At 38.0% G+C, this 72,089-nt stretch overlaps 1 protein-coding gene across 1 annotated transcript; it reads right to left on the reverse strand.

Moving 5' to 3' along the window:
* Window positions 1–13,383: 13,383 nt before the first annotated feature.
* LOC124774702 (DNA-directed RNA polymerase II subunit RPB1) lies at window positions 13,384–57,424 on the reverse strand. The gene is made up of 26 exons (XM_047249502.1): window positions 57,300–57,424; window positions 54,596–54,728; window positions 54,378–54,514; window positions 53,868–54,026; window positions 53,495–53,788; window positions 52,934–53,094; window positions 51,621–51,842; window positions 50,541–50,798; window positions 49,592–49,802; window positions 48,667–48,757; window positions 43,773–43,891; window positions 43,383–43,551; window positions 42,234–42,403; window positions 41,984–42,112; window positions 41,680–41,902; window positions 41,309–41,519; window positions 39,802–40,052; window positions 36,316–36,521; window positions 34,788–35,051; window positions 33,596–33,758; window positions 27,377–27,606; window positions 23,238–23,441; window positions 22,837–23,140; window positions 16,624–16,812; window positions 14,085–15,223; window positions 13,384–13,691 (listed from the first exon to the last, which is right to left on the reverse strand). Exons 1-25 carry the CDS (start codon window positions 57,375–57,377, stop codon window positions 14,088–14,090), a joined length of 5,712 nt encoding a protein of 1,903 aa, XP_047105458.1. The 5' UTR covers window positions 57,378–57,424; the 3' UTR covers window positions 13,384–13,691; window positions 14,085–14,087.
* Between the last annotated feature and the right edge of the window lie 14,665 nt (window positions 57,425–72,089).

The raw sequence follows: 72,089 nt of genomic DNA on the forward strand, positions 1-72,089 counted from the left end.
TCATTGCATAACTAAGAGGATATGAGATGACAGGAAAAATATATACCCTTGCTTCTTAAACTGAAGCATTTAATTCTACACTGACAGAAGAAAAATCATAACACTGAAAAATCATTAATGTGGTGTAATGAAATTTTGGGAATACATTCGTCTAGGTGACGTATATAGGTAATTAACATTGCAAGATCACAGGGTAATGTGGGTGTGAGATAAGCCACTGCAAATGTGAAATGCTTGTTCATTAATAACCCTTGTAACTCCCATAATGTTGAATGCAAGCATGCAAATGTGCATGCGTTGTGTTGTACAGATGCTGGATGTCAGTTGTGGATGGAGTTCCATGCCTGTTGCACTTAGTCAGTCACTACAGGGATGGTTAATGCTGGTTGTGGATGCTTTAGTTGTCGTCCAATGGTGTCCCATATGTGCTCAATTGGAGATAGATCTGGTGACTGAGCAGGTCAAGCCAACATGTCAACATTCTGTAGAGCATATTGGGTTACAACAGTGGGATGTGGGCAAGTGTTACACTGTTGGATAAAAGCCCCTGGAATGCTGTTCATGAATGGCAGCACAACAGGCCACATCACCAGACTGATGCACAGTTTCATGGTAAGGGTGCATGAAATAACCAAGAGAGTGCTCCCACTATCACACAAAATCGCAACCCAGACCGTATCTTCAGGTGTAGGACCACTATGTCTAGCATGCAGACAGATTGGTTGTAGGCTCTCAACACACCAACCCACAGCAATTACTGGCACCAAGACAGAACCAGCTTTCATCAGAAAACACAACAGACCTCCACCCAGCCCTCCAGTGAGTTCTCATTGTGCACCAACTGAAGTCACAAACAGCAATGGTGTAGTGATTCGAGAATTTCTGTGTAAATTCTAGAACCACTCAGCCTTCTACTGTCTTGAACACACAATATTCTACATACGAGTGTGGGATGGTAGAAGCCTACCTACTGTGCATCTCATGTCTGTGTGTGCAGGTTTAAAATCAGTTGCGGGTAGAAGGTAGACGCGGTGGTCGAACGGCACCAAGTACCCATTGGGCAATCCATAGATGTGTTAATGAATGTGTATCGAAGAACCATGGAATCTATATGCAGCTTTGTGCTTATTGTGTCACTGACTATCGTTATGTGAAACAAGAACAGCTGAAAAAGTACTCTCATAGACTCTTGACTCAGCCTCGGTAGGGGCAAGATGTATTTTCTGATTCATTTTAAGAAAGTCATGGTAGTCAAGCCAACTTTCTTTTAACTGTAACTCATTTTGTTTCTAATGTTCGACAGTATGAGGTACTTACAGAAAGTTACATATGTATGTTGAAAGTGTGAATTATATTGTGTATGAAAGTCAAATACATTGTTAACTGATGAACAGGAAAGTTTGTATGTCTACTTTCACACTTTATGTCAGCAGAATGTTAGAACATGGCGACCTGTGTGAAAGGACCAAAAAAACAGGAATTTTCAGTCAAAAATGAGAAAAGAAGCTATTGTGTTTCTCTAGCAACCAAACATAATACGACAAGGGATTTATTCTGAGACATTGGAATATGCTCAAGTATCTAATGGAGCAAAATTTGAATGAAAAATGGTGACAACATGAAAAATTCACAACAATAAAACAGCAAAGATCTCGACATTTTTGTCTAAGAAGAAATACGCATAGAATACTTCAACCGATAAGATCCAGTGGGGGAGTATAAAGCTCTCACACACCTCGCCGGGACACAGACACAGAAACCAACATACATCTGACACCAACTGCACCAGCTGCTTTCACCAGTGCTGACCTCCCTCCACATCCGCTTACCTATGCTACAAGAATTCTAAGCTGGGTGAGCATGAAACAAAACTTCATTACTTTAGCACAAAGTGGTAGAAGATACTGTTGAGTGAACTTTATTTGTGAGGTTATCATATTTAAAGTTAGTTTTAAATGCTTACAAGAGCTAAAGCATACAAAAGTATGGAAAAGATACAACTGGTTGGGGACACTCAAGAACCAGCTATGGCCATGAAAGTTAGCAAAAAAGTGCCTGACTGGGCTGAGTTGATAAATTTAATTAAAGCTCAGAGTCTGCAATTAAATGCTCAGAGTGAGACTCTAAGGAAAGAACTAAGCTTGGTAAATTCTCAATTAAATGCTCAGAGTCTTAAGTTAAACTCATATTCAAACATCAAATTTAGGTTTGTTGAGCACCAAAGTAGATTCTCAAAGTAAAGAATTTAGTAATCTATGTGAAGGCATGGTGCTTTGAAGACTGAATCTGACACTATAAGTATTAAAGTAGAGAATTTAAAAATATATTTAAAGAAGAGAAATTTGTTAACATCGAGTATAGATTTAAGTGTCAGGAAGTCGTTTCTGAAAGTATTTGTATGGAGTGTAGCCATGTATGGAAGTGATACATGGACGATAACTAGTTTGGACAAGAAGAGAATAGAAGCTTTCGAAATGTGGTGCTACAGAAGAATGCTGAAGATAAGGTGGGTAGATCACGTAACTAATGAGGAGGTATTGAATAGGATTGGGGAGAAGAGAAGTTTGTGGCACAACTTGACTAGAAGAAGGGATCGGCTGGTAGGACATGTTTTGAGGCATCAAGGGATCACAAATTTAGCATTGGAGGGCACCGTGGAGGGTAAACATCGTAGAGGGAGACCAAGAGATGAATACACTAAGCAGATTCAGAAGGATTTAGGTTCTAGTAGGTACTGGGAGATGAAGAAGCTTGCACAGGATAGAGTAGCATGGAGAGCTGCATCAAACCAGTCTCAGGACTGAAGACGACAACAACAACATTTAAAGAACGAGTTGACAAATTCTTTAACAACTCATATAAATCATATGTTTGCTGACCTTAGTCATAAACAGAATGACAATTTGCAAGATTTATCAAAAAGGTTAGACCTGGACATTGAGAACAAATGTACCAATGTAGAATCAGAACTTATTGAAAAGTTAGGATCTTTTGAAAATGGTACAATATTAAATATAATGATGTAAGGGATGGGTTGTACACTTTGAAAGAGAGTGTAGAGAAGAATAATGAATTAATGCTGATCATTCAACCGCAAATTATAGGTGACAGTACATGAGTAGATAATGTAGAATGGAATTTCAAAGAGAAAATAGCCAACTCTGATATTATAAATGTAATTAGATTGGAAGAACAATCTGGAGAAATTATAGAGAGAATAACATTTGGGAACATATCACCAATTCCTTCTTCTGAACTTAATGATACCAGGAAGGGTATGGACAACCTGTGGAAAGAGATTAAGCTTATACAGAACAAAGTAGAAAAACGGGTATCTTCACCTAACGTTGTATTAACTAGTGAAGCTGTGACCAATTTACAATGGGGAGCTAATTCAGGGTTATCTAGACAATTCCCTAAATTTAAGCTGGACAGAGATGTACATCCAAGCCATTTCTCAAAAAGGTTTAACCAAGCATTACCAAAAAATTGGGAAGGTCCTAAGAAGATCAAATTTGCTGTGGGGTAACTTCTAGGGGAAGACTGGGAATGGGGTACAGTAAATATTGAGAATTTTTCCTCTTGGGAAGACTTTCAAAGGAAATTTAAAGAAAATTACTGGTCTGCCAGTGCACAAGAAAAGTTAATATCAGATCCATGGGACCCGGGCGGAGTCATCTATACCCCAGGGACGTTAACATTCTGAGTTAATGGGCGGAGTGACGACTGTCGGATCCCGAGTTGTTTTTGGTGTTTCTTCCAAAATAGTTTCCCTGCATTGAATTCCTTTAAAATCTTTAACTATTCTGTCATCTATCCCCCAGGGACATTAACATTCTGAGTTAACGGGCAGTTAACATTCTGAGTTAACAGGCGGAGTAACGACCGTCGGATTCTGAGTTGTTTTCGATGTTTCTTCCAAAATAATTTTCCTGCACTGAATTCCTTTAAAATCTTAAACTATTCTGTCATCTATTCCCCAGGGACATTAACATTCTACGTTAACAGGTGGAGTGACAACCGTCAGATACTGAGTTGTTTTCGGTGTTTTTTTCCAAATAGTTTCCTACACCGAATTCCTTTAAGATCTAGAACTATCCTAAAATCTTATTGCTTAGAAAACTGGATATAACCATAAAATAGAAAACAACTTAAAAGAATCACAAAAAAGTGATATCTAGATTAAATAAACTGAATAAAGTAGTGTATTTGTGGAAAATGTAATACAATGTGACTAATTGAACAATTGTTATACTGAAGTGTATAGCTTTTCTATTTTGTATAGAGTATTCTATATCATTTATGAGATGTGATATAGATGGGAGGGTTTGTATAAATTTTGAAAGGGGTGGGTCTTGTAGCTAAAAGCATGATTTACAAGAACAGATAAATCATGACTAACACAAAACACACATCACACCTTTCAAACAACCCTCACAAACAAGTGTGCCTGATTCTTCATCATTTGCCATTTCCATAGGGTTGCTAGGATTTCCTTCGGGGACCTCAAAGGTTGAAAGTGGGACAAGTCTGTTCTGTAGAACATGATTTAACACCAAACCTCCTCCGGCGTCTCACTCAAGTACCTGAGGGGGTAGGGATCATAGGGAAGGGGGGTGGTAAGGGTCTCCTTGTCTTTGGGGCTATCTTCTTTCTCTTCTTCGACCTTAGCAACCACATCTATTTTTTCCTTTCTTACTTCTCATCTTGAGGACATGTCTATCTTTCCCCTTTTTCCATATTCATAGGTTACTAATAATCTACATCTTATCTTTAGATAAGAAGGTCGAAGAATCAGACTACACAAACACACATCCACTTATACACAAATATACACTTCTACCCAAACATTAAATTATATAAGACAAAGCCTGTCACGATTTAAGAACACCCGGATGTTTTAGGGGGAAAGGTGTGTACAGAGGGAATTATGTGCACATACGTGGAGAGTTATGACAGTTCTACATCGAATATAAGGAGAGGTGCCCATACATGATGAACAATTATAGAGTAGTAATGAGTAACAGATAAATAAGAAAGAGGCGTGAGCAACATCAGTGTAATAAATATTCTGATGAATTGAAGGACAGTGGGATGTGAATAGTATATGTAGACATAGTATCTATTGAAAGTATAGAAGTTGATAAGTAGAGGACTCTAGGGAGTATATGATATATTAAAGAATGAATGCGAAGTTTAAAATAGATTTATAGCTTTACCAGAAGATACTTAATTATGTTATACATAGGGTAATGAACCATGAGGCCTACTCAGAAAGGATAAGGGGGGCGTACCCAGCATTCACTATGTATAAAGGACAGTCGTACCTACGTGGAGATAGGACAATCTGTAGTGTAAAAAATAGGGATGTTTATAAGGGGCGTACCTACCAGAACAGAAAGAGGAAGTGTTCTCATAAGGTCAACCCACAAGGAAGGAATAGGTGTCGATCCTAGGAGAAGGGGACAGTATTGTGACAAAAGTCACAAATTTTATAGGAATTATTCTGGAAAGTGTAAATTCTATGAACGACTAACATTATTATGTTTTGTGGCAGTAAAAGAGTGTCAAAAGAACACTCTCATTTCACCCAGAGTTCCTCCAAGCTGCAACTAATGAAAATGGTACATACTAGGAAAAAGTAGTACATTGGGCGGACATGGTCCCCAAGGATAGATACATACTTTTGTTGATGCATTGTTCCTTCCAGAATGGTAAGATCACCCAAGGAATGCCAAGAAAACATTCCCCAAACCATAACACTCCCTTCTCCAACCCAGACCCTTCTGACGACTGTTGAAGGGTGTACGCTTTCAGATGTTTCATGCCATAAATGCCAATGGACATCTGTCCGATGGAGCACAAAACAGAATGCATCTGGAAGGGTGAGCTGTCTCCACTCAATGAATGTCCAGTTATGGTACTGGCATACAGATTCCAACCTTCATTGACAATTAACAGCAGTCAGCACGGATGCATGAACCAGGCATCTGCTGCTCAGGTCCATACACAGCTAAGTTCGTTGACCGATCATTGAGAAGACACCATTGGTACCCCCTTGGTTCATCTGGGTGTTATGTTCCTCAAAAACTACATGTCTATTCACATAACACATCTCCACAGCTGTTGTTCACCCCCGTTATCTATGACCCATGGCACACCACAGATGCCTCAACATCAATTCTAGATAGCACCATTTTGCACGGTATAGTTTAACCAAGACAGCATGTGACCAGTTTACAAACTTAGCCATTTCGGAAATCCTTGGTCCAAAAGCCAATGGTCACGCCCTTTCGGGCATCAGATAAATTGCTCCGTTTCTGCATTATGACAAATACTGCACTGTTTTCTGCATCTCCACAACACAATTTATATTCCCTTCATCACCAGTGCTGCCACCTACTGCTTGTGAGTGGTTATCGCGTATTGACACTGAACATAGGCGGTAGTCACATCAATGTAACTGGACTGTGTATCATAATATTTTTATTTATTTACTCAAATTATTATGTCATTTATTTTATTCCTTTTTTATCTACATTCTCACCTCCTCCTCTATTATGCCCCATCTCATTTTACGATTCTTGTTCCTCTTTCTGTCTCCAACTTGATTTCTCACTCTGTCCTCCTATAGTCTCTGGACTGAAACTGGCACACTACTTAACAATATTTTTGACCTATTTTCTCTGCCATTTGCCACTTAACTTTTGTTTCCCCTTGTCTTTACAACAGGTGGGTCTTCATCCTGTGATCTCAGTGACCTTCATCTCCTTTCCAACCTTACCTAACTTATCCATTTTTCCTTCCCAATAAAGGACCTAATAGTTTCAAAAGCTAGGAATAGTTTTTCCCACACTCTTAAATATGCCTGACAAGAGTACTGGAATTTCACCTTTTAAAGGTTCATTCACTTTTATTTTCAAGTGAGATGGAAGAACTGATTTTTTTTTTCCTTCCCCTCCCCCAGTGATCCATTTGCTTTCTTCATTCTTTTTAACTCTCTGATGCCTCCATTTTTTCATTCTTTTCATAATTCCTTGAGGTTGTTGACCAGCCTTCATGGCAGGTAACTACTCCTTAATTTACTCAAGGCTGCTCCACTATTAAGTTACAATTAGGCAATCTCTTAAATTGAGGAAATTTAAAAGTTTAAATCCTTCTGATGCTGCCTTGACCACTAGAACACTGTTTTAATATCATGTTATTCCTTTAATAGGCCCAGCAGTTTCTTCCAAACTTTTGTTGATGTAGAAAGGGGAGGTTTTTATTCTCTTCTTGCTCTTGACTATTATGAATGAATGATCACGAACTTGTACCCTTTTAGTTTTCTTAACACAAATAGTATAACTTGTTTTCTCCAGATAGTTCAGTCACGATCTCATGGTTGATTGGGTATTACTGCTGAAACAGTCCATCCTTCCCATCAGAGGTTTATGAAGTACACACTTTTGCATTCCCATAAGAATGCTGGAGTAGACAGCCAATCAAGACAGAGGTCTGCAATCTGGATTAACTACATAATACTGTTCTGCTCAACAGAAATCCATCCACATAGAACACCTAAATGATCATTTCTTTAAGGCTGCAAGACCCATCAGTAAGAAACCTCACACTAATACTACTTTTTTTACTGGCTCCTGTTTTGATAATGGTGTCAATTCAGAGAGGAAGAGTGCGTACATGTTTCTTCAGGTATGTCATGTCCAGTTGATTGAAGCAATTGAGGGTTAGATCCCATTAAGGGGACCACACCCTGCCTATCTAACCCGTGTTAATTTAGGCAAGTATTTGACCCATTTCTGTAAAAACTATTTGATGCAGGACCTTAATATTTTTACTGTGTTACATGATGCTAATAGAGTCAACTGTACTAAAATCAACTTTATCAATTTTATAATTTTTAAGAAATACTTTTTTTAAATTTATTAACAAAATATATTAAGTTTTTTTTTCTGCAGAAAATATTTTTTTGTGATCTTCCTAATGGGGGAATATTAATGAATGTAGTGCCAAAGGTGGCTTTGTATGTTATGCAGAGTCTCTTAAAACTTCATTCATTTAACTATGATAGTTTCTGATATAATGGGGCATATGTACTGAAAATTTTAGTTTGAGGGAAATTGACTTTAAAGAAAAAACTTTTGAAATTTGTTACTTACAGTTAATTAAAACTGTCCTGCTGCATATGGTGGCCCTTCTTTGGCCTCTAGCACGTCTTCCAGCTTCTTTTTCACCTTCCTGGATGTTTGTCTTGCTTTCTTGGCCATATTAGATGCAGACCTGTCTGCATTGGCTATCCTCATTTTATCACAATGTTGCAGCCCAGTGATCATATTTTCACCAGTATTAATTCCCAGCTTTTTCAGTACCCAACACTTTCCAATATTACCACAATTGAATGTAATAACAGCATCATGAACTCCTAGTTTCATTCTTTGCACGCCTACAAACACAGTTTTAGGAAAGCAGTTCCAAATTATGCTGTTAAAACATTCATTTGGGTTCTGTGTCTGCCAACGCAGACATTTCCTTAGAAGGTCAGGATGAGCCAAGTCTCTGAAAATAGGTTTAATTGCTGTAATTACAGCAGCAGGAAGAGAATGCTGGTGAGAATAAGATTCTCCAGTTGCCTGAGCCCTATTGTATTTGCACCACGAATTTTCTCCTGATGGACACAATCCATGACAAGGCTTATCATCAGTAGAGGACTTATGGAAGAATATGGCCCGAACATCTCTCTTCATTGCCTCCAGATTTTCTTTATTTCTCTTAATTTCCTGCCAATAGTATAGCTGCAAGTTTTCTATTTCAGTTTTAGTTAACCAATCCTGTCCGGTCAACAATTTTCCATCTTCTAATTTTTTTCCTCTCATATCAACAGTTAGTTTTCTCAGCCTTGTTCCCCAACGTTTTTGAACATGGCCTACACATTCTATTTTGCTAATAATGGCATCTTCATATGGTTTAGAGTTCACCACATTGTTGTATGCCTTACTGTCACCATCGCCCAAATATTTGGTGTACTGTACGGCTCTTGTTTCTATGGAGCAAATGAAATATTTGTTGTACTCCAGGAACTTCCATACAACCACTTGTTCCTCTAAAATTAGCCACACAGTTGTGTTCTTTATGTTCATTGACTTTACAACATTTGCAATATTTAGACATTATCTCCACATCTAACACTTGACCAGTGTCTACACTCGTGACAGTCACTACTCCATTCAGAGAAGTATGTCCTCTTTTCTGCCAACTTCCATCAAGTGCAACTGCAATATCCGAACATCCATCATTTTCTTCCACTGCTTCCCTAGCAGCCAGTTTCATGCTTTCCTCACTGATCTCACACACAGCTTTCTCTAATATTGCAGTCAGTTTTTCAAATTTATTTGGTGGTTGATGTACAAAATGTTCTCCCTGCAGCCATGCCTTTGCCAATGGGTTGTAAGGCATAAACTAATCTAGTATTGATTTCATAAGGGCCACTTGCATCTGGTTTTGAAGAACTCATAAATGAAATCACAGCTGAGCATTTAGTGCAAGTTAAACCCAAAGCAATTCCTAGGCCTTTTCTCCCACTGCACTCACACATATTTTCACACTCTGTGACTCACCACACTGTCTACATTGTACAAATTTAGAAATTACATTTGATAATATTTTCAAGTTTATAATAATGTTACTGCACACCTTGTCACTTACAGTAAATTCGTTGTAACTCTCTTGAAATGGTGAGAGCTTCTTTGATGATGCACTTGTTGAAGACTTACAATTAGAATTAGAAACATCATTGCCAGGCGACATAACTTCTTGTACAGAAAGCTTTCTAAACTTGTTTCCTCTAAATCGTCGTTTCTTGAAAATGCCTTTACGTTTCGTCATCTTCAATAAACACAACAAAACACATGTAAATAAGCACTGCAAACGTAAGTATAACAACTACTTGCAATCACACTTGTCAAAACTGTGTTTGAAAGCATGTTGTTTACAAACAGCAGAAACAAAAGAATACTGACTGTTGCATTCCAAGGATAGCCAACACACTCAGGAGTAAAAAAAAAATCCCTAATGTGCAACATAGGGGATATAAAGATCTAAAATACATGCAGAAAAGTGGGTGACAGGAAAGTGGGCAAGTGGGCGTGGCACAAACACACGTGGTAGGAAAATGCTCTTTAAATGTAGGGAAATTTTTTTTTTAGCAAAATCCTTTCCAGAGTACTTAAATAAAACCTTCATCTAGCAAAATATGATGAAAACTGAAAATTGATTGTTTTCGACCTGAACCACGGTGTGATCCCCTCAAGCTATTAAATTGTGGTACTATGTCCATCTCCGTAGCGTAGCATTTCCGCCTATCACGCATGGTTCGATTCCTGGCAGGGGACTGGGTGTTGTGTGCCTTTCATCACTGATCTGCAAGTCACCGAAGTGGTGTGAACTAAAAAGGACTTTCAATACGGCGGCCGGACTCTCCCAAATGGAGCCTCCCGGCCAACAATACCATATGGTCATTTCTTTTCATTTTGTGGTACTATGTTTCACTCATTGTTCCAAATGGCACTGACATTTTCTAAGAGATTGAGATTTTTCTGGCCAGTCAAGATGCAATATGCTGCCCAAGTGTACATCACATCAGGAACCAGTCAACACAGCTATTATCATCTTGGAAGATGGGAGTGTTCTCAGAATACTACAAAAACATGGCCACTGAGAACGCTGAAATACACATCCTGATTCATGTTCACAGTAACCTGAATGAGTCAGCCCAAAACATAAAGTGAAACACATCCCCACAACATTGCAAAACCATGTCCTGTGTGAACCACACTCCACACACTATGGGTTAAAAATCTCATTGGGTGGTTGGTGCACTTTGTCTTATATCATTTGCAAAGAGGCAAAATTGTGACTTGCTGGACCACATTACATGCCTCCAGTCATCTACTGTCCACTTTCAGTGTTGTTGGAACCTTTGAAGGCACGTAGTTTTTGTGTATTGCTTTGAGCAATGGCTTTTTGCAAAGTTTCAGACACTAAATGTCCACTGCATGTACTTCTCCTCACTATCTTCACTCTGAAACTGGTTGCAATGGATTTGTATTCACTGGCAGCAGCAATTCCCATCTGTTATCAATTGTCACTGTCAACATGTGACACTTGTCTCTGGTCCCTGTTAATAAGTACAGTACCTTTTTACAACCGCTGTTCTTACACGTTGTTAAATGACTACAAGTGGTACACCATTTCTTTTCAACATGGAGAGTCTGCGTTAATACACTAATACATGGGCAATTTCCTTCAGAGTGTAGTCATTGGGATGTCCAAACACAATAGCTCCTTTCTGCACGTGCACGCACGCACGCACACACACACACATACACACACACACACACACACACACACACACACACTCTTCACTGCCATGCCTTACATCAGCAGAGGGGGGCCCAGTGACTGCCTGGTACTAATTCTCCACCAACTACTGCACTTCATTGTACTCTTTCAAAGGTTCAACTAATATTCTGTCCAGTGAGCTTAGCTTTATCATCACTATTTGAATTGTCGTTCTCTGATGCACACGACATCGACATTCCACTGTCAACCCCAACAGCAGTCACTGAAGACGTTCATAATTAAAAATACTAGCAGCCAGGTGACACTGATCCCTCAGCATGGGAATCCTGCTGCCACAGAGAGCCATGTCACTCTTAGAGTGGAAACCCTAGGGACCTCCCTTCTTGGTTTCTCTGTTGATGCCTCTCCAGGAAGGATAATTTTAATAGTAATAATGCTGCTGTCAGCATGGTTTTCAGCTCCACTGAGGCGCTCAGACCTACGTACTGAAGCATTATCTTTTTATGTGACCTCTAAGGAACTCTGTGGGAAAAGGATACTTAATTCCTAAGTGTATTTCTGTGAGTATTTTTTTGTGAAATGACATTAGTAAAATGCAGATAAACACCTTTCTTCTTTTGTAATCAAAGTACACATGTTAAAAGAGAAGCCTCTAGAATGCTTTAGAACTTTTACATTACATCGTTGATAACAAAACAGTAGATAACTCTTCAATTATCATATCATTATATTTCTATCTTTCTTCTGCATGGGCTCCAAGAGAGCAGATGTAGGTTTCAGTGTACTACAATTTGCTGGAAATATATAAGTTGTTATTATACTTAATCATGTGTAATTATTTAAAGATCACATACCTTCTCCTTATCTCCTTGTAATGGTGATAAATTTTATAGTATTTTTATGTTTTACAGCAAACGAATACTGGACGCAGATTGATTATGATGAAACAACCGAACACTGTTCATGTTCATTCGTTAAATCTGCTTTAATTGAAGACAGAACCCTTCACTGATATCATTTTAATTATAGTTTTCTTTATTCATATATCTTTCTGCATAAGAATTTCTCCCAATTGATTGGTCACACATCATCAAAAAATAAGCATCATCCAACATCCTCACTGGCCAGACACAATCCTTTTTTTTGAAATCTTATTAATGATGGTACACCTGCAAGCTGATTAATTTTAATTTTCACATTACCAACTTGCTTGCACCATACAGTGTACCACCAAAAGATATTTACACCAACGTCACTGGAATATGCCTTCTTGTTGTCACGATTAATTTACTTGAAATCTCATATTACTCATATTTTGCAGAGTTGCTCATTGAGAAACCTTTCATTGAAATATCTCATTGCCCAAGAAAGGCAAGTTTCACTGCCCTGCACTGAAAGTACTTATGGTATGGCAGTTCTCCATGGAATGGTTCTCTCAAGAGCAAAACAGTTAGAACGGTATTTTTAATACCATTTGAGAAAACTAATAAGCTTATTAAATCATATACCCATTTGGGAATTCCACAATCCAATATACTCCGTCAACTTCTTAAAAATCCCAAACCCTACTTAAGGACCAAAATTTTCTTCGGCAATATGCATTCTGATCAGCCACTGAATGAGTGTGTTGTTATAATCACACAATTAAACACAACTAACCTGCCTCTAATTTGTCCACAGCAACACTACACTGAAACTATCTCAATATTGGTAACAAAATATTCAAAAATACAGTAAAATAAATAATCTAATCATTCTAAATTTTCCATTTAGCTATTAATATCATAAAACACTTAAACAGTCAATTTCTAACAAAATTCAAGAAATAAAGAATAACTACTGTGAAGGTAATTTAAGTTACAAGAATGCCAACACACATTATCACATAGATAACTGCTTAATAAGGCCTTAACTTTTCTCCTAGTTGTTCCAAAAATGACATCGTGTTTCTGACATTTCACAAACACAGTTGTCAACAAAGCAGCATTCATTACTATAAATGATTAGACAATGAAACAAAAAGAATACAGATAACATTTTTATTTACATAAAAGTGACTGTACATTTATATTTGACATTGTACTTTAACAAACATAAAAAATACAGAGTGTTCAAGTAAAAAACACATGTCTTCATGGACATGCAGCATATAAAATGCAACAAAAAATATTCAACTATTAAGTTAAATAACATTGGATATGTAGATTGGAATTCCATCACAGAAATACAATAAAATCACATTTAATTTAATAATATTTACTATCAGTATAAAATTATATAAATATAATACAAAGTGTCTCTGATTTGTTTCTTTGCAGATGGATGCTGCAGACCTGGAAAAAAAGATCACAAAAAATGAAATTTACAATGTTTCAATTTCCCTCTCCCCTTACTCTCTTTTTTAAAATTCTAACTGGTATATTTATGGTAGGAATATGTGTGTGACAACTAAGTTATGCAAATCTGCTAGGGAATGTAAGCTGCCATTAAACCGTACAGCAAAGTTATCACACAAATGTTGAGAAGTGTATAAATTGTGCTGCTACAGCTATCAGCAAATAAGTAACAGCAAAGCCAGAAAGAACACACCCAAAGTGATTACAGGGACCATATCTGACTTACATCTGCAGCAACAACATTTGTTTATTTATTTATGTATTAACTAAGTAAAAATCATTAAGAAAGAGACCAAGCATTGGCATCAAATGAGAGCTTCAGGTACTGACCTTTTAATCATCTGTCTCATAGGAAGGAGATGATGGTGAATATGTTGGTGAAGTTGGAGAGTAGCCAGGAGCCCCTCCAGGTGAGTATGTTGGTGATGATGGACTGTAGTTGGGTGATGTAGGGGTGTATGTTGGACTGGTAGGTGAATACTTTGAGCTTGCAGCAGGTGAGTATTGAGGGCTTGTTGGTGAGTACAGAGGGCTTGTAGGTGAATAATTTGGAGATGACGGTGAGTACCGTGTGGATCCACTGGGAGTATGTTTTGGAGAACTCGGTGAGTATGAAGGTGAAGTGGAACTGTAAGCAGGAGAGCTTGGTGAATACTGAGGAGAAGCAGGTGTGAACTGAGGGGATGAGGCAAAAGAGGGTGATGTTGGTGAGTAGGATGGAGATGTTGGTGAATATTTGGGACTACTGGGGGAATAGCTGGGACTTGTTGGTGAATATCTGGGTGAGCTTGGTGAATACGAAGGGCTGGTAGGAGAATATGATGGTGAAGCAGGAGTGTAATTTGGAGAGCTAGGAGAGTAGCTTGGACTAGCAGGACTATATGAGGGACTTGTGGGTGAATAGGATGGGCTGGTAGGAGAATATGAAGGAGACGTTGGGCTATAGGATGGAGATGTGGGGCTGTACGAAGGAGATGTTGGACTGTAAGATGGTGAAGTTGGACTGTACGATGGTGAAGTTGGGCTGTAGGAAGGAGAAGTTGGGCTGTAGGAAGGAGAAGTTGGGCTATAAGAAGGAGATGTTGGACTGTAAGATGGAGATGTTGGGCTGTAGGATGGTGATGTAGGGCTGTAGGAAGGAGAAGTGGGACTGTATGAAGGCGAAGTTGGAGAATAAGAAGGACTTGTTGGTGAATAGTGTGGAGAAGTGGGGCTGTATGAAGGGCTTGTTGGACTGTAATGTGGGCTGGAGGGTGTCAAGCTTGGTGATGTTGGAGCATAAGCTGGGCTGGAAGGAGCATATGTGGGAGATGCAGGACTAGGAAGGTATGGGCTCATTGCAGGTCCTGGTGATGATGGACTTCCCGGTGTTGGCGACCATGGAGAGAAGCCTGGTGACATGCCACTTGCATCACTTGCTCCTGATGGTGAGAAACAAGGACCTCCAGGGGTCATGCCACTGCCAAGAACTGTAAAGAATAAACAACAATTACAACAAATGAGTTTACAATGAAAAGAATCTCCAAAATAAAACTAAAATAAATGCTTCTTTAGTTTACTTTGGAAAAAATTCACATCACGCCGAAAGTTCAGAATAGTTGAAAAGTGAGATCAGTATTTGTTCAGTAACTATTACCACACTGTTTCATCAAATTAAAAATTTCATTGGCCCCCTATTGTGGTGTGCTATTTACCATTTTTATATTTTCTATTTATACCACAGTGATCGCCAAAAAATCTGTTACCATGAAATTCCCACAGCTGTCGTACTTTTCGACTCGAACCATTCTTCGATTAATTAAATTCCATTTCCTCCTAAGAGTATGACTATTTACATCTGAGACTTTAGGAATGATCAGCATTGCCTGGATTAGTCCAAAGTGTACCTTTTCCTTTCAGGATGCTTGAAAAAGATTGTTTACCTAAAATCAACGTAATGGGATCCACAAAATGTGGTGTGTATTCTTTTGGACACTTCCAAAAGAAAAGACACCACGTACACAATTAACGTGATGATGAGCAAATGATCACTTCAGTGCAGATGCGCACCACACTTTAACTCTTACAGGGATCAGCGAAATGCCGTGAGTAATGAAGATGATGGGCAAGGGGCACAACATCAAGTAGTGTGTGGATAAATTGAGAATTTGGGTCTGACAGGAGGCATGTTAGGGTAGTCCGTGCAGTTGCGATGAACACTGTGTCCAGATAGCGGAGTGGACAGCACATCTGCCTAGTAAGCAGAAGACCTGGTTCAAATCCCATTCCCACAAAAATTTTCATGTTTCCCCATTGATTTAAATTAATCCCCACTAGTAGCTGATGTCATTAATTCCTTTCTATCTTTAATACGTTTAGAACCTCTATTATTCTCCACTTCAACCCATAATCTCTTATTATAACAAATTTTTTTGGCCTCTCCTATCACTGTATTCCAGTTCCTAAGAAACATAGTGACAACTTCTCCTCCATTATGAAGATTTCTTTGACCAGTTTGTACACTACTTCTGTCCTACCTCGTGTAACTTGAAGCAAACATGTACGAATAAACACCATATATCTGGGCTCTGCCAACTCATCTCCTACTTGCATTTCCTGAGTAAAGGGCTCTGTGCTTTCCACTACAAAGAGTTACATTATTTAATGAATTGATTTCACAAATTCTTAATGGATTTGGTATCAAATTTTCAGAACACATTTTGTGGGCATTATTTTAATTTACATGCAGAAATCAACAGACCATTTAGGGGATAATCAGTTTACCAGAGTTATTCAAGTGACTATTGGCCACCGACACTGTACCATAGTCTTCACAGCTCTTAATGCACAATTAACCTTTAAAGAAGAAATTTATGCCCAAGAAAAATACCTGGTGACCAGGCACTGTTGTATGCAGGTGTAGTTCCTTGGTTCCATGGAGTCATTTGTGGACTCATTGATGGCGTTGCTGCACTACCAAAGAACATTCCTGCTCCTCCCATCATGCCAGCTCCCACACTCATTGGTATTTCTATTCCTGCTTTGCATTTGTCAGCGTCAAGCAACAAATCAAATGCACCTGTAACACAAGATTTTGACAAACTTTATTTCAACATTCATATTACAACAATGTGCACCTTTTTACCTTACAATCAGAGTCTGCATGAATTACTGAATTTTGACATGATTAAAATAGAAAACTGATGTGAAAACACTTTTTTTTGTGACTTGACAAAAGACTTCCAGCTGAAACTTTTAAGTTACTGAGGAATGTAACAGCTGTGTTTTCGTTCAATCTTTCACCATGTGATGCATATATCCGCACAGGATATTTCTTAACCAAACGTAATTATAAGTGGGAGTTCTACACACCTAAGAGCCTCAACATTTTCGTCCAAATATCTGCAAACTAATAGAAGTTTATACTGTTTGAGGCAATTGCTAGTTGTACTAAAAAATAAATTCTCGTAACTCATAAATAGCAGATGTTTTCCAATGTCTACAGCCTTGTCGTGCTCACTGAATTACTGTGTTAGGAGATATGGAAGCACACTCTCAAAATAATAATAATAATAATAATAATAATAATAATAATAATAATATATTATTCTTTTCTAATCTCATTCTGCACTCCAAGGAGTAGAGCGAGCTGTTCCAGATCCACCCCATTAAAGGGTCGCAGTTCTCTTCAGCCAACTATCAGTTAAGTTGATAGTGGGGCAAATGGCGAATCCCATATGAGAATAAGTGGGAGGGGCTTACCAGTTACAGCATTCACTTACAATCATGGGAAACCTCAAAAACCTTAGTCGGAACTGGTGGATAGGAACATTATTAGTTTATTTATGGGACATCATCCTTCACTGAGGATGTTGTCCTAGCCAAAAATAAAGAAGTCGTATGTGTGTAAGGTGTGTACCAGGTGGTTACAATTAAACTTTCCCTCTTAAACACATTAAACACTGAAACTAATTACCATATGAGTACCAAACTTGGTAGCATTAATGTCAAGGACATGGGGAAGAGAAATAATGCAGAATCAATTCAACTGAAACACTTTTAATGTGCTGCTATGGTACATCATGCCAATCCATACCGGTACCATTACGGCACCCATCAGTATCCAGAAGAGTTTGAAAGCACAGGATTGCAGAATGAAGCATATCCGCATGTGTGCTGGCCAACTCTATTGCTATGCCGCACTTCGGATCAGCATGTGTGAATGTTCCCCTAGTAAACCCCGTCCTTCAGGTAGAAATTACAGGGAGTGAAATCAACTGATCGTGCCGGCCAAGCGTTTGGAAACAATCATCTAATAATTCGATGTTTCCAAATGTGTCTCAGAGAAGCAGGTGAACTTCACAAGCAATGATTGGTAGGAACCCATCTTGCATAAAAACTGTTGAGTGCAATGCATGTCTCTCCTGTAAGGCGGACATAGCACGCGCCAGCGAAGCATATCACAGTAATACTGGTTACTCACACTGCACATCTTTGGTCCTTGCGTGCCAACGTGGTGAAGATCCCCACACTCTGCAACTCTGTTGTGTTCACCTCATACATCAGAGAAAAATGAGCTTTGTCTGACCATAGGACGGTCCACGGCCAGTCACTGTCAACTTCAATTCTTGTGAGAAAGTGGAGAGTGAAGTCAACATGTCGTCGGGTGCCCTGTGGTGCAAATTGCTGTACAATATGGATCTTGTATGGATACCATTTGAGAATGGGTCAAAGCACCTTCCATATAGCGGACCACAGGGTATTCCAACTTTTGTAACACCGCACGCATACTGCCCGACAATCGGGAATTGCGTGCAGCATTCTCTACCATAGCAACAGCGATTCCCTTTCGAACTACTTCATCATGCTCGCACAGCAGGTGGAGAAGGACCCTTCCAGGGGATGAGTTCTATTTTTATTTGTTCTCAATTTGAAGTTTCCACTGGGGTACAGCTAATGATGGCCCTTCATTATCTAAGGAGGAAGTTAATCCAACCCCCCCCCCCCCCCCCCAAATCCATTTTCTCTAACCATTCAGGAGTGAAACCGACCATGATGACAAAGATAAGTAAGACAAGGGGAAAGTGATTTGCCTTGCATGTTAGAAGCTCCTGAAACACCTTTATGGCCGAAAGCTTTAATTGTGTGAATCTTTTTGTTGTGCCTATTGCAACTCAGCATCTCCGCTATATGGTGAGTAGCAACTTTCCTTCTCTGGTATTGTTACATTCCATCCTGGATTTTCCATTGTTTGCTTTTCACAAATTAAGTAGAAGATGCTCTATAAATACTGCAAGCAGTGCATGCACTGAATGTAAGTGTTTTTGACTAAAAACAATTTAACTATGAAACTGGATTTTTTTTTTTAGTTTATACAGGTGCACCAAGTAATAAACCAGCTACTGAAGTTGTCAGGTGACACTGTAACAATTCTCAAACCTTACATGGGTATTGAAAACTAGAGCACAAATGAAGAGACGTCCATGAGGAGAAATAGTATTTATGATGATCACCGAAATGATGATATCAAAGTGTTGCAACAGGAGAGATGTATTTTGACTGTGTCATAATCCTGAAATACCACCAAGAAACAAAACAAACAACCAAAATTGTTACATTACAACCAAACAATTCAAGCAGTGGACAAGTGTCATGTGACATCAGTACAAACTGATATATTCTAAAAATTCATTTGTTTAAGTCCAGACACTGAATTCAGGTAAATGAACAGACCACAGTCATCAAATTTTAAAGAAGTACCACTGAGAAAGAATAAAATCAGAAGTCCTCCCATCAGAGGAGTCAAGATGTTTTAACATTTTCTCAAATGTGCTTGTTTTATGTCAATAATAAATCTCTTTATCTCAACAACAAACACAGAGAAGATTACTACTGCGTGACACACACCTGGCAACACAAATGGGAGCACACTTTGGCTTCCAACTTGTCAGTGTTATGATTAATTACCCACCTCTCTTGCGAACCACAACAAACTCTCTATGAGACTGGCAGATTGGCACTGGAACCACTGTGTATCTGCGTTCCTCTTTATTCTTATCATAGAATATATCACAAATGTAAACAGAAGTACAACTATATTAACCCTGCTACCTTTCTTAGAAAAGCTATACACATATGCTCTTTCAGGTCATAATGATTTTATGATATTTAAAGGGCATGATGATCATAAATTGTGAAAAATTATTATAATTTTTACAATTCAAATAAATTTTACAGAATCGCGTGCCAACAATCTCTACGATGACATAAGCTCTGCCCTCAAAGAGCTGTTGGGCAACAGAGTTTTACTTAGCGCGTAAATTGTCAAGCACAGGAAAAATAAGAATAGAGTTTGGCTCAGAATGCCACAATTTGGGCAGTGGTATTCTGATGTGAGCTTTACAAACACATTTGTTACAATTTGAACATTTCATTTCCGTCTTGTTGTTACAACTTGATGAACATAATTTGCATCTGGCGCGTATGCAGTTTCGGTTGCCACCATTGAGACTGGTGCTGATGGAATTCCTGTTGGTGTTCTAAAAACAGCCACTCATTGTAAATTTCAAAGCAGCATTTTTCTAGCTTCAATGTAAGGAGTAGCTAGGAGTCTTCTCAATTCATTGAGAAATATTTTTCTTTTGTAAAGAATATCTTTTTCCACCACGAATTTATTTTTCTGTGCAACACGAAAGCATTGTAGGCAGAAGTATATTGTAGAAGATGATCACTGGCCAGCGGTTGGATTTCCTCTTGCATGTGTATGTGCCAATAAGTTGATCCATTGCGTCAACTGCTCCCTTACTTGCATTGTAATCCAATATTTTTAGTTTCTTGTCTTCTCTGTTGCTTATTTGCTCACTGTTGTGCACTGTGCTCATCAGAACAACCTGTTTGTTCTCTCTTGGAACACAAAATTCGACTATGGTACCCGTAACAAAAAAGAACTTTGAAGTGTGTACACCAACTTTGCTTGATATGTTATTAGGGAGTTCAGGCTACTGTTCCCAGTCTTGTAAGATATCTTTTGATAAGTCCTTGGCCTGATGCATATGATGTGAAGAAATTGTCATACATGACATTTTGTCTTTTTAGCTCATGTGTCAGATCCACAACAATCCTCATACCTTTATTTTTCTTAGGCACTTGCCCATGTAATTTTGCTGTATAGATTTGCATCTTTGTAGCATAAGTAGTATGACTAACACACAGTGTCCACACTTTTACCCCATATTTTGAGGGTTTGCTCATTATATATTGTTGTTCTTCCACAGTTACATTTGTGCCTGGATTATATGGTTTCGAAAGTATTTCCAGCCACTTATCCCACAAAACTCTTATAGGTGCCAACTTGTCATTTACTGTATGTGCTCTTCAATCAGAATTGCCACCAAACTGTAACACGTGATATGCACCAGAACCGTTTCAGCAACATTACAGCAGGAAAGATGGCTATACCTGCTTCTGGATCCCACAGACTCTTTGCCAACTCATGTTATGATTTATGTCTGCCGCTCGTGGTCACACGTTGGTGTTCTCGCTTCCCATGCATGGTGTCCCAGGTTCAATTCCCGACGGGTCAGGTATTTTCACCTGCCCTGAGATGACTTGGTGTTGTGTCGTCTTCTTCACCACCACCACCACCACCACCACCACCACCACCCATCCTCATTATGGTTGGAGGAAGGCAACGGCAAACCACCTCCATTAGGACCTCGCCCAGTACAGTGGTGCGGGTCTCCTGCATCATTTCCCTACGTTCTGTCAAGAAGCATGGGATTTCATTTCCACTCTGGTGACAGTGTATCTCGCCGGACCAGGAGTCAGTTATATAATTTTTGCACTAGATGCTCTTCCAGTTTGCGGAAAAGGTTCTAGACTCCACATGATCTTTCTGTCTTTAGACTGAATCAGTTGGAACAGCTTAAACATTGTCATCTGAGGTATCAACTCCTGAAACATCTTCTCCATCTGATGAATGATGTTATCACTGGTGCATTTTTCTTCTTCAGAAATATTCTCCTTGCTATCAGATGCATTAACTAATGCTTCCAATTGCCCCATCAGATAGGATTCATTGTCATGATAGCAACATAGAAATTGCTACGATACATACATGAATTGTGTCTGCACACAACAGTTAATAAAATGTAATTGTTAGCGAGACAATGTGATATAAAAATTTGAACACAAACAGTGATTTGCACTGTTATGTAACCTTCACACATTTCAACATTTATTTTGTCACAAAAAAAATAAAAAAAAATACTTCAGGCACGTAGAAATAAACTTGACTATGATATCTCCACATTCTGTGAATTTTTTAAGAACCCCCCAGGTAATACTAACCAGAGGAACCCAAGCGTAACAAATTAAGTTCTAGCAAGGTTAAGAGAAGGACTTTTTTTCCATCAAAGTTTGGAGCAATACCTTTTAAATATTAAAAAGTTATGGAAGAACAAATTTATTTTCAGGTCATACTGACCCGAAGATAACAGCAGGGTTAAGTCAAGCCAGACACTGGGCATGCAGCTGATAAAATCAGCAATATACTGCATGCTGCACAGCCTAGAAGACTGAATTACTATTTAGTATGTCACAGCAATGAAGAGATGTGCAATATAGATAGTTTTGGAAATTCAATTTTAATTTCTGTATAATCCTTATCCACAAGATGTTCATTAACTTTTTAGTCTCTTCAATAAAAAACCAGTTTCTTTCAAATCTTACAACCCTCTTTCCTCGTGGAGCATCATTAAAAATCTAAAACTGCAGGAATCTTTCAGTATATCTCAGCTATTCATCTGTTACCACATAGTAAGTAGGAATTTGTTTTCCTTGCTTACCATGTTGTAAACACTCATCTAGAATTCTGTAAATTTCATTTTTAGATCAACACAGATGATTAGATAGAACAATTGGATAGAACAACAATGTGTAATTCACTTTTATGAGTACTTTGCAAATAGCATATACTCACAGACTAGGTGAGACTGCTATATTATGTCATTATTTTACATCCAGATCGGCAAAAAACAACTCTCAATCTCATTTTTAATTAACCACAGAACATGGTCAATATCTACATGATTTGTCAACTTACCTGTGCCTAATCGCGGCAGCTGCCCCATAATAATATTTTCTGAGACACCTCTCATTGGATCAACTTCTGCATGTGAAGCAGCATCCATAAGCACGTCAACAGTTTCTTCAAAGGAACATCTCATTAGCGCTCCGGTATCCTGTCTGTTAATTCCGTGACGTGTGATAGCCATCAAATGACCTTTAGCTGTCATCACGTCACACAGAAGAGCAAGATGTCGATAGTTTACATAGAGACCGTAGAACTGCAGAACTGTGTTCATTTCCTTCTCAACTGATTTACGCACGGCCTCTATACCCAGTACCTATAAAAAAAATTATTTGTATGAACATTCAAAAATGTACTTCCTCAAACTGTCTATACATAAAAACATTCGCACACAAATAATAAAACATACTTACAGAGAAAATTTCACAGATGTCATTGGAGAAAGTCCTGACAGGATCTACATCTCTCTCACTGAGTACTTTCATCATACTTGTTCCATCAGTTTCCAGAAGCCACTCAGCAATGGCTTTGAACTCACCAGTTTCTGTAATTACAATCCTTTTCTTCGAATCAGTCTGAGGAAGATGCATGTACACTTTTCCAATAGCTTCAATACCCTATAAAGAAAAACAGAAATTAAAGAACAAAAACCAAGGAAACAACTTTATTTAAATTAACAGCATATGTATTTAGAAGTCGCTAATTCCATAAGAACTGTACTCATTGCCACAACAATTAGATTTGCCCAAATGATGAGACTGGAAAGCAGTAATCCAACCAAACCACCTGGTACCACTATCTTTACTTACTATAATATACTGAGCACATTCAGTAAGAAGAAGATAAATATAATCTGCTGTTTTAACAATTTTCTTCTCTTTAGTAATAGACAGCTTTCAGTAATTTTGGAGAATACTTCTTGTGGAGAACAGCAGTTTTTCTTAGTACTTGAAAATGAACATAGACAGCCTCAACCACAAGAAAGCTTTATTTTTGCAGTTACTGACCATCTTCAGACCTCATATCATGATGGCAGGTGGTGGTGGGGAATGGAACAGGTGTTAAAAACCCCACAAATATCACCTGCTCAGTAACAGACAGAAACTGTTAACCACAAAAATAAAGGTTTGTTGCAGTCAAGACTGTTTATGTTCATTTCAAAGTCAGCTTTCAAATGTAAATAATTATATCAAATTTTTAACTCTGTGCCAATTCATGCAAACATTCAACCATTAAGGATTAAAGTGATAGTGGTGAGCAATTGAAATCTGTGACTGCAGGGCACATACAGAAGATCCAGTAGTAGCTGCAATTATGATGCTTCGTGTGTTTCAAATACAAATTAGCAATAAAAACATAGTGGCTCAGAAAGATTACGTTCCCTTTTTGGGGATGATATATTTTTTCCTCACTTCTACAACGTGACATTTACTAATTTATGTTTCATAAATGAAACCATAATTGAAATATACATTCAAAGTACACATTATCGAATTCTCCTCCCCAGGAAAACACACATTCAGTGAAAATAAACTTTAGTAGTAAATCATATATCTAAAAACAAAGATGATGTGACTTACCGAACGAAAGCGCTGGCAGGTCGATAGACACACAAACAAACACAAACATACACACAAGATTCTAGCTTTCGCAACAAACGGTTGCTTCGTCAGGAAAGAGGGAAGGAGAGGGAAAGACGAAAGGAAGTGGGTTTTAAGGGAGAGGGTAAGGAGTCATTCCAATCCCGGGAGCGGAAAGACTTACCTTAGGGGGAAAAAAAAGGACGGGTATACACTCGTGCGCACACACACACACACACACACACACACACACACACACACACACACATATATATATCCATCCACACATATACAGACGCAAGCAGACATATTTAAAGACAAAGAGTTTGGGCAGAGATGTCAGTCGAGGTGGAAGTGCAGAGGCAAAGATGATGTTGAATGACAGGTGAGGTATGAGTGGCGGCAACTTGAAATTAGCGGAGGTTGAAGCCTGGTGGGTAATGGGAAGAGAGAATATATTGAAGAGCAAGTTCCCATCTCCGGAGTGCGGATAGGTTGGTGTTAGTGGGAAGTATCCAGATAACCCGGATGGTGTAACACTGTGCCAAGATGTGCTGGCCGTGCACCAAGGCACGTTTAGCCACAGGGTGATCCTCATTACCAACAAACACTGTCTGCCTGTGTCCATTCATGCGAATGGACAGTTTGTTGCTGGTCATTCCCACATAGAATGCATCACAGTGTAGGCAGGTCAGTTGGTAAATCACGTGGGTGCTTTCACATGTGGCTCTGCCTTTGATCGTGTACACCTTCCGGGTTACAGGACTGGAGTAGGTGGTGGTGGGAGGGTGCATGGGACAGGTTTTACACCGGGGGCAGTTACAAGGATAGGAGCCAGAGGGTAGGGAAGGTGGTTTGGGGATTTCATAGGGATGAACTAACAGGTTACGAAGGTTAGGTGGACGGCGGAAAGACACTCTTGGTGGAGTGGGGAGGATTTCATGAAGGATGGATCTCATTTCAGGGCAGGATTTGAGGAAGTTGTATCCCTGCTGGAGAGCCACATTCAGAGTCTGGTCCAGTCCCGGAAAGTATCCTGTCACAAGTGGGGCACTTTTGTGGTTCTTCTGTGGGGGATTCTGGGTTTGAGGGGATGAGGAAGTGGCTCTGGTTATTTGCTTCTGTACCAGGTCGGGAGGGTAGTTGCGGGATGCGAAAGCTGTTTTCAGGTTGTTGGTGGAATGGTTCAGGGATTCCGGACTGGAGCAGATTCGTTTGCCACGAAGACCTAGGCTGTAGGGAAGGGACCGTTTGATGTGGAATTGGTGGCAGCTGTCATAATGGAGGTACTGTTGCTTGTTGGTGGGTTTAATGTGGACGGACGTGTGAAGCTGGCCATTGGACAGGTGGAGGTCAACGTCAAGGAAAGTGGCATGGGATTTGGAGTAGGACCAGGTGAATCTGATGGAACCAAAGGAGTTGAGGTTGGAGAGGAAATTCTGGAGTTCTTCTTCACTGTGAGTCCAGATCGTGACGATGTCATCAATAAATCTGTACCAAACTTTGGGTTGGCAGGCCTGGGTAACCAAGAAGGCTTCCTCTAAGGGACCCATAAATAGGTTGGCGTACGAGGGGGCCATCCTGGTATCCATGGCTGTTCCCTTTAATTGTTGGTATGTCTGGCCTTCAAAAGGGAAGAAGTTGTGGGTCAGGATGAAGCTGGCTAAGGTGATGAGGAAAGAGGTTTTAGGTTGGGTGGCAGGTGATCGGCGTGAAAGGAAATGCTCCATCGCAGCGAGGCCCTGGACGTGCGGAATATTTGTGTATAAGGAAGTGGCATCAATGGTTACAAGGATGGTTTCCGGGGGTAAAAGATTGGGTAAGGATTCCAGGCGTTCGAGAAAGTGGTTGGTGTCTTTGATGAAGGATGGGAGACTGCATGTAATGGGTTGAAGGTGTTGATCTATGTAGGCAGAGATACGTTCTGTGGGGGCTTGGTAACCAGCTACAATGGGGCGGCCGGGATGATTGGGTTTGTGGATTTTAGGAAGAAGGTAGAAGGTAGGGGTGCAGGGTGTCGGTGGGGTCAGGAGGTTGATGCAGTCAGGTGAAAGGTTTTGCAGGGGGCCTAAGGTTCTGAGGATTCCTTGAAGCTCCGCCTGGACATCGGGAATGGGGTTACCTTGGCAAACTTTGTATGTGGTGTTGTCTGAAAGCTGACGCAGTCCCTCAGCCACATACTCCCGACGATCAAGTACCACGGTCGCGGAACCCTTGTCCGCCGGAAGAAAGACGATGGATCGGTCAGCCTTCAGATCACGGATAGACTGGGCTTCAGCAGTGGTGATGTTGGGAGTAGGATTAAGGTTTTTTAAGAAGGATTGAGATGCAAGGCTGGAAGTCAGAAATTCCTGGATGGTTTGGAGAGAGTGATTTTGAGGAAGAGCAGGTGGGTCCCGCTGCGACGGAGGACGGAACTGTTCCAGGCAGGGTTCAATCTGGATGGTGTCTTGGGGAGTTGGACCATTAAGAGTAGGATTAGGATCATTTTTCTTCGTGGCAAAGTGATATTTCCAGCAGAGTGTACGAGTGTAGGACAGTAAATCTTTGACGAGGGCTGTTTGGTTGAATCTGGGAGTGGGGCTGAAGGTGAGGCCTTTGGATAAGACAGAGGTTTCGGATTGGGAGAGAGGTTTGGAGGAAAGGTTAACTAGTGAATTAGGGTGTTGTGGTTCCAGATTGTGTTGATTGGAATTTTGAGGTTTTGGAGGGAGTGGAGCTGGAAGTGGGAGATTGAGTAGATGGGAGAGACTGGGTTTGTGTGCAATGAGAGGAGGTTGAGGTTTGCTGGAAAGGTTGTGAAGGGTGAGTGAGTTGCCTTTCCAGAGGTGGGAAACCAGGAGATTGGATAGTTTTTTGAGGTGGAGGGTGGCATGCTGTTCTAATTAGTAGTATTAGTAGTAAATCATAAATACTATAGTTCTGCCATTTAAAAATGCAGCAAACCGATACTATTTTTCCTTTACACTTACCTGCAGAGTCATTTCTGACAGCATATTTGCCTCAATACATCTGAGGAACATATCATCTTCCATTTTATCAACGGTTTCTCCTTCCTCTTGAAACTTATTTTCATCACTATTCATAATTCTGATGCGGAGAACCAATTTTTCAGCATTATCATCATTAAATATACAGTTCAAATCATCTCCAAAACCAGCATTTATTTTTTCTGCTATCTGTTCCATAGTCAGCTTTTTATCTGTCAAAAAGAAATAAAATTAGTAAGTAATGTACATATGCTGACGTAGTTTGTTACAATCATCAAGAGGTGTCATCAGTTCCTTAATGGGCCACATGATTGGTTTCAAATGCACAGTGTGTGGCACTGCCTCCCAACAGGACTTCTAATTACATTTTACATTGAATTCCCTGTGGAATTAGTTCCTTTCCTAGCTCACATTTATTGAGAATTTCTTAAACTGAGAATGGTTTCATTCCTGCGTCTAGGAAAAGGGTGAGAGGTAGGACGCACAGAATTCCAGACCAATACTCTAGATGTATACGTGGACAAAAATTTCCAGGATTTTCCCCCCGATTTCCCAAGTAACAAAACCCTTTTCCCTGGGTGAAAATATACTATATCTCATGTGAAAGAACATTTTTTCCACGTTAAGTCACTATATACTTTGCCCCGGAGCTGTAAAACTTGCCAATGCTTTCAATGGTACGTTTTATTCACCAACATCGAACTCCTGGTACTTTAGGAGAAAAAAAAAACATGTTTTGGAAAGATATTTGAAGCACGGCGACAGGTGTACTGCATATTTTCATATATTATGAGAGAGTGAATGCAAATTCCACCAAATAGAGCAAGGTAGCTTCCGAAGCAATGAAATCGAGATTGTGATGTGCTTTTGTCAGCCAATCCTAGATCAGCCACATGATCTCACCAGCCAGTGACAGCAGATATTCAGATGTATATTACACAGGCAAGCCACTGCAGACCACTAAGCTGATGTATATGGCTCAATCTCTGTGACTGTAATGCGCCAAACATCTACTCTGAGCCTTATATTGCCCATGACTAGTCATCATCATATTGCTTCCTCATATGTTGCAAATGGCGTGTCTCATCTGGAATAATCAAATACGATTTTAACTTACCTCATTAATTCCACTCTTCAAAACCAGTGTCTCGAACCACTGAACTAGACCTCGTTTAGCACTGTAGAAAAGATAGATGTTTCTTGGTCATAAATAGATTTTTGATGGTTGCCTTTACAAAATGAGCAGAAACCTCTGCCTTTCTTGATGCAGTTTTTAAAAGCATGGCCTTGCTTGAAGCAAAGGAAACAGTATTTACACAACTTCTGAATACTGAGGCACTCCTGTACCTCTAGTATGTTTTGACAGTCATGACATCAGTAACCCTGTTGTGTGCAGAACATGCAATACAGTTCTGAGAGCTACTAATTACTGTATTGCATTTACAGCAAGTCTGTTTAGGTTGTATATTAGGAGCTGAAGCGGAGGGTAGCATATTTGAATTTGGTTGTTCTTGTCCGCAAATCATATGAGCAGTGAGTGGACACTAGAAACTCCATTAACTTTAAAACATTCTTCAAAGAAATTGTCTTTTTACATGGATTAGCCAGCAATGACAAATTTCTTCTGGGAAGATGCGCAGTATATATGGAATTAAGAGTCTGCCATAGGCATTGATGTCTTCCACCAATGATTTCAGTGCTGTATTTTTCGGATACATTCTATGAATGTTAGGTTTTCCAGAGATATGAAATGAATACGCAAATTCACTGCCAAATAATCTAGGTGTGCTTTTTATATTAGAGAGCAAATAATAGTTCTCGTAAAGATTCTTCAGTTGGTCCATAATTTACATTCTTGCCAGTGTCACTTTTCTCCTCGACTTCCATGGCACTACCACACCATGATGCCAAAGCATTAAGCATGCCTCTGCAGTAGGCGGAGGCCTGCATTCACCATCATGCCTTGCTAATATGATATGCTGTGATGACTTACTTTTGCATCTATCTGCATCTACATCAGACAAGGGCTCAAGAGACACTATGTGCTTTCACAGCAACAAGAACATTTATTTATACCAAAGAGAAGGAGTCATACAAAGATATTGTAACGTATAATTCTACTGTGCTGCGAATGCTAGAATATTTTACCTATCTTCTAAGGATTCTTATTTTAGTTGTCCGAGCATTTTTTGTTACATTTTCAGTTGGGCTTTACCAACTTGTTAAAATTCTAGCAGTGCATTTTGAATTAGTTTGATGTCTGGTATCATGCCTACCTGATAAGGACTTCAAACATGGGAACAGTACTCTAAAATTGGTTGTACTAGTGTATTGTATGACCTTACTTTCAAAGATACGTTCTTTCTTCCCAGAACACTTTCAAAAAAATCTAATAATCATACCATTGCATAATGCTTGTAAGTATTACCCCTAAATACTTACACAAAATGATGTGCTCAAGACATTCACCACTAATCTTGTAATCTCATACTGTTTGGTTCTTTCACTTTGTTATACGCATTCGCTTTCATTCATCCATTTTTCAATAGAGCTGCTATTCACACCCGGTTCAAATTTTGTCCAAGTCTTTCTTCAGTTTTTTTACAATTGTCCTGTGACATTACTTTCCGGTAGCTATTAGCAAGAGCTAATTAGTTGCATGTTTCATGGATCATTTTGCACAATAGATCATAATGATGTGGAACAAATAGCTTTAATTTCACATCACGAATTAATTTGTACATATGGTTACATTTTGAACATTCACAAAGTGTTTTTTTTTTCTCTCCTGTGAACATTTTCACAGTGCTGCCGATCCCATTACTGCTAGTGATCTTACAGCCTAATTTACCTGACTGCAAATGATAAATGAGAAAATGCAACTGGTTTCATTAAATAACAAATGATATCAGGTAACATTGCAATTAAATGATGTGGTCGACCAAGAAGATTTTAATTGAAACGATTTGTTTATTCATTCAGTAGCTCTCTGAAATAATTACAAGATGTCGTCATACATAAATTACTTAAATAATTAGTAATAAAATAAATCATACAGTGAAGCCCCAACATACGTATATTTTGAGAGTCCCAACAATTGTTAAAGTACAGGATGGGGCAAATGAAAGTGGCCTGGATGAGGGGGATATGACTGGATGCAAATGTATGCATGTAACCACACTCCATGACGCAGACACGACATGCACACCCGCCATGTTATCCACACCAGTTCAGAGTGTAGTGCACGCCGTCTCGGTTGGAGTGGAGCAGTGCAAAGGGGACATGGTATTCACAGTGGAGCAGCAGGTGTTAGTTGTGGAAAGTTACAAGACAACAAACTCATGGAAACAGTGTGGTCAGTTGTTTACTGAAAAGTTTAGTGATATCAAAGTGCCAGAAAAGCTTGCCATGCAATTCTTAGTCCGAAAATGGCGTCAGGCAGGATCTGCTTTGAACAAGTCGAAAATAATTCTGAAATATGTCTGCATACCAGAAAATGTGGCTACAGTTCACCAGAAAATGCTTCAGAGTCCTACCAAATCAACCCGATGCCTGTCTCAAGAGACCAGCACATTACTTCGATCATGCAGATGAATACTCCACCTTGACCTGCACATGCATCCCTACCAAGTGTCTGTTGTACATGCATAAAAACCAGCAGATGCTCCTCGGTGCCCCCAGTTTTACGAGTGGCCCTTCACTGAGATAACAATGAATGGCTTGGACATGGATTTCTTCTTTATGTCTGATGAAGCCTGGTTTCACCTGACTGGTTACATCTACTCATGGTATCACAGGTTCTGGGCAGCATAGACTCTGCATAACTCCCACGAAACACCACTGCATGATCAGAAAGTTGGGGTATGGTGTCCTCTGTCTGCATGCCATGTTATTGGTTGCACCTTCTTTCATCAGATGCCGATTGAAGCACATTACATTGCCAACATTTTGAAACCATTTGTGGTAGCATTAATGGAGGAGGAAAAGACCTACAGTTACTTCCAACACGATGGGCAACTGCCCATACAGGCGGCCAAACCTTTGAGCACATTAACAGTCTTCACACCCGACAAAGTTGTTAGCAGAAGTCAGTCTGGTCGCAGCCTTGGTTAGCTACCCAGGTCATCTGATCTGTCAGTGTGTAATTATTTTGTGTGGGGAGCCCTTACGTCTAAGGTATCTTGTAACAATCCTCATAGTCTTCAAGAACTGTAACGAAACCTTTCGGATGAAATAGCAGCAATTCCAGCAGTCCAGCTTCGATTTGGCTTCATTGAGTTACTGACCGGGGCCCAAAACAGCCAAGAGGTGAGTGGTGGTCACTTTCAACTTCAGCTAAAGTCATGTTAGTACTGGATTTCCTTTCCTCTGCTGCATTTCTTTGTACCCTGGAACTCTGTTCTCCAGGCCGTTTCCAGCTGGTGGCCGGACCGCCACCACCATGGCCGAAAAATACTTTCTTGCTCTCAAGATTTTAAGATCTTAACTTAGGTGGCTGGGTCTTTCCCAGTTTGTGTGTTATGTTAAAGGGAGAAATGTAAACAAACAACACACAGGCTTAATTTACCTGCAGACAGTATGCAATTATGTTGCAGGACTCACAGGTGAGGAAAACCTTATACGTTGTATTCTGGACGCTGGGAGCCAGTCCACCTATGTTAACAGATCATTGATTGCCAGTCTGAATTTACAAGTGATTGTCACTCGGCCCCTGATGGTTGACCAACTAGAGTCCATGGTTACCATATCTTAGCCACACAGACTCGTCCGTCTGAATTTAAGAGGTACAAAGAATGACGAGCAAATAATTATCAAAGCCTAATCGACACTCCACATTACTTCAGCACCCACTCAACTGTGGCATGAGATGCCATAATTAAGAAATAAGCATGTAACCTACCACCGCCCATTTTACAAATGCACGAATATTTCCACAAATATGCTTCTGGGAGTCTATCAATATTGGTAAACTGTTCATGACAGATTGCTCATGTGAATATCTCCGTCTTAACGTCCTTGAGGTTCAGCTGATTACTTAGCAGAATTAAACCAGGTGCTTCAAAAATCCACACCACCATTAATGTTATTGATCTCGTAGCACGAGAGCCAACGAATTATATCATAAGGAGTTTCTGGAATTTGGAGTAGATGGGTATTAGCTCTGAACACAAACCTTCAATGAGGGAGAGTGATCCCACAATTTTGTAAGAGTTAAATACACTTCGCATTTTCCAGTATGAGCGACAAGTAGTTGTTCTCCCAATAAGTCCATATTCATTCTTCCTAAAAAGTTCCCAAATCCTTTAAGATGATCAGCTACCTTGCAAAAGTGTCTACTAAAACGCAATGACCTACGAGACGTTTACAACACTCAGTCGTTAAAATAGTGAAAAAGCTGTTTTTCCTGGATCTGCTAATTAAGAAGATGCACCACCACTTAATGGTGGTTTAGAAATTGGTCCTAACCTTCAACCCCAAGTAATGGCTGTGCTACCACAATGCCGCCTACGACGTTTCGCCTTTACAGCTAATATCACTAAAGCTTTCCTTCAGCTAGATCTGCACTCCTATGGCAGAGATATCATGAGTTTCCTATGCTATAAGACTCCTGTCAATCCATTCTGACACTGGAAACGACTGTTTACTGTTCCAAATGTCTTCCTTTTGGTCTTACGCAAGTCCCTTTCCACTCTCTGGAAACTGGCAACCACTTACAACTCACAATGCCCCATGGCTGCAGCCTTAATACATGAGGATACGGACATGTATGATGATTCGGCTGGAACCAATGGACAAGATGGATTCGTGTCTGTCTACAATAATGAGATGATCTTGTTGATACAACAAATACAGATCCCATTGTCAAAATGGACAACAAATTCACCATACTCGACAGAAATGTGGAAGACCCAAGAACAAGTTATCAAAAAACTACAGTACTGGGTGTATCATTTCTTGATAAGCTGAGATTCACTTTCATCAAAGTCAAGCTAAAGACAGTTTCTTCCGTAATATGGTTAACAATTAGTTTGCCATCAATAATAATTGTAGTGATTATTTTTCTTCAAATTATGTTTTTGACCATGTTGTCATTTTCACTGCTGAATAATTTTTTGTGCCGAAGATTCCCGTGCAAATCTGATTTGTCAACAATTTTACTGGCTATTTATTGTGGAAGGAAAGTAACATCCATTAACTGACCTGTCATTCTCTTACGATCAAGCTCTATACGGAGTAGCCACGGTGATATCCTAGTAGGGTCAAAGTCTGGCATTTCGTAGTAGATATTTACAAATTCTTGGTCTTCTGCAATGACTGTGTTTTGCGGGTCAGGATCATAATAGATAGCAGTATTTGCAGTCACCTGTAATAAAAAAAGGCATTTAATCAATTAATACCATCATTGCAGATAAATATGAAAATAGTGATGCAAAAAAGTATTTTAACCTTTTTAATGTATGTTACATCTGTTCATACACTTCACCTGTAACTTATTTATTTCACAATAATCTTTCTCATTTATTCCATGAAAATCATGTAACTGGCTTGATGCACTATAGTCAAAAACAATACTGAGGAATAGCTGACTAATACGACAATGGAGTACAAATGAGTAAAGTCAACACTCCCTAAACAGTGGATACATTAAGGCTGAACAAGCGCACAAAGATATTTAACATAGTTGTTCTGCTTATGAAGTTATATTATTAGTTTCCCAGAGTTATGGACCCCAGTTGAGCCACAGGGCTGGGACAAAAGTCATGTACGTTCTTTGAAAAAAAAAAAAAAAAAAAAAAGACATGTCTGATAGCTGGGCTACCAACTTATGATTTCTTGTACTGGCCTACCAAAATCTCATTACCTCCAATATTACGAAAGTGATGTTTTCACCAATTCCTTTGTTAGCTGATGAGCAATTACCAAACAAAGACGCAATCCTCCTACAAGACATCAACACTCACAAAGTAAATGCCTTTCATAAATCATATTTATGTATTTGAAACTTTTTGCTGAGACATACCAAAATTCACAAATTGTCTTGCCTGAGTGCCATCAAAAAGCACTGGCAGATTCCTATTAAGTCATAAAAGTTATAAAGTTTTTTTTTTTCATAATTTTCACCACTTTCATAATTCATGCACCAGCCTAACTAAATTTAAATTGTATTATCGAACAATAAACTCCAGGTGTCTTAATTGTGCCCATCTAGAACTTTGTGTGTCTTCTTTACGGTAAGTAACACACTGTATTTTCCTACATTGTTAAATTGTATTATCTTATTTAAACATTCATTCTTCACCACCGACAGGCTGTTAAACTCCCCTTTCATATTCACAGACTTATTATATACTCACTATAACAAAATCTCAGGTTATAATGGATGATTTCATACCTTCCTCAATGTTGTGTGTTCCAAACGACAAAGAACGTTCTTTGCTTTTTCTGCATCTCTTGCAGCTGCACCTGTTAAGAATACTGTCAATGATGGAGCCTTTGGTTTCTTACTGATGTTAATGATTTCCTTCAATCTTGGTACACCCAGGGTTACATTCTTGGAAGATACACCAGCAAAGTGAAATGTGTTCAGTGTCATTTGTGTGGCTGGTTCTCCAAGTGACTGGGCAGCCAAAGCTCCCACCATTTCACCAGGACTACACTGTGAACATATTACAATCAAATTATCTTATAAAGAGATTAAATACACATAACCCAGTACAAATTCACAAAACTATGGTTCATATTGAACAAGTACACTTTACAATTCTGTAACTTATATTTAGTTATTGTGCTGGCATTACACAAAAACAAATCCTTCAATTTAGATACGAATGGAGGAAGTAGTTCAATATTTCTGAGAAAACAGTAATATTTGAGTTGCATTTAATCACTTTTGGTAACTGTATAGCCCCTTTAAAATAATAATAATAATAATAAACACATTGATTATGTCTGGCTTTGTAGCTTTGCAAGTACTATGGAAGTCAAAGTAATATGCATACAGAGTAATAAGACATTATTTTAGCTTATAGTGGCAATTAACTGTTCTATGCAGCATTTTAGAAGACACAAGCTGGCATTGTCCCCATCATATACCCATTTTAATTCTACAACTACATGAATAGTGATGATGCCTCACATGAAGTATTGTAACTGTGAAGACAGTCAATTTGACCGTGAAGAGACTATGAAGAGACTAAATCGAATACGGAAGTACAGGTAACTGGAATTGAAATGTCAAAAAGTTAAGCTTAAATTTAAAAGAAGATGAACGTGCTGATACTTCATGAAGACAAATTAACAACATCTTTGGGCCTGGAAAATTATTGATGCATTAACATTGTAGCACACTTCCAGGTACAATCTCCTAAATAAATGAAATTGCATGCTTTGTTATTAGTGAAATTAACCGAAACTTGTTGCAGTTACGTAAAAAACTAAAAACAATATTTAATTGCCGACATCCTCTGACAAGTAGCAAGATAGAACAGAGTTAAACAGTTGCCTTAAGTTCAAACTATGTTCCAAATTATTTTTGGAACTGAATGGCAAAGCAGGTGGTTCATTTTTATTCACAAAAAGAAAAAAGAAAAAGAAAAAAAAGAAGAGTACCATCTATGAACTTTTTACTCATTCTTTTTATATGGTACATGGTACATAATGAGACTAGCACAACTTATTAGCCTTGAATAGTGTCTCAGGTAAAAGACTCACTCTCTTGTGAAAAATATCAGGACATTAGTTCGGAAAGGGAGTATCTGTTTAACTTTATCATCAGGAAAAATAGAACAAATGAACATAGGATACCTACAAAATTAAGTAAAATCATGTACACCAAAAAATATTGTGATGGAATGAAACAAATATGGCAAATTTCTGAACAATAGGAAATTGTAAAGTTTGTACTGCTGTTTCATACATACCTGTGCCTGTTGAAATCTTGTCTCTATTTCACCAATTAGCCACTCAAATGCTTCAGTAGATAATCTGTATTCTTCTGAAACACTCTTTGTACAGAGTATAGACCTCACTAAGCACTGAAATAGTAAAGTAGCATTCTCATTTGCTTGTTTACTCAGATGATCCTCTCCTGCTACAATGACACACTTCTTTAAAAGGTCATTAACACCTGAAAAAAATCAACATGATTCATTTTATATGAAGAATTAATTTCCTTTACATAACGTAGTGAAAACTCAATAAGTAAACCAAATAATCTGTTTAGCAAACATTTGCAAAACAGGGGGAAAAAAAAACAAGTAATTGATGATAATGGCAGAGTGATACGTATGAAGGAAAAAAAAATTCTGCTCCAATTTTTGATGTATCTAATTCCATATTTTTCTAAAATATGCAGTGTATGACTTAGTAATTTATAGAAAATCATTATATTAGAAAAATAGGCCGGCAGCCATTGTGGGACCTATATGAAAATAATTCTCTGAATTTGGTAGCAGTCAAAGTAAAGAAAAATTGTTATGACGTAGCATTTGTTTGATAATTTCATTAGCAAATTTCTCCAACAAAATGTGTCTCCACGCTTCAAGATACTGAAATTTAAAGGAAAACACAGGATGACATAAGAAAGTATGTGAAAACAGAAAAGAAAACTAGGAGAAGCACAAAAGGAAGGTTTTCTCAATGTAATTTTAGCTGACTGGTACATGACCTGTTAAACATAAGTTTTCTTTCCAGCAAAGAGGTTACCTGTGATCATTAATAATTTCAAATACTGATTGGCAGAAAAAAATCCAAAAAGCCAACAGAATTCACTAGAACTTGGAAAAAGCTTGAGTCATAACCAAGGAAAAAAAATTATTTCTGCCAGGAAAATTTCTTTCTTACAAGCAAAAGTTATTTTATAAGATATCTTTTTCATAAAAACAAAGTTTTCTACACACATGCATATGACAATGTCAGAATGGGTGTCAGATGTCTTACAATGGAAAGTGATATCATTTTGGAATGTAATACTGGGGCCTGAAAATATAGCACCTATTTTTGGCAAAATCAGAACCAATTTTGGGTGAAAATGGGATTAGTTTTGGCATAAGAAGCTTCTGTGTGTGCAGGGAAACAAGCCTCATCTCTCTCTCTCGTAGGGTACCCAGTCCACACTGTGTTCTGTGTTTGTTTAAGCAGAAATGACATGGTCATAGAGATCGCTGATCTCTTCTGGTATGGCGAGAGTCCTAACTGAATTCTGATGGACCATGATTAGTACCTTCACTCTTTTCAAAATATAAAAACAAGCAACACATAACACAAATCATTTTCCAACACCTACTGCACAACTGCTTTCCGAGGTCTGCAGTGCCGAAAATAAGATAGCTGAGGCCCAAACTTTAGCGGTATTTGACACCACTGCAGTTTGAAACATCCATTACCTACAATAAATTTACAATATTTATATGCAGAAAATAAAGCTATTTCAAATTACCTCTGAAAAAAAATTGTTCATCTGGATGCAATTTGTTATGAAATAGCATTTATAAGATAATTTCAAGTTTTGAGGCAGAATTCACACCTATATTTGCATTGACTGCAAATGTGAATTTTTCTGGTCTTTTTACTGCCACATACAAGAGTGTCAATCTCAAAATATCTGGATCATGATACTGTGTAACAATAGCAGCCATGTATTGTGAGTCAACAAACTTTTGAGGTTGTGCAGCACTCAAAACCACGCCAAAGAAACCACTATGATGTCTGCAGAGTTGCTATGGAGTTCGTACTCCAAAATACCACTAAGAAGTGTAGTGAAGAAATGCATGCCTACCATCAGGCTGCGGTGAGAAAACTCAAGCCAAGAAATGGAGAAAATTATATTACACTGCAAATGGTTCAGAACAAAATAGATGATTTGCACGAAAGGTGTGTCGTCATTTTCTGCAGAGATAAAACCAGATATAAATTTTTAAGTAAACAACAGCCACACTGTCTCTTCAGGAATACCCTCTTCATAACTTTCCTGCACTCATTATTTAAGCACTGTTCTTTGACGTAACAGTAAATGAAAATGCACCTGTAATTTTTTTAACACATTCTTCAATCAGGTGGATGACTGACAAGTTGCAGAGCATCTAATCACACATCTGAGCAAAGTACGGCACAATTAACATAATGCACATGAATAGGAAAAAGAAACCTGTAATGTTTGAATACTCCATTAGTAGCGTAACGCCTGACACAGTCATGTCGATTAAATCTTTGGGCGTAACACTGCAGAGCGATATGAAGTGGGACAAGCATGTAATGGCAGCTGTGGGGAAGGCGTCTTCGGTTCATTGGTAGAATTTTGGGAAGATGTGGTTCATCTGTAAAGGAGACTGCTTATAAAACACTAATACGACCTATTCTTGAGTACTGCTCGAGCGTTTGGGATCCCTATCAAGTCGGATTGAGGGAGGACATAGAAGCAATTCATAGGCGGGCTGCTAGATTTGTTACTGGTAGGTTTGATCATCATGCGAGTGTTACAGAAATGCTTCAGGAACTCGGGTGGGAGTCCCTGGAGGAAAGGAGGCGTTCTTTTCGTGAATCGCTACTGAGGAAATTTAGAGAACCAGCATTTGAGGCTGACTGCAGTACAATTTTACTGTCGCCAACTTACATTTCGCGGAAAGACCACAAAGATAAGAGAGATTGGAACTCGTACAGAGGCATATAGGCAGTCATTTTTCCCTCGTTCTGTTTGGGAGTGGAACAGGGAGAGAAGATGGTAGTTGTGGTATGCGGTACCCTCCACCACGCACCGTATGGTGGATTGCGGAGTATGTATGTAGATGTTTTTTCAAAGACAGCCATTTTTTGCACAGTTGTGGTCTTCTTGTTCCTCAGGGTTTATACTGTGGGATATGCCGAAAGGTTAGATGAATCAGTAAAAACACTCACCAAGTTGATAGTTGACAATGAATCTAGTGCAGGAAACCACTTGGTCAATACTTTACCAAACATACTGACATAAAAATGTCTTGCTTGCAATGATACCAACAACAGAAGTTCTTTGTGATTGTTTGAGTTTGTTGTATAGTGGTGATTCATGTTGCATAACATACATTGTAAAGAAGTTCATACTAGGCTTGGTGAGCTTAGTTTTAAAATAACTTAACTTTTTTTTAGATTCAAAACTTGCAGAGGAAAATTGCTGTGATAAAATTACATTCAATAAAAATGAATAATGAGTTCCAAACGTCTCTGCAATCAATGTGACAACATTCTCACTCTTTTAATCTACAAATGAAACCATTAAAATAAAGTGTTATTCATGAAAAATTAAAATAGAACAAGACATTCCATCTTTTACAAAAATGATCCCAACATAATCAAATACAATAAGTGTAGAAAAAACATTACTTCAATGCTTCATTTAAGGTTGACTTAAGTACATTCTTTGTTTTTGTTTTTACCTTCAATAACTCTGAGTGGACTAAGATCTGTAGGGGCACGTTCATTTATATGGAAAATTTTCTTCACATTCCATATCATACGCTGCAAGTTGCATGGCAACACAACTTTGCTTTCTCCACTTGGGAATATCTGCCTAAGAGCCTCGCGATCTCTGCACAGCTGCTCCCATTCCTTCTCAAGTTCAGATATTACTTCACTGCTGCCCATTAATTCTCGCAGGACATCTTCATGGAATATACGACGCAGGTGCCTATAAAATTAATCAAATGAAAACACTGCAAAGACAGTATAGAGAAGACATATTTCTATCAGATTTATTAGTAAAAAGAACAGCCTCCTCTTATCAACACTAATTGTACTTACTCCTATCCTACAGCATTTTACACAGGCTAAAATGTTCTGTAAACTAAATAATGTTATTAACTAAACAAATTATAAAATATCACATGCCAAGCAAATAAATCTTTTCTTTGGTGAAGAATGTAGTTAAAACTGCAAGGAGACAAAACGTTAATACTTACCTTCTACTATTCTACCTAATAGAAATGTTAGCTCCTTTCTCAGGGAAGATAGTGGGATGATCAGAAAAGGTGAGAAAGATTGAACAGGTCACTCAGAATCTGAATACAATATTTTTTCTACTTTTGATATGCTGCAATAGTATGTGAACACAGGTCTTAAATAATGCCAGGGGGCAAAGATAGCCACTCACCTTACAGTTGAGGCATTAAGTTGCTGAAACACCCCCCCCCCCCCAAAAAAAAAAGTCTCTCTCTCTCTCTCTCTCTCTCTCTCTCTCTCTCTCTCTCTGTGTGTGTGTGTGTGTGTGTGTGTGTGTGTGTGTGTGTGTGTGTAAATGTGGGGGGGGGGGGGGGGGGGGTCACAGTGTGCACACACTCTAATTCTGAAAGAGGACATTGTCAGAAGTCTCAGTTATGTTTTCTGTCTTGTTTATGTGCAAGTTAACTCAATAATATGGTGAGTGGTTATCTTTACTCCTTGCATTATTGGCATTCCACACAGGACTTTCCTGTGTCACAACAACATAGGTATCACTGTAAGTACTCATACATATGGTATTAATAGGTCAGGAAACAAACACTAACTGCCTTAGAAGAGAGTAGACTTTGTTGAAATATGTGTTTGCACTAAAGGTCCACCATTAGGATTATCGAAGTGATAACTATTACTTCAAATCCATAATCTACAAGTTAGGACTGTGGTAAGTATGATTTCATTTAAATCTCATAATCCATCTATTACTGCTTTTGACTAAACCACTGATAAAAAAAATGAAAAGTCCTAACTTGTTTATGACCAGCAAAGAGAATATTTAAAGTATAACATGACTCTAATAATCCAAGAGCATTGCAATTTTTGCAGTTTAAAATTCTGAATGCAAATCAAAACTATTATCACAAAATTCTTGTTTTTAAGGCATTCTGACATACTTCCACATAAAAAAAGTCATATTGGGCAGCAGACAAGGAAGCAGAGCTATCTTACCGTTCATTTGTTGGGTCAAACTTGAACTTCTTTTCGAATGTTTTATTTGAGAGTTTGATGGTTGGGAGATTCTGAAATTCCACAGTCTCGCCACACAACCCATCTTCCCCATAACGCAACTGAATGAGCTGACCCACAGAATTACGTACTGTTCCATCATAATGCACCATTACACTTTCCATAGCCTTTATCAGACGACGCTGGATGTATCCTAATAAAACAACAAAAATCATTAACACACGAAGATTGGTTTGTGATTACAATATTTAATCATGTATGTGCTTTCATAAACTTATTTAAAAAATAACAGCAAGTGAAACATTGTCGATTTTCAGGCAAGAAACAGACTTTTTGACAAACTGCAAAATTACCTGTTTCAGCAGTTTTCACAGCTGTATCAATAAGACCTTCTCGACCACCCATAGCGTGAAAGAAAAATTCTGAGGGTGTGAGACCGGCCAGATATGAGTTTTCAACAAAACCTCTGGATTCAGGACCGTAGTCATCTTTAATAAAATGTGGTAATGTTCGTTTACGAAAACCAAATGGTATTCGCTTTCCTTCAACGTTTTGTTGTCCCACACAAGCAATGACCTGCACATTACAAAGAACAATTACTTCATTTCAGAATGTACGGTTTTCAATCATCATCTGAAAGCATGCAATTAGTGTTACCTGAGAGATGTTGATGTTTGACCCTTTGGAACCTGAAACCACCATAGCTTTTAAGTTATTGTACTCTGTCAGAGACTTCTTGGCAGAACCACCAGTTTTGTCTCGAGCGTCATTCAGTATTCTGTTCACCTATAAATCAGAGAAAATGTAAGTTAAAAAAGAAGATAGTCAATATTTACATATTTTGATGGTTCAATCCTGCATTTCAAAGTGTGAATACATTTTGTAAACCATTGTACGACGACAGTACCTGATTCTCGAAAGTCTGTCGCAGAGTATTACCAGGAGTTGGTTCAAGCTCCATGTTGTGAGCTTTATGAATAACTTCTATTACATCTTCCTTAGCTTTTTTGATCGCTTTCTGGATTTCTGTGTAAGTCTGAGGATCAGCAATGGTGTCTCCAATACCAATTGAGTGACCTATCAAAGTAAAAAAATCAGTGTTTTAAAAGTATGACACAAACAAAATAGTCTAAGACATGCTTTTGACGAGGTGGAAAACTTATACGATAAAGGTAAGACTGCAGCAGACCTAGAATGCTATCAAAATAAGTTCTTGGTCTTGAGTGTTCCACATAAAATATTCATCCTCCATATACAGTAAGTACCTCTTAGCATCTCAATTTGAAATTAGTTTCCTCTATATTTCTGCACTTTCTTTCCTTCTCATTCACTAGAGCCTCTAGGGTGCAAGACAACAAAGCACAAGATTTACTGAGTATTTTTAGTATGTCTCGTTTTCAATTTCTCTTGGGAAAACAGATGAGTAACGCTCTTTCATATTTGAGAAATTCCTATTAGTTGTGGAAAATTGTTTGCAGAAGGTGTATGTTTGGTTTTAGTCCACCTTGTATGTCAATATGTAATATTTGGCACTTCTAAATCATCCTTCAGATGGTAAAATTCAATACAGGGTGGCTGTCAGAAAGCCTCAATGAGAAATGAGTAGTACTTTTCCTTTGTGTAACTGTCATAATAAAATAGTAAATTACAGGAAAAAACTTATATTTTTATCTATTACATGCATCAAACAAAATTTTAACTGCCAAAATAACTGTCACAATTGGAGTGACATAGCTATTAATATTTGATATAAATATTTCAAAATAATCGCTGCTCTTAGATGATACTAAAAACTTCTTTTGCAACGCATAAAAAGAAAAGTATTTGTAACACATTAATGGTACATTTGTGAGTGATGCATTTTAGAGTTTAAATCTCCATCAACAAGTGAACTGGTTCCACTTATTCATGTGGGATCTATATCAAACAGTAGCACTTATAGCTCAACTGTAATGCTTGCATTCAAAATCTTACTATCATCTTCACACTAATATATCACCTTGAGCTATAAGTGTTATTTAAGATAAAGTCTGTTAAACATTCACTAAATAGTTACCTTCCAATAGCAGCCAGTTGTTCACTACAGTCTGAATATTTCCATAAAATTGACCACACACTTCATGACCCAATTCTAGGAAACAAATATGCAGTAGAGAACCAGCTGAGGTTCCCAGTGTTTTCTTACACAGAATGCCCATCACAAGTTCACCATGCTCCACCATTACCTAGGAGGAAAAATCAATTATGTTAAATGAAATTCATGTTTAATTCAGCTGGCTTATCTTCATGTGTGTCCACTGAAGTTTACATTCTCAATTCCGAGGCCATATGTTGCCATATCGAGCAATACTACCAGCAAATTTTGTACCAGGAGTGAAAAGGGAAGGGAGGGGGAGAGGGAGGGGGGAGTGTCATTTCTGCCCTTACGCAAATACTTCTGTCTCACCTTTGTGTCACCTGGAGATATCCATTTGTAGGGCCCATCATCTTCTTCATCAGGATGTGTGGAATGAGTACGAATCATGTTCACGTTACCAGGAATTATGAGAGAAAACAACTGCTTGCCTGCAAAACCGGGAAGTAAATACATTAATTCAACATTTTAAAGCTTAATTTCACTGTCACAGATATATGTAATAGCAACATATGTGAAGATGTGTGGTCATATATTATGGTAAAAATGTAAATTTCATATGGTGTAAACGTAACATTGACTCTTTATTTCACAGTAAACTAAGAACTCTTCATTAGATGACACAAAATAGTGTAGATAAGGGTACAGGAATTCCCATATTAACAAACTGAATCATTATGGAGACTGTACAGCAATTTAAAAGCTGTTAGTTCAACAAAGAACTAAGTATAGTTTCCTTCAAATTTCCCATATGACAAGAGTAGTAATGATAAATTTTCACATGATAAAGTTTCCAAAATAATGCAGCACCTCACACACAGCAAGTATCACATTTAACTCCTCATAAAATTACAAAAATGCACTGAATGATACTATTTCCCCAAGATGTATCACGTGAAAGATTAACTGAACTAGAAACATGATTGACTGTAGAAAAAAATTTGATGTAAATCAAAAATCGTTGTAGTATTTTGTTGTTTACCAATGCACTAAGTTCTGTGCCTATGATAGTTTAGTGTAATTACACTCACTAAATGAAGAAAATTTACTATTCAACAGACCAGACAGTTTTTCATGATATTAAGGCACATACATTTTCAGTTTTGCCATGACATTGCTGTATCTTTCAATTTACATCCCTTATAAAAAAAAAAGCTACAAGTTAACATCGATTGCACAGTTGTGTGTTAATATTTTGTAAAATGAAAAATATCATTAAAAATTCAAGGACTTAAAAACTAGGTGTTTTAAAAACAATGCCTCATACGGAATGCCCACAGAAATGCCTAAATGATAGCAAAACTTTTTAGAAGGTTACTCAGAACACGTAACAATATTACTGTAGCAGACGAGCAAAGATTTCTTATACTACTGACAGATAGAATCCACAACAGAAGGTAACAAAATTTCTCAGTATCTTGCAGTAAGTACTGGGAGATGAAGAAGCTTGCACAGGATAGAGTAGCATGGAGAGCTGCATCAAACCAGTCTCAGGACTGAAGACCACAACAACAACAACATTTTGTGTTTATCCTGCAAACTGCACGGCAGATGGTACTCTAGACCGATACATAATGCATCCTATGAGAACAAGTTAAGGTGGTTATATAGAGACTAATTTTATTACCAGAGAGAAAGGAAGTAATGAAAAGGAAACATATTACAGACTAAGGATAAGTTTATTGTTACCTATAATGCTGGGACTCAACCTACTGCACTGAGAATGATTTGAAAATGCTCACTTTTGTACAGCATTGGTTACTGTAGGAGACAGTGCTCTTCCTGAAGAAGAATGGGAGGTTACCACAGATGTCTCAATAACTATGACATCTCAGGAATGTTGACTGTCAGGAGAGTCCACATTTCATACTTCAGCTGAAACAGTTTATGGTAGTGGTGGCAGAGATGATGATGATGCACCTGCAATACATTTTGTTGTGGCTGTGGAAGAGCTTGATTCTGTTCGTCACTATTCTTCCTCAGTTCAATTAAGTTTTCCCAATGTCAAGCAGTTGTTGCGGTAAATTCTGTCAGCACATTATGTTGGAAGGAATGAGCATACAACTCTTACTGATTTTTTTAAAACAAAGAATAATATTTAATTTTACATGTAATCACATTCATCCCATGACATTAGTTGAATAAAACAACTTTCAAATAAAAATTAGGTTTTCTCTCTGGACACTTTCTTTGAAGCAAAACACCTGTTGGTGATTTTACACACAGACTGAAAATGTGAAGTAGTTTCATTCCTATTAGCCTATTTTACATTCCTAGGAAATGATGAGCTAGTGATTAGATATTATTTATATGACATAAAAATGTCATTTATTATAACTGAGTCAAACTATTTAAGGAAAACACCTATTACGGAAAAATATATATGGACCCTACAGCTTAAGTTATGAGGAGGATATACTGATTTAACTAAAAAATATTAAATAGTGGGCTGTGGTATATGCCAGTATATGCCATAAAGTACAAGTTCACTCAACCCATAAAAACTGTGCCACATTGACCGCTGAATTTCCATACAAGTTTAAATTTCTTGTATACATCAGAATGGGTTCCAAATATATTACTTATATACACTACTGTATAAAGATAAGCCATTGTTTAATGTTGTTACTAAAAATCTCTAGATTTTCTTGACCAATTTACTTCAAATTTTTACATGATACCATAACACAGGCCTGTTGAGGATGCACTAGGCGAACAAAAGTGCTCACGCTCACTTGCACTCACAGTAAAATTGGATGGCGAGACATAATTACATTGTGCAGGGAAGTGCAATCAAGCGTTCAGAGGAACAGAGTTACCGTTAAGTTCGGCGTAGCCTTAGATGCAAACATATTTACTTATGGCGGGCTGCTTAAAATGGAGATTAGCTCTTTTTAAACTGATGAGATGTAGCATGATAGCAGGGTCAGGAATTTCAAAGAGAAGGTCAGACACCAGAACATCAATTTGTAGTATGTTTATGGTATGCATCATGCCTTAATAAGCTTCTGTGCTTCAAAACTATGAACACAATGAAGGGGGAAAAAAATCAGTTTACAACTGCATTACAATACCTTCCAAGCAAAGGGTTACAGACAACTGGAAGGCGAACACTGAAAAGTTGAGGCACAAAAATTAAAGAGAACGACTTGCCTTAATCTTGACAATCTGTTAGAACTTACATACCTACAGTGTAACTGTGGCATACCAAGTTCCATCGAAAAATTAACCTCACAGACTTATTTCCTCAATATAAATTATCATGAATTTACAAGTCTGCAGCTACGATTACATCGACATCTCAATTTACATATTTGTGGGCTGTGGGGCAGGAAGTTGGAGGGGTAGGGGGGGAGAGGCAGGGGAGGAGGGGCATGGAAGAGACAGAAGCAAGGAAGCGCACAGTTATTTATCTTATGACCAGGGCCTGTTGACACTAATAATCAGAAGATATAGTCAACTGAATCTCTTCACTGTGCCTGTCATCCTTATTGTGAGTAACAATTTGTCCTTTCCTTCTATTTTTGTATACTGAGTAAGTTGTGAGGGAAACCAAGAAGAAATTTGGAAACAGATTTAATGTTCAGTGTGAAGAAGTAAAAACTTTTCAGTTTGCCAATGACATGATAATAATGTTGGTGATAGCCAAGTGGAAAAGAACAGAGAGCGTCTTGAAAGAGAGATAAGAAAAACATCAATAAAAGTGAAATAAGGATAATGGAACATAGTCCAAGGATATCAGATGCTAAGGGAATTAGATTATGAAATGGGACACTGAAAATAGCAGATGAGTTCCGTTATTTGGGCAGCCAAATAACTGATGATGGTTGAGGTAGGTAAGAAATAAAATGGAGACTGGCAACAACAAGAAAAACATTTCTGAAAAAGAGTAATTCCTTAACATCTAATACAAATTTAAATATTAGGAAGTCTTTTCTCAAGGTATTTGAGTGCAGCCTTGGATTGAAGTGAAACTTGAACAATAGGCAATTCACACAAGAATATGATAGAAGCTTTTGAAATGTGGTGCGAAGGAAAAATGCTGAAGATTACATGAATAGATCAAGTAACAAGTGAGGTGGTACTGAATCAAACTGAGGAAAAAGTACATTTATGGCACAACTTGGTTAAAGAAGGGACTTTTGGTAGGACATATCCTGAGGCATCAAGGAATAGCGGAAGTGTGGGGGAGGGCAGGTGAGAATTGTAGAGGAAGGATGAAGGCTTGAATACTGTAGGGCATGCCTATGTAAGTATAACGCAGCTCAGCACAAATGCAGAAGGCACTAGGAGAGTTAATATAAATGTACGCTGAAACTTCCTGACAGATTAAAACTGTGTGCCGGACCGAGACTCTAACTCGGGACCTTTGCCTTTCGCGGGGAAGTGCTCTACCAACTGAGCTACCCAAGTACAACTCACACCCCGTCCTCACAGCTTTACTTCTGCCAGTACCTCATCTCCTACTTTCCAAACTTTACAGAAGCTCTCCTGCGAACCTTGCAGAACTAGTACTCCTGAAAGAAAGGATCCTTTCTTTCAGGAGTACTAGTTCTGCAAGGTTCGCAGGAGAGCTTCTGTAAAGTTTGGAAGGTAGGAGACGAGATACTGGCAGAAGTAAAGCTGTGAGGACCGGGCGTGAGTCGTGCTTCGGGAGCTCAGATGGTAGAGCACTTGCCCGTGAAAGGCAAAGGCCCCGAGTTCGAGTCTCGGTCGGGCACACAGTTTTAATCTGCTAGGAAGTTTCAAGGTAAAACTTACTTCAGCGTTACATCCAGATAGTAAGCAACTGCAAAGCCATCAACTCAATCACTTATCATTATAATGGTAAAAGGGAAACATAGTTAAACACTTCAGTATTCCGTATCACTATCTGCTATTATAAAGTTAATCCAGGTAACAAATGAGATAATGTTATTTAACAATTTGTAAAATCACAAACTATTACATTGTCAAATAATTTTTCGTGTTTCCTTCAAGTAGTTTACCCTTTCTTCACTTTGCATTATTTTACATGTTACATAATTAATGTAATGTTTATTTGGATATATTTATTGACTATCCCAGATTAACTCAACCCCCAACATGAAAATTATATGCTTTTTTCAACGGTGATCTCACATAATGATCTCTCTGATTACGGTCAATGAAAGTTTTGTAAAATGTTTAAACACAAAAGCACAGTTTGATAATTTTATTTACTGACCTGTCCAGAGAGGTTTAGGCTTTAGAATGGCTGGTTGTGGCATCTTTCCATCCCAAATTGGAAGAAACATAAGAAGATTCATCATTTGTTCCTGAAAGTTGAATCATGGTAATTTAATTACAGTAATACAAAATCTCACTAAAAGATAAAAAACTCAAAGAACTGAGGTAGTAATTTCAAATATTGCAGGAGAAACTGAAGCAAGATTCAGGTTTAACACTCTGATGGCACTAATATCTTTGGAGATCAATAACTAGTAATTTTCGACAGACATTTGAGAAGAAACTTGCAAGAGGAGGACCAGACATACTGTTTTCAAAATCAGGAAAAACATACTATTTCATGCATAAAGAAATACCAAGTTGGTATCATATGTTCACTTTCTAAACAACCGCAGTGTGGTTACAGTCAAGAATCACTGCTTCAATGTAAGTCGAAATACTACATGTCTCTGGAACAAGAGTCATCTGTTTTCGCTGGCATTTGTAAAGCCATGTGGAAATGAAAGGGATTCATGGTGCAGATGAAACTCCATTGGATAGCAACCTGAAACTTGGAAAATGCTGGCAAGATACAAATAATAGTTGGCATCACAGTTTCTCCTCCCTTTATTGGATAATTTGCATTTCAGGTCTGCTAAAGAAATACTGCTAATGAATTTAACTACTAAGTTGAAATATTAATAACTGTAAGACTGAGAAGTTGAAGATAACATGAATTAAAAAACCTACATGAAGTTATATAGTTAATCACTTATAACAAGTTGACAATATGCTCCGCAAATATAAAAATCATTCAAACTAAATAAAATGTTTCAACAACCTTAGAAACAAACAGTATTATTAAGCATTGATCTACTTGTAGTATTTCTTCAGAAGCTCCTTTCCCGTTATAAAAATGTTTATAAATTCTCATTTTACAATACCTTTTCAAGGAAAACATCTCTCTTTGTCATCTTCCTCACAGCTGTGAGTGTGTCCTGCACAATACCCATAACTGGTTTGTTTGCTTGAGGAGTAATGATCTGCCTAGGAGTGATGTGGAGATTTTCAATCTCTGCTCTTGTCTCCATTGACTGTGGCACATGCAGATTCATTTCATCACCATCGAAATCAGCATTGTATGGTGATGTGCAACTATAAAGAAACAATGATTTTACTTTTTCGGACTCTGAGGAAATAGAACTCAACAATAAACACCAAATTAGATACCTAATGCAGACACCTTAAGCCAATATGTCACACATTATACAGGATAGTCAGAAACGCTTGTGGGGATATTGCAGGGCTGGTTGTACTGAGACTGAAATGTTAAGAAAAAAATTTGATACGTGCACTGTTTCTGAGTTATTCAGCGCTGAAGTTGGCAGATCAGGTCGTTGTGCATTCAAGTTTCAGTTAACCAAACAAAGTACTTCTTGGTCAACACTGCCTATGGTAGGCTGCTTGAATGTGAGCACGACACCCCACTGGCTAATTTTAATGCTAAATAACAAGGAACCAGTGCAATGTGTTGAATTTTTTTCTTAACATTTGTGTGTCTGTACGATCTGACCTGCAACATCACTACAAGTGTTTCAGAAATTTTTGGCCACCCTCTATACTCTTAATCTACTATTAGTAAGTTACAAATCTTATTCATTTAAACATTCATAATAATGAACAATCATCAAATGAAGCGATTGTTCTTTATAATAAATAAAAGAGAACTGAGAAATCATTTGTAGCATTCACACTGGTCAAAAAAACCATAACCAAACTAATAACTATGGCACGGACACAAATCTTATGAGAAAATTTATTGTCTCACTGTTGTGATAACATAAATGACATATGTATAATTTTTTTAAAGGATGGCTTAAACACTGTCCTCACCTGAGATTCATACGGAATGTTGACCATGGTAAAACTTTAACACGATGTCCCATCATTGACATTTTGTGAAGAGTTGGTTGCCGATTAAAAATCACCAAGTCTCCATCACGGACATGTCGTTCTACTTTATATCCACACTGCAAATGCAGATCTGAAGATTTTGGATGAAAACGCAAATCAATACGTTCTCCATTGTCACGGACAATGTATTTTGCACCTGGATACTGCGAATTTCCTCTACGTACCAATTCTTGCATCCTGTAGAAAGTTAAATGTTTAACAGTAACACAAATAACATATGTTCCCAAACAGTCATTATTTCGGGTAAGATATGGGCTTCCTGAAATAGTACTTTAACTAAAAATTAATAACTTGTTTGAAATTCGCAAGGAAAAACAATGTTATGTGACAAGTAAAATTTTTCTTGGAGCGCAATATAGAAACACGTGACAGAGTTGCATAAAATATCCTTTGTCATAGTAGGTGCACACCAAGCACCACCAGGTGATTTTAATATGTTCATAAATGATCATGAATCTCAACTGGCCTATTTAAGAGAACAAAAGAAGGATGTAATGGTTGTTGTAATTTTAATACAGATTTTCTAATGAATTTTTCCGGTAAGCATTTACTGCTTTCAGTATCACTGTCATCAACTTATTTCCTACTGTAAACTTGGGCACATAATTGCTCAGAAACAACCATTTACAATTAAAAAAATTATGTTACAAAAAGTCAAAGACCTCCATGACTTGACATACATTCCCTTCATTAAACATTAATACTGATAAGGTCAACAATACCACTAAATCTGAATTCTCAAGGGTTATCAGCAAGACAAAAACTGTTTATTTTAGAAAACCTAAAGTTGGGTATAGATAAACGGGTGTTAAAGGTAACAAGGACAGCTGCAGAAATCACAAATTTGTCACTTTACTAGCGAAGTTGAATACATACTTTTAGTTAAAAAAGGCCTGAGGAATGATAAAATATTAACAAATAACAATAATAACACATATGTCTACCATTTACCACTTTAACAAATCAAACTCATATCATAACAACAAAACACTGACTTACTTGTCAATGTTAAAAGGAGTTACTATTTCAGGAAATGTCATGTTCTGTGCGATGGACCTCGGAACACCAACTTGATCAATACGAAGATTTGGGTCAGGAGTAATTACAGTTCTTGCTGAAAAATCCACTCGTTTACCCATCAAATTTCCTCGTATTCTCCCTTCTTTTCCTTTTAACCGAGCTTTTATGGCTTTCAGAGGTTTTCCGGACTTCTGCATTGCACTAGAAACATAAAGATAATTTTGTAAAACCAGAACAAATAATTTTCATAAATAAAAATTTCAATCCTTAATAAACCATAAAATTAAGACACCAGAATAATTCAGCATTATTAAAATAAGATTGTAAAAGAGTAGGGTCAACTCTACAAACAATGAATTATAAAATTATTGCACCATTTGAGTTTGTACCTTCAAAAAATTCTGCAATTCCACTGCAACCAATGGAAAGCTACCCACTATGCCACTGCTAAGCATATTTGAATATCCAAGATGTATGGAGAGAAATAATCTGCTTATGTCTTAAATATAACCTACACTCTGATATATATGCACAGAACTCACTACTGTCACAATTCTCTATAAAATTTGTGGAATTTTCAAAATTGTTGTAATAAGTGAAGGAAAGCTACAATAACAGCTAACATAAATGCAAAAGCAAGACATGTGGTACATTGTGTTTAAACCTACAAAAACTCTCAGGCAATTAAATGTTGTGTACATAACAAGGCGATAATCAAAGTGGACACCAAGCCACAGTCATCACGAAGTGTCAAACATTATTAGCGGAACTCTGCAAAATACAAGATTTAGCAACACAATGTCAATCTGAACAACTGCAAGGTAAGATTCTGGTTTTCTCCAATCAAGACAGCAATGACATCTGGATCACTGCAAGCGCTTGTATCATCCTAAACAAAAAAAATTTTTTTTGAGAACTCTACTCCACAATAATTATAACTGGTTGAGAGCCTTGGTTAAAATGGAAAATACACTTTCAAATCTACGAGTACAGAGAATAACGCTGGGCTTTAGGCTTGTATGATGATACATTGCCAAAGTTAAAGGTGTTTTTCCCTTAGCTTACATTCATTTCATCTTTGACATATTAATAAATTAAATTCTAAACAAATATTTACCGTTGTATCACCATGGCAAAATTTAATAAATCAACTCCATTAACTTTGTACTTCATTGTTTCGAGTGGTTCATTTCTTACTTAACTGTGCATGTCACCTTATTAAAACACACTTCATAATGAACTGCACTTATCAACTTTTACCCATTGAACATCTAATGAAGAATACAGCTTACCGTGGTAGACCAGGCATATCATTATCAACTAGTGTGGCAACATGGAACTGCAACATTTTGATGTTTTCTGATATCACATGTGCTGCAGCTCCAGCCTGTTCATTTCGCATCAGTTCATTGTTGGATTTTATAATATCAGCGAGCTTGTGTGTGAGATCATCCTGGAAAACAAAGGCACACAAAAATTATTAACCATTTACAGAACTGCATACAGTAACTCAAAGTATGCAGAATAAGTCAAACAAAAGATAAAAAAATGTACATGCAACAGTACATAAAGTAGATATTACACTTTGATTTTACAAAAGAGTTCTGCGCAATTAATGAAAGCAAAGCATTAGCATAAATAAAAAAGTGTTCACCACCCTTCCCCCCCTCACACACACACACACACACACACACACACACACACACACACACACACACACACACACACACACACACACAGAAGACAGAGAGAGAGAGAGAGAGAGAGAGAGAGAGAGAGAGAGAGAGAGAATCAACTTGCTATTATAATGACTCTTTGTTCCTGAGAATGCACTCAGCATTCAACCAACACACCTGGTTTCTCGCAGAACCGTACATAACAACAGCAGGGCGCACTGAAAGTGGTGGCACAGGAAGTACTGTGCATATCATCCAGTCAGGCCTTGCAAATTTTGGATCCATTCCAAGAATGAAGCATTCTTCATCTGTTATGTGTTTCAGGATTTCCCAGACTCTCTCTGCACTTAAGCTGATTTTCTTCTCTTGTGAATCTTCATTGACATGCTTCCATTCAGCAGTCAAATCAAGTCCAGCGCGACGAATACTTGGCTGGTATCGGCCACAACCTCCGTGACCTTGCTTACGAGGCTGACAACAAAAGAATTTCATAATTTTGGTGGATCACAGAAGTAAGTTTCAGTAAGACTGAAATATGGTATAGTTGTACCTGTTGATTGTTGGGATCATCAGGGTTATCTTTATTCAAATCCATCTCATCACCACCTTCGCAAATGTTCTTTCCCTTGCACAGGTCATATACATAAGTAAGTCGCTTTCTTGGCTGACCTTTTGATTTCATAACAACTTCCTTAATCTTTGGATTAGTCTGAAATGATGAGAAATATTGATTTGTTACATTGTCAGCATAATGATGAGTGCATAAGCCACAAATACAACACTGTTATTATATCATTAATTCATAAACAGCTTAATCAATGAGAGAAGCAAATTCATAAACTAGGGAACAATTTTGTTGAGAAAATTTAATGTATAAGAAATACAATCTTCCTAAAAAAAATTATTTTCTATGCTCTACAGAAACTTAACAGTGCTCCTTTTATTACACTGCTACCTCTATGATTTGAACACTTTAAAGGACACACATATAAATAGTATTTTATTATTCTACCTTAATCAAAAGACTGAAATAAAATATACATAAATACTACTGTCTTACCGGACTGACGAGAAGCTTTGAACAATAAAAACAAACGCAACGCAGAATCTTTATAGTTTTGGTAAGGAAACCAACATGGAACACTGGCTTTGCGAGATCTATGTGACCAAAGTGTCCAGGACACTCAGTTTGGTTTCCTGCAACAAAAAAACAATTAGGCACTCAGAATTAAACCAAGTATAAAAATTATTGCTTTGGTACAACTACAGTGATTTCACCTGCACAGGTCTGACATCGGGAATTTCTGTCCATCACACCCTGTCGTGGATCCATCAGCCCACCGAGCTTTGGTCGACCACCTTCATACGTTTCCGAGTAGCGGATACCGCCCTCTGTGACTGACATACGTCGCTGAAAAGACATAATGACATATTAAATGCCCATTTAAAATTCAGTACCACAAAGCTCTGTGCAGTAGAGGACACAACCAAATCTTCAGCACAGAAAAATGTGATATCAGCATATCTTCACACAGAAAACTAAACTATTACGCATTAAAAAGTGGTATATGATACTCACAGCTGCAAGCTATTATTGCATTTTAATGTCACTTGTCTCATAAGGACCTTACTTTCCCTTCAACTTCAGTAATAACACAAAAATGAATTTTTTTAAGTTTTGGAAAACCCACACAGTAATACATTTGCATAAGGATAGAAGGAAAATTTTTTCTAACTTTGTAAGTACAACTACTGAGACAGAAGGAGGATGCAATATAATACATGAAATATCGAAAAGGAACAAATGTCAGAAAGGACACATGCTTATGTCGAAAAAGGTAATCTGTGTTCTTTCCATATAAGCCATCCTGGCATTTGCCTTACATGACTTAGGGCCACAAAAAGCTAAATTTGGATGGTTGGAGAGATATTTGAACTCTGATCCTTTAAAATGTGAGTTCCATATATTAACCACTGCACTATCTCACTCACAGGGAGGAGAGTGATCTGAATACTGCAAGAGACTCAACAATCGCTTTCTAGCATATAAAGTAACTATAGGTATAAAAATTAATTAACATGGTCACTATCCATAGCACTAGGCGAACAGCAAGCACAAAAAGGGATAAAAAGTTTCTTAGCTTTCATATAGTTTCCCATCTAAGTGAGATCTTTTTAAAACACCTCTCCACTGCTTAACATTACAACTATTTGGCGAGTTATGACCTACTCTTCCATGGTCTATATGAAACATTCCTGTAACACATAAGTTATTGAACAATAAACAATCACAGAAATTAAACAATTTATAGCACAATTCCACAACAGTAAAGAAGGTAGGAAGGAAAATTAGGTATCAACATCCCAGTGACAACAAAGGTCATTATTCATGGAACACAGGCTCACATTGGAGCAGTAAGTTTGTTGGGTCCCTAGTTTGAACAATCAGAAAATGCTACATTTCACACTCAACAGATAAATTTGGTGCTGAAATGTTGCTTGTCGCAGCCTTTTGAAGCATTACCAAATAACTGATAGGTCAATTTTGCGTTAAATCAATTTCCAACTGAATTTCTCCACTTTTATTATTGTATTACTACTTTCCCCTCATACACCTTATGGATTAGGGCATTTTGATGTCTAGCCCATGTCCCTATCAGTCATCCAATTCAGACAGCAATGTACATCACCACCCTTTTATATAAACTGAAGACTAATTAAATTCCTTTCTCACCACAATATTGCAAAACATTTAATCGGAAAATTGAGTGCAATTTCATGTACACAGGTTTTTTATCCCCTGCTCCCCCTCCCCTTTTCTATCTCTCTCAATAAGAACAAACGTGACAAATGTTCATCCTTATTTAATAGCTTAAATAATTTCCAGTAGTACAGGAATTTATTCAATGGTCTTCAAACTTACATTCATAAGTGCCTCCTTGCAAGTCAGAAGGATAGGTATTATGTGATTACATACAACTGGGAGAAATTATTCATTGTTAAAAAGAATAGGTGCAAAAACTGCTATACTTTCACATCTTCATACTGCTGGTTCTTTCTTTACCAAGTACACAGTTATCTGTAGTATTGTAAATCAACCAATCAAAGACAGACAAGGATAACAGGAAGCAAAATAATTTATTCTTTTACTAATATGCATTACAATATTTACAAAAATTCATGTAGAACTGCCAATATTTCGATGAAGTTGCTGGTGTTGGAGAAACTTAGACCTACAAGTACATTAGGGTTCCGTACACAAAATAATTTAACAATTTCCTATGCCTAATGGCATCTTCAAATTCACGTGGCAAAAATATCACTCAGTGGTTCTACTCATACACCACTGATTTTTCTATATTCCTAAACAAACGAAACTCAGCCGAGGCAAACACTGAACCTGAAGCTTTGATGGAAATCATGGTGTTGGTAAGTTTCTGGTGGGGATAAAACTCCCACTGCAGGCTTTCATCGCACATTATCTTATTTAAATAGAAAATATAACGAGAAAGCAATATTTCCCACTCAAAAATATTACTATGCCCGAATGGATTGTAGACCATCCATAAAACAATGCGTCAAATGTAGAATAAGCCACACAATTTTCGAAGAAGCAAAATGGCATCTCCTGCAAGGCTTTATGCTAAATTACTGAAAGACAGTTCTGCATACAAAACTAAACTTCATATCACTAATTCCCAAGATCCTACTAAATCTACCCACGAATCAACCAAATTTATCAAGGACTTTCTTCCTTTTTCTCCTTTAGTGCTCACAAAACACACGCAACACTACAAGAATTTCAATATCTGTCCAGATATTAAGAACCTAACACAATCCTGTTCGGGGATTGTTTCTTACAACTACTAATGAAAACTTCAAATTACGCAACACAATCTGGTTCCAAAAATTTTGAAAATATGGCACTTTAAATCAAACATTTTCAAACACACAATAGCTGATCCGACTATTGTTTACTAACAATTTCATCTGGAGAAAGGATGCCAAACTGCACACGTTTGACATAACGCACAGGCGCCTTAGAATCATTCGTCGACATCTTGACTGTCTTGTCCCAACTTGTTCCACTGATGGCAATTCCGAGGTTTTTCCCTACTATATCTCAAAGATATTGCAACCAAAGACAATTCCATGAATTTACCCTCGTTGTACCCAAAGACCTTGTAAAAAATAACTAGAGTCACTGATGGCGCTGCAGTCGCGGGATAATTTGAACCTGCGGCTGGACGCCTATAGTGGTTGTAGTCTAATGTGTTGTGTAGTACTGTTGTTTATGAAGACCCTGATTCGACGTTGTATATTTGTTGGGGCGTACATACAGTATTTGTTACTCGTAATTCTACTGTCTGTACGTTCCAATCAAAAGAAGTACAATGGTGAAGAGTTGTGCAGCGATTAATTGTACAAATAAATTCGAGAAAGGAACGAATATTACATTTCACAGGTATATGGATATTTTAAGTTGTTTTGTATGTCAGTGCACTTGCTTAGTAAATGTTTTTGTAAGACGGTATTAGCATAATGTCTGTGCATATATTTGCAGGTTTCCTTTCTCAAAACCACAGCTGTTACAAAAATGGTTGCACGCTGTCAGGAGGCAAGATTTCCGACCGACAGAATACCATTTTATAAGTTCCGATCATTTTGAAGAAAGTTGTTTCCTTGAAAATTACGTAAACCGCAGGAAGCTGAAAGATGATGCTGTTCCATCCATCTTTCGTTTTCCAGACCATATACAGCAGAAGATAATTTTTTCTTTGTGAACCACATTTTATTTTAACTATAAAAGTTGAGTTGCAAGCAACACGAAATTTGAGTTAGCAGGCTTTTTATCGTTATAAAATGCAACTGAATGTGTGTAATTGTAATCTGATTTCACAACTTCTCTCGATGGAACAGTTGTTGAGTTTTATTTATTATATGAAAAAACCATACATATAAACTGAAGTGTACATCTTCGAAAGTAAATATTGTGACTAATGCGATACTGGATGCCTGCCTAAAGTCTTGTTTGTTGTAGCTGGCTGATCGGTAGTGGTTTCATGGTCTAGGTTAGGTTGAAACTTGATAATTTGGTCGTGAGTTGCCAAAGCACTACGCCATATATAACTCACTTTTCGTCATAAAATCTAAAGCAAGGTAGAGGCAGAAAATATCTATTAACATAGTGGGCAAATCTTCGAGTATTTTGATGCATTTTGCGTACATCTATCGTAAATGTACTACGAAAAATGCTAGGGGTCCAGTGCATAACTTTTAGCTACGGCAGATTCCATGTACTACATAACATAAATTCATAAACAGTGACTAGTTGCTGTTTGTTCATAAATTAAAAACTATATTGTAGTAACGTATTTAAATGAGGCATTATGTTTGTGACCTAACTCTAGGGAAGGCATTTTATAACCAAAAGCGATGTATAAACATTTGAAATCCGCACGTCAGTTTACCACTCTAATGGCCGCCGACCAGCTATTCAATTTGTCCGCTCTTCACAGTCGACCACTGGTGCTGTTGTGGGGGTCTGGTTCACGGCCGCCTGTATTAGAGGCCGGAGGATTGAAATGTGGCAACGTTACGTTAAGGCCTACCGCATGGATGTGGCCATAAGGCAGCGAACGGAAGCAGTTGTTTACGTACTTTCGCGGTGTCTGTTTTATCCGACATTACAGTGTAATTATGCTATACTGGACTCTGCAAAAATTATAGCAGGTAGTCGTGACTACAGTAGAAGATATAACACAATGTAAGTATACAATTCTGTGAAGTTTGTAGTGTTTTTACATGTATTTGTGCAAGTGTGCTACGTGAACGACTTTCGTCTACACAATTGCAACAAAAGTTCTACTATATCCTAGATACAATTCGAGAATAAAGTTTTGAATTCATAAGGTTAGTAGCAGAATCTTCTCCTAAGTGATTTGTGTTACTATTGTAAATATTTCTACACATTTGATTCTATTGTAGACTTGTGTTTTGTGATGTCCAAGCAGTAGAAAAAACCAGTCCACTCAAATTCTCATTTGCTATATTTACATAATAGTATTTTGATTTAAGATGTTAGCAATTAATGCATCATTCTATTTGCAGATGCCAGAAAAATGTTGTGTTCCTGGTTGCAACAGCAACTACAAATCCAGCAATGAAGAGGGTTACATCTCAGTGTTCAGATTCCCTACTGAACAGGAAAACAGAAAACGATGGACAAGAAATATCCCCCGAAAGGACTCGACTCCATCAAATGGAAGTGTTGTTTGCATTAAACATTTTGAAGAAAGTGACGTATCAAGAGTGGAGATTTACAAGGATTCTGATGGGAACTGTCACGAGTTTCCTCGTCAAAGGCCAGCTTTTACCAGAAGCTGTGCCAAAAATATTCCCTGGGTTACCATCGTATTTAAGTAAGGTGCAGCCTCCAAGAAGGTGTTTGTCATGTTTGTCATTTATATTGGAAGGAATATGATAATACATTCCAAATAACAGACTGAAATAATTGCAAGTCTGCAAACAATGTTAGTAGGCAACTCAAAAAATTGTTTGCTGAACTTGTATATCCAAATCTCGGGTAAGAAACGTCATAATATGAAGAACATGTGAGTTATTGAAAAGTTCATCGTTGCAAGGAAACGAGAATAAAATGCGTAATTCCGACATAAAGTCGGCGTAATACTGCGAGAAATTAGCTTTTCTAGGTTACTGTCTTATTCATAAGGACCAAATCTACAAAAGATAAAAGTGATTGCGTATTTATATCTGACACGTCTTCTCCATTCGACGAAATCTAAGCTTTATTCTCGGCCTAGCTGGTCACGCTAGCCGGCCTACTGACGTCACTGGCTACGTCGTTGTCAGCTTGACGACTCCGGCCTCTAATACAGGCGGCCGTGCCTGGTTGTACCACACAAGTTGAGTACAAGTATCTCTGGTGTGAGGAATCAGGAGCGGTCTTCATCTGTACCTAGGGCTGGTTTAAGGACCAAGTGACAAAAGCCGCCACATGAGACGCCTAGCTGAGAGAGGCGCCAGTGAGGATACAGCTATGAGATCTCTAAGCAAAACGTTTCACAATTAGTAGAGGCAGCTCAAGTCAATCAAAAGTGCAAGAATTGTATAAAGAGCGTATCATAATTCAGGTCAATTCATACTGGTCGTCACGCCACGACCCACAAAAATATTTCACAAAGCATTTCAGTTGGCAGCATTCACATAGGCCATCAATGGACGCTCACGTCATGCCTCATGATGTCAAGGTTTCTCGGGAAGAGAATTTTGATGTCGTCTCTAACATCGAAAGCTAAACCGTTTTCGCCGCTCACACACACACACACACACACACACACACACACACACACACACACACACACACACATACACACAGTGTTACAAAAAGGTATGGCCAAACTTTCAGGAAACATTCCTCACACACAAATAAAGAAAAGATGTTATGTGGACATGTCTCCGGAAACGCTTAATTTCCATGTTAGAGCTCATTTTAGTTCGTTCTTCAACCTACGCTCAATGGAGCACGTTATCATGATTTCATACGGGATACTCTACCTGTGCTGCTAGAACATGTGCCTTTACAAGTACGACACAACATGTGGTTCATGCACTATGGAGCTCCTGCACATTTAAGTCGAAGTGTTCGTACGGTTCTCAACAACAGATTCGGTGACCGATGGATTGGTAGAGGCGGACCAATTCCATGGCCTCCACACTATCCTGACCTCAACCCTCTTGACTTTCATTTATGGGGGCATTTGAAAGCTCTTGTCTACGCAACCCCAGTACCAAATGTAGAGACTCTTCGTGCTCGTATTGTGGACGGCTGTGATACAATACGCCATTCTCCAGGGCTGCATCAGGGATTCCATGCGATGGAGGGTGGATGCATGTATCCTCGCTAACGGAGGACATTTTGAACATTTCCTGTAACAAAGTGTTTGAAGTCACGCTGGTACGTTCTGTTACTGTGTGTTTCCATTCCATGATTAATGTGATTTGAAGAGAAGTAATAAAATGAGCTCTAACATGGAAAGTAAGTGTTTCCAGACACATGTCCGCATAACATATTTTCTTTCTTTGTGTGTGAGGAATGTTTCCTGAAAGTTTGGCTGTACCTTTTTGTAACACCCTGTGTATATATATATATATATATATATATATATATATATATATATATATATATTGGTAGTGGATTTTGTGCTTTTGTGATTTTTAATCTTCATTTTCCTTATATTGTGCTTTTTTCGCGATAAACTGCAAATATTCCGTTGCGACTTGGATATTTTTTTCATTGAGTGATCTTCCAAAAGCAGGGTCAGATATCTGAAAGCTACAAATGATTTAGTTTCTACAATACAAAACGGGAATTGATGGCCACATTATACATAAATAAGAAAATAAGTTGATGAAGTAATTTTCATTAAATAAAATTTTAAGTGGAAAAGACAGCTATAATGAGGGAGAAAAATACAGTCGCTAATGACATTGTTAGTTGCATATGTTTAGATTTTCCTGATGTATCTGCGGTCCCTGAACTGCAATGCATCCTTGAATGGACAGAGGCCATAGCCGACAGTTTTTTTAGTTGCAGCTGTGTCTCGCCGAAGTACATTGTATATTTCGGCGTTTCCAGACTTTATTTTACTGTAGGAAATCGTTAGCTTTTCAAATTCGTTTATGTTGTCGACAGAAAGTTAATTTGGACGTTATTAGTAAGAAAATCGTGGGAATCGCTGTCGACTTGTATGCTATGTACTCATATACTCCTCAAAAGAACAATCGCTCAAAATTGATCAAAAATGGATTACTGGAAGCAGCAATCCAGATATGTGGATCTGATTCAGAATCGTGGGCATTCCTCTGAAAATTGTGAAGCTTCGATATGCTAGGAAGAGTGTATTCTTGATCCTCTGTAAAGTACAGTAATTCGCAATACCAGTACAATAATGGATGTAGCACAGCTATGACTAATACAGTAATGATCATGGTACGAGCAGCTTCTTTTTGGCACTCACCATAGTCTTAGTTTCTACAGTTCATAGCCCCCCCCCCCCCCCATTTTTCTACTTCTTTCAGAGGCTTGCACATTTTTGAGCTCTTTCCTGAAACTTGATTTCAAATTTTATAGTTAAAATTTTATTTCATGTTGGCCTACAATTGAAACAGCATCTAGAAATATTCATATACCCGTCGGAAAATTTCCGTGGCTTGTCGCTAAAATCCGCTTGTGTGTGGTAAACTTGTAACTCCAACATCCAGGATTACACATACCTTATTTCTGTGCAAATTTTAGATCCACAAGCTATGATCTGTCTGCACACATGTCATGTGCACAGACATTACTGCAGATGGTTCCTTGTGTGTGAACCAGCCATGAATTATCCCCACATGCCTTCTTCCAAAGTAGTCATCACACTAGCAAAAGTACTGATAAGTGGCAACAATTTGAGTATGAACAGCTGATTCAGTATTGTGTTTTGAGAAATAAATGTATGTTTTGACTAAAGCTCTTGTCAGATGTGTAACATCTGATAGATTGTTTCTCTATATGTCCAAAGACTGTTGATCTTTCTATAGAAGCTACTTTCCTTACTGATTTAACCACACAATAAACTGCATAGACATAAAGTATTGGTGGAAACCGGTATCTTGTCTCAAGTATACGTATATTATTAATAATTAAATAACACTCTTAAGATGCCACACATAATACTGTGTCCCGAGATGCTCAAGCAGTTATCATGAGAATGATAAAGCGTGATATTTCGGTTCTCAACACATACAGCCACAAACAAATAAGTTGTGAGAAACGCTAAATCGTTTCCAACAGATCTGTGGTCTTTGTGATACTTTTGGAAGAGGACATAATTACATTTACTTACTGTAAAGATTCATAAGGAAATTAGGAGAGGTGCTCATAAGTCTGACTAAGTACTCTTGAAGGTCCGACTACAAGAATTTCTCCCAACCGACTTCATTATGTGACAAAACCAGCTAAATATGACTATGGGAAACATCAAGTGGAAAGAAAACTGAAACTAGAGGTAGATCTTCACATGAGAAATGAAATGCGCCCATTATTCTTCTCATTATACGTTAATGATATGTCAAGCCTCCTCTTCCTCTGCGAATATCACCATTATGCTGATGTAACTCGGTTGTAGCTATGTGCGAGTCCAACATACCTGTGCACAGCATCCACCATGTAGATGCCTATTTACTTGGCCTGTTAGTGTATGTGCACAGCATGAGTCTGTAAACTAAACCATATAAAAGGCAAAAAACCAAGTCGCTCACAAAGGACTTATTACCTCCCAGCTCAGACAAATACTTCCACAATTAAACCTAAATGACACAGAAACAACCTTTTCTTCTTCTGCAAAGAACTTGGGAATAATTCTGGACCATCGTTTAAACTGGCCTGAGTACACAACTGCAGTCTGTAAGAAGGTAACCATGACATTTCTCTCACTATAGTAATATAGAAACTATTTACTTTTAAACTTAAAAAAAGCTCTTAGAGACCCTAGTACTCCACCTACTTGACTATGATGATACCATTATCAAAGTACTTTCATATGATGGCTCATGCAGGCTCGAACTGGTGATGAATACCTAAGTAATATACATTTGTGATGTATGCTATTTTGGCCGTATTACACCAGCCTACAAACAATTGTGATGGCTACATGACAATAAGCATAGAGACTATCACAATCCATGTTTGCTCTATATCGTTCTCAGTCATTGTACTCTGTCTTATTTGTTTTCGACTTTTACTGTACTATCTGAACAGCACAGTAGAAATACTCTTTCCCAGCAAAGTGAAATTCTCTCTGTACTGTCACATACCACTGTCATGCTTTCTGAACTACTTTCTTTATCAGGAACCTGACATTCGAACAATTTTCCTAAAAAAATATCAGAGAAATTAAATTCCTTCCACACTCCAAAAGACATCCAATGATCCGTTTCGATTGCAGAAGCCATCTCTCACTCATTCTAAACTGCTCATTCTCGTCCATCCCCCTGAACTTCCCCTATCCCTTGTCACAAGAGTTCTCTCCTTTTCCTTTACCGTTTCTGGTTCTAGTTATAGAGAGGGTTGGAACATGTACCGGAAAGACAGGTTAGACACCGTAGGAGGTGGTGTCTTCATTGCAGTTGACAAAAATATTGTGTCTACTGAGGTCAAAGTAGAGGGTGATTGTGAAGTTATCTGGTCACGTTTAACAGGGCTAGGAGAAATAAAGTTCATTGTTGGGTGTTATTACCAGCCACCAGGTTCCACCGTGACAGTTCTAGAATCATTCAAAGGGAGTCTACACTCTGTATCGCAGAAGTACCCAGATCATGCTATATTAGTCGGAGGCGACTTACACCTACGTAGTACAGACTGGGATGTCTATGGATTCATTACAGGTGGTACAGACAAGCCGTCGTGTGAATTACTTTTGAACACATTAACCAAAAACTGTCTTGAGCATCTAAATCGACAGCCAATGCGTAATGGAAATATTTTAGATCTGGTAGCCACGAACAGACCAGACCTCAACGACGGTGTCAGTGTTGAGACAGGGATTAGTGATCATGATGTTGTCATTATGACTATGGTTACGAAAGTTAAAAAGTCGGTCAAGAAAGCTAGGAGAGTATTCTTACTAGAAAGAGTAGATAAGCAGTTGTTAGTATCCCACATAGTAAAAGAATCGACTTCATTTACTTCCGGTACGATGGACGTGGAAGAATTATGGGCAAATTTTAAACACATTGTAAATCACACTTGGAGAAGTATGTGCCGAAAAAGTGGGTTACGAATGGAAAAGACTCACCGTGGTTTAACAGCGCAATTCGGACAATGGTCAGGAGGCAAAGACAGTTGCATTCGCGGTACAAGAAAGATCGGGAGAATGAGGACAGGCAAAAGTTAATAGAGATTGGTGGTGCTGTAAAAAGAGCGATACGCGAAGAATACAGCCACTACCACCGTCATACCTTAGCAAAAGATCTTGCTGAAAACCCAAGGAAATTCTGATCTTACATAGGGTTGGTAAGTGGGTCGAAGGCTTCCATCCAGTCACTCACTGATCAGTCTGGCCTGGGAACGGAAGACAGAAAACGAAAGCTGAAATTTTAAATTTAGCATTTGAGAAATCTTTCACGCAAGAGGATCGTACAAACATACCGCCGTTTGAGTCTCGTACAGATTCCCGTATGGAGGACATAGTGATAGACATCCCTGGGGTTGTGAAGCAGCTGAATGGGTTGAAAATAAATAAATCGCCAGGTCCTGATGGGATTCCAATTCGGTTTTACAGAGAGTACTGCGCTACATTGGCTCCCTACTTAGCTTGCATTTATCGCGAATCTCTTGCCCAACGTAAAGTCCTGAGCGACTGGAAAAAACTGCAGGTGATGCCTGTATATAAGAAGGGTAGAAAGATGGATACTCAAAATTACAGACCAATATCCTTAACATCGGTTTGTTGCAGGATTCTCGAACATATTCTCAGTTCGAATATAATGAATTCTCTTGAGACAGAGAAGTTGCTGTCCATGCATCAGCACGGCTTTAGAAACCATCGCTCCTGCGAAATGCAACTCGCCCATTTTTCACATGATATCTTGGGAACCATGGATGAAGGGTATCAGATGGATGCCATATTCCTTGACTTCCGGAAAGCGTTTGACTCGATGCCCCACTGAAGACTCTTGATTAAGGTACGAGCATATGGGATTGGTAACCAAATATGTGAGTGGCTCGAAGACCTCTTAAGTAATAGAACCCAGTACGTTGTCCTCTATGGTGAGTGTTCATCGGAGGTGAGGGTATCATCTGGAGTGCCCCAGGGAAGTGTGTTAGGTCCGCTGTTGTTTTCTATCTACATAAATGATCTTTTCGATAGGGTGGATAGCAATGTGCGGCTGTTTGCTGATGATGTAGTGGTGTACAGGAAGGTGTCGTCGTTGAGTGACTGTAGGAGGATACAAGATGACTTGGACACGATTTGTGATTGGTGTAAAGGATGGCAGCTAACTCTAAATATAGATAAATGTAAATTAATACAGATGAATAGGAAAAATAATCCTGTAATGTTTGAATACTCCATTAGTAGTGTAGCACTTAACACAGTCACGTCGATTAAATATTTGGGCGTAACATCGCAGAGCGATATGAAGTGGGACAAACATGTAATGGCAGTTGTGGGGAAGGCAGATAGTCGTCTTCGGTTCATTGGTAGAATTTTGGGAAGATGCGGTTCATCTGTAAAGAAGACCGCTTATAAAACACTAATACGGCCTATTCTTGAGTTCTGCTCGAGTGTTTGGGATCCCTATCAGGTCGGATTAAGTGAGGACATAGAAGCAATTTAGAGGCGGGCTGCTAGATTTGTTACTGGTAGGTTTGATCATCATGCGAGTGTTACGGAAATGCTTCAGGAACTCGGGTGGGAGTTTCTGGAGGTAAAGAGGCGTTCTTTTCGTGAATCGCTACTGAGGAAATTTAGAGAACCAGCATTTGAGGCTGACTGCAGTACAATTTTACTGCCACCAACTTATATTTCGCGGAAAGATCACAAGATAAGATAAGAGAGATCAGGGCTCGAACAGAGGCATATAGGCAGTCATTTTTCCCTCGTTCTCTTTGGGAGTGGAACAGGGAGAGAAGATGGTAGTTGTGGTACAAGGTACCCTCCGCCACGCACCGTATGGTGGATTGCGGAGTATGTATGTAGATGTAGATATTAAACATAGCTTCAAATGTGCTAAGCTAATGTGGCTATATCATCATTATTATTACCATTAGTGTCAATTAATACTGTTATTATTGTTATTATTATTATTATTATTATTAGGAATTATTTGTAATATCTTTGGTATGTGTTGTCCCTGATCACATCCAGAGAAGGACTTAAGCTCCTAATCTGGTCATGCTAAATAAAAAATAAATTAGTAATAAAACCTTTGTGCCATCTTGCTTAGTAGAGAGTGTGGTAGAGTGTACTTCACACTGTACCAAATGTTAGGATTTTTTCGATATCAGGCGCATATTGAGTGTGGGGAGAATGGCTGCTCAAATGCCTTTGTGCATGCAACAATTAGTTTAGTTTCGTTTATTTTTGTCCATAGATTAAATTTTATAATTATATTAGACACATCATGCTGGAAGTTTTGTACAGAATGAACAAAATTGGTTATAATTTTACTGTTGTTACAGAAGAAAATTAAGTAACAATATTGATAACAGTTAAGTGTTAGTAACTAGATATTGGAAATGCAGTAAAAATATAGAGAAAATCAAATTTTTAGCAATAACAGTTATAAGTGCTAATAACGTGAATCAATTAGCACACTATCTTGCAAACATAAAATCAAAAGAAAAGTTATATATGTATACCATACTATAGAAAAAACACTAATACATAACCACAAGCTGAAGAATAATTTGTAAATCACATGTGCACTAATATGCAGTAGTTTTCCTCTTAGTCTGCAGGGTTTCCCAGGAGGAAGGTCAACATTCAAGAGTATGACAGGTAAGTTTATTCGAATTAAAAGATTTCATATAGACAATGACCTATTCTGAATGATTTCCTATGTGGATCACATTTAATGCTCATTTGGTTTTGGGCTAGTGGTGTTCACATAGCGCAACAGTATGAATAAAGGTAGATGGTGTTACCTGTACTGAGAGCAGGCATTGACATTTTAATAATGATTTTAACTTACGATTACAACCACTAATGAACTTATATTTATTTATGATGTCTGTGAAAAGGAATTTCTACAACAAATGTGTTATAGACTTAAGTGACATTTTATATTAAAAAAAAACAATACTCCAGTGCATTGTGAAATTAAATCTTTACTTCACTTTCAGAAACAAAACAGTCTTGCAGCTTGTTCACGAGTGTGCTTTATCACAAACTTATTTCAGTTTCCTCCAAAGATAATCATATTACTGTATTTGCAATCATTTTTGACTCTGTGAGAAAATACCTTTATAATTCTCATTCCCTGAGTCATTCCAGACTGCAATATGATTCGTAATAGACCAGTTTAGAAGGTACGCTGCACCAGTCGATACCAAAACTCTTGCTTCATTTAGGACATGTCACGGTATGAGTTGGATTTACCACATCTACCGTTATTGGGTCTTTTTTCTCCGAGGAAATATGTGATTCTGGTTTTGTAACTGCTACCGTGATGGATGAGAGGTACGCCGATATGTTACATAATCGCATCATCCCCAGCCTGGCTGATAAACACCTGCTGGAACGTACAATGTTTATGCAGGATGGCGCTCCACCCCTTATTGCTAGATGCGTGAAAGATCTCCTGCGCCGTCGTTGGCTGATGATCGTGTGCTCAGCCGCCACTTTCGTCATGCTTGGCCTCCCAGGTCCCCAGACCTCGGTCCGTGCAATTATTGGCTTTGACGTTACCTGAAGTCGCAAGTGTATTGTGGTAGACCGATGTCTCTAGGGATGCTGAAAGACAACATCCAACACCAATGTTTCATCATAACTCTGGACATGCTTTACAGTGCTGTTCACAACATTAATCCTCGACTACAGCTATTGTTGAGGAATGATGGTGGACATATTGAGCATTTCCTGTAAAGAACATCATCTTTGCTTCATCTTACTTTGTTATGCTAATTATTACTATTGTGATCAGGTGCAGCGCCATCTTCCGGACATTTTTTGAACTATTGTATTTTTTTTGGTTCTAATAAAACCCCATGTCATTCCAAGCATGTGTGTCAATTTGTACCTCTCTATCTCATTATTCCGTGCTTTATTTAGTTTCAAATGTATACTGACTTTTTGATCACCCAGTACTTGAGGACAATATTATGGAAATGGAAGAGGATGTAGATGAAGGGAGATATGATACTGCGTGAAGAGTTTGACTGAGCACTGAAAGACCTGAGACGAAGCAAGGCCCTGGGAGTAGACAACATTCCATTAGAACTACTGACAGCCGTGGGAGAGTCAGTCCTGACAAAACTCTACCATCTGGTGAGCAAGATGTATGAGACAGGTGAAATACCCTCAGATTTCAAGAAGAATATAATAATTCCAATCCCAAAGAAAGCAGGTGTTGACCGATGTGAAAATTACGGAATTATCAGTTTAATAAGTCACGGCTGCAAAATAGTAACGCGAATTCTTTACAGACGAATGGAAAAACTGGTGAAAGCCGACCTTGGGGAAGATCAGCTTGTATTCCATAGAAATATTGGGACACATGAAGCAATACTGACGTTACGACTTATCTTAGAAGCTAGATTAAGAAAAAGCAAACCTACTTTTATAGCATTTGTAGACTTAGAGAAAGCTTTTGACAATGTTGACTGAAATACTTTCTTTCAAATTCTGAAGGTGACAGGGGTAAAATACAGGGAGCAAAAGGTTATTTCCAATTTATACATACCAGGTGGTAGTTATAAGAGTTGAGGGACACGAAAGGGAAGCAGTGGTTGGGAAGGGAGTTGGACAGGGTTGTAGCCTCTCCCCGATGTTATTCAATCTGTATATTGAGCAAGCAGTAAAGGAAACAAAAGAAAATCTTGGAGAAGGAATTAAAATCCACGGAGACAAAATAGAAACTTTGAGGTTTTCCGATGATATTTTAATTCTGTCAGAGACAGCAAAAGACCTGGAAGAGCAGCTGAATGGATTGGACAGTATCTTCAAAGGAGAAATGTATAAACATCAACAAAAGCAAAACGAGGATAATGGAATGTAGTCGAATTAAATCGCGCAATGCTGAGGCTACTATATTAGGAAATGAGACGCTTAAAGTAGTACATGAGTCTTCCTATTTGGGGAGCAAAATAACTGGTGATGGTCGAAGTAGAGAGGATATAAAATGTAGACTGGCAATGGCAAGGAAAGCGTATCTGAAGAAGATGAATTTGTTAACATCAAGTGCAGATTTAAATGTCAGGAAGTGAAACATGGACGATAAATAGTTTAGACAAGAAGAGAAAAGAAGCTTTCGAAATGTGGTGCTACAGAACAATGCTGAAGATTAGATGGGTAGATCACATAACTAATGAGGAGGTATTGAATAGAACTGGAGAGAAGAGGAGTTTGTGGCACAACTTGACTAGAAGAAGGGATCGGTTGGTAGGACATGTTCTGAGGCATCAAGGGATCACCAATTTAGTATTGGAGGGCACCATGGAGGGTAAACATCGTGGAGGGAGACCAAGAGATGAATACACTATGGAGATTCAGGAGGATGTAGGCTGCAGTACGTACTGGGAGATGGAGCAGCTTGCACAGGATAGAGTAGCATTGAGAGATGCATCAAACCAGTCTCAGGACTGAAGACCACAACAACAACAACAGCAACCACCCATACAAACTGTTTTTATTTCATCAATCGACTGAATGCCACAACTTCACGTAATTACATTTTCAGTTAAAAAAGAATGTGCTGTCTCAATGTGATTGGAATATTTGAGTATCACCCAAAAGAAAAGAAAACAGAAACATAACAATGTGCTGGAGGAGCTAGGGTCTGAGCTAAAGCTAGACAAAGTGATAACATTGTTTAAGTTTCAGTTACGCCTTAAATACAAAAACGAGAAGCTAAAATAAAAAGTGGGACATAAAAAACACGTATTGAATGAAATGTTGGAGCCAAACTAAGTGGACATAAATTGAATTTCGAAACCAAAATCAGACGTTTGACGATCAGCAACATGGACTTCGCAACAAACAAGATAAGTACTTTTCAAAATTAATACCATCTACTTTATCCAGGTAGCAGGTTCAAGCCATATGAAAACTTTTTGTTTAGTTTAGTTCATTAGTAAGTATTTAAAAATGAGTTATCTTGGCGCTGTTATTGACTGGGAACAGACAGTACACAAAAATGTAGGCTCATAGCAGGACAGTGATGACGTCAAATCTTTAGAGAGTAATGATAATTCAGATGATTAAAGTCGTGAATAGGGAACTGTAAGCAAGTCTCAAGAAGTGTTTGTTCTCCTTTTAGTGGATTTGACTACTGACAACTGTTACGAAACAACTGTGAATTACCTGAATGTTAGCAAAATTCTTAACAGAATAGTTAGGCAAACAGAACGAGAAGCTAGACAAACAAGACAAGCACATAGGTTAAAATTTGCGGCACATAAGGGGAAATTTTCCACATTTTGGAGAAAATTTTGAAAAACACAACAGTGTTCTTAGTGGGATAAGGAGAAACTTAGGAGAAGTGAAAAGGTAATTAAACAATACATTCATTCAGATTGATGCCTGAAACGAAGAGCTAGATAGTTTCAAAAATGTTGTCAATAGCGAGCATCAGGTGATAGACACAGATATTACAGCAGAAGAAAATAAAGTGAGTAAGATAGGAAACAAATTACTTATTGAAGTGTAGATAAATAGTAGGAGCTTTAAGGTACAGCATGGCATTATTAAAAATGTAAGGGGAATGTTTGAAGAAGAATTAACTAAAAGTAACGATTCTGTTGTGAGAAAATTGGTAAACATAAGCAGTAATGTTGATGCATATCAAAGGGCTTTATCAGCAGTTAGTAATATGTTGTATCAGTTACAAGAAAATGTAATTACTAAGAGTTCTGACAGTAGTATTGGTAATGTATGGGGAAAGGTAAATATGAAAAACTTTCCAGGAGAAAACAAGTTACATCCACACTGTTTTATTTTTCAATGTAAAGACAGTTTTCTATAGGAATACCTAAAACTTAAAAAACAAA

The sequence above is a fragment of the Schistocerca piceifrons genome, chromosome 2, assembly GCF_021461385.2.
Source record: "Schistocerca piceifrons isolate TAMUIC-IGC-003096 chromosome 2, iqSchPice1.1, whole genome shotgun sequence".
Lineage (NCBI taxonomy): Eukaryota > Metazoa > Arthropoda > Insecta > Orthoptera > Acrididae > Schistocerca > Schistocerca piceifrons.

Bases quoted from the DNA above. Each gene is read 5' to 3' on its own strand.
- LOC124774702 (XM_047249502.1), bottom strand. From the start codon at position 57,377: ATGTCGACGAATGATTCTAAGGCGCCTGTGCGTTATGTCAAACGTGTG. The intron at 23,141-23,237 runs GTAAGTATGTTT...TTTTTTTTATAG, and splicing joins ACATCTGTGAAATTTTCTCT to GTACTGGGTATAGAGGCCGT. The intron at 16,813-22,836 runs GTAAGTTGACAA...CTTGTGTTACAG, and splicing joins GCTGCCGCGATTAGGCACAG to GTGCATTTGATTTGTTGCTT.